This window comes from Euprymna scolopes, chromosome 26 (genome assembly GCF_053919585.1).
Source record: "Euprymna scolopes isolate OS-2025 chromosome 26, ASM5391958v1, whole genome shotgun sequence".
Taxonomy (NCBI): Eukaryota; Metazoa; Mollusca; class Cephalopoda; order Sepiida; family Sepiolidae; genus Euprymna; species Euprymna scolopes.
In genome coordinates, this window is record NC_136507.1 from 48,919,952 (window position 1) to 48,991,642 (window position 71,691).

The 71,691-nt window shown below is 32.2% G+C and overlaps 1 protein-coding gene across 1 annotated transcript; it reads left to right on the forward strand.

The window, feature by feature from the left end:
• Positions 1-50,961: 50,961 nt before the first annotated feature.
• On the forward strand, positions 50,962-60,121 carry LOC145248010 (PR domain zinc finger protein 13-like). The gene is made up of 3 exons (XM_080109703.1): positions 50,962-51,853; positions 55,033-55,276; positions 58,704-60,121. The coding sequence occupies exons 1-3, from the start codon at positions 51,320-51,322 to the stop codon at positions 59,975-59,977; spliced, it is 2,052 nt and encodes a 683-aa protein (XP_079965829.1). The 5' UTR covers positions 50,962-51,319; the 3' UTR covers positions 59,978-60,121.
• Positions 60,122-71,691: the final 11,570 nt, after the last annotated feature.

The following is a 71,691-nucleotide window of genomic DNA, read 5'->3' on the forward strand; positions in this document are numbered from 1 at the left end:
CTGGCATCGTTCGGTAACACCGTTATCTTAGCAGAATCCTAAATCGTTTCCCAATTTAAAGTCATTTCTTCAAAAATCGACAAAATTTAAGGGGAAAATATATTATGTGGTCATTTTTCCTGGTAATTTTCAACTTCCTCCGGCCTCACTCTGTTACCATTCCGAAATCGACCTACCCTAATATATATGTGTGTGTGTGTGTGTGTGTGTGTGTGTGTGTGTGTGTGTGTGTGTGTGTGTGTGTGTGTGTAATGTCTCATTATTGACGTCTTATTATTGATGTCTAATTATTGATGTATAATTATTGATTTCTCATTATTGATGTATAATTATTGATGTATAATTATTGATGTATAATTATTGACGTCTCATTATTGATGTATAATTATTGATGTCTCATTATTGATGTATAATTATTGATGTATAATTATTGATGTCTCTTAATTGATGTCTCATTGTTGATGTTTTAGTTTTGTCTAAATTTTATCATTGATCTCTCATTACTGATGTATATTTTTATGACTTATTGTTAATGTCTCATTGTTGATATCTCATTGTAGCTCTTCCATTACGGATTTCTCATTGTTGGTGTCTTATTATTGATATCTCATTGTTGATGTCTAATTATTTATGTCTAATTATTGATGTTTCGTTGCTGATATATAATTATTGAAGACTTCTTGTTGATGTCTTATTGTTTGTATCTTATTATTGATGTTTCATTATCGATGTCTGCTTATTGATGTCTCATTTTTTACGTCTTATTGTTGATATATCAATAGTGATGTCTAATTATTACTGTCTCACTATCGATGTCTCACTGTTTATGTCTCATTATTTGTGTTATTGTTGATGTTTCATTGTTGATATATAATTACTGATGCCTCATTATTGATATCTCATTATTGATGTCTAATTGTTTATGTCTCATTGTGTAGATCTCAATAATGATGTCTCATTATTGATATCACATTATTGATGCTTCACTGCTGATTTCTCATAATTTATTCTCATTGTTTGTGTCGCATTATTAATATTTAATTGTTGATGTCTCAATAATATATGTCTCCTTGTTGATATCTCATTATTGATACTTCATTTTTCACCTCTTATTGTTGAAAATTCGTTGTTTATGTCGCATTAGTGATGTATTATTGTTGATATCTTATTATTGATATCTCATTGTTGATGTCTTATTTTTGGTGGCTCATTGTGATATTTCTTTATTGGTCTCTCATTGTTGATGTCTCATTGTTGATGTCTCATTGTTGATGTCTCATTGTTGATCTGTAATTATTGATGTCTTATCATTTTTCTCGTTGTTGATGTCTCATTGTTGATGTCTCATGATAAAGTTTTTTTTATAAATGTCTGATTATTGATATCTCATTGTTGTAACATGCTTATTCAGCTCGAAAAACATACAGTGTTTACCGATGTATTGGAAAATTAAAAATGGCGCGCGACTCTTTCTCTTTGACATGGTAAGTTTGGGAAAAAGAAGTTAAAAATAAAAAATATATATTAAAAATACTGTTAAAAACCCACCGAATATATGTTAGCCTATATCATGGTAACATATATTGAGCGAGTTTCTAACAGTATTTTGTCTAGTTTTTTTTTTATTTTGAACTCCTTTTCCTAAACTTACCGTGTCAAAGAGAGAGTTGGGCGCCATTTTAAAATTTCCAATACATCGATAAACACTGTATGTTTTTCGAGCTGAATAAACATGTTACATTAAATAAAAAAATTATCCATTTAGGTAGAAAAGTAACTTATCTTGCCTTTGATAACATTTTGTTTTTGCCAACTTTTTCGAATCTATGTGTACAGTAATACAAACTCGGAAATTCATACATGCTCAGTTTTAATTTCTCTCCCTCCTCTATCTCCCTCCTCTCTCTCCCTCCGCCTCTCTCTCTCCCTCTCTTTCTCTCTCCCTCTCTTTCTCTCTCTCTCTCTCTCTCTCTCTCTATATATATATATATATATATATATATACATATCCATCTATCTCTATCTCTCTCTATTTCTCTCTTTTTCTATCTCTCTCGCGATTTTGCTAATCCATCCAATACTAACATTTCTCAAATTTCTACACATGACAGTTATATTTTCCCGCCTCTCGCTTATGACAAAGCAATTAATCTATAACTCAACATATTACGAATCAAAATTCAATTTATCACTTTTTGTGTTGTGTGCGGCCTTTTGAAACTGCAAACCACGTGACGTCCTTCTTTTGTAGACAAAACAAAAAGTAATAGAAAAATAACAGCCAATAGAAGTGAAACGTCCAAGACTTTATGTTATTCGATTATCGGTGAATTGATCAATCAGCGCCTTTAATGGAAGACTGTGCCTTCTAACACTGACGAATGCTGATGCAGCTCGAATCAACGTGTAATAAACTTTGTTTTTTTTATATTTTTGTTTGCTTTTTTTAGGATTTTTTTTTTTTTTTTTTTTAGAAAATGATGCACAATTGGAACGTTGTGGGCAATCGAGGAAAGTGAAAAGAATCCCACCTAGGGAGACGACAACTTTTGATGACGTCCCCATACACAAGAGGTTAACGGTCAATAGTCACATCTATCTCCTTCATGTATATCTCCTGAATTATGTTTGTTCCCTCACATAAACCTTATAGTATATATATATACATGTGTGTGTGTGTGTGTGTGTGTGTGTGTGTGTGTGTGTGTGTGTGTGTGTGTGTGTGTGTGTGTGTGTGTGTGTGTGTGTGTGAATAGAGTATTGATTGCTATACCGGTAGGAGAATTTACTCAATATGTTAAACCTTATATAAATATCATTAAGCGATAAACTTCCACTGCCAGTAATCTTGGGTGTTGATTCTATGTCTCTAAACTCTCTCTCTCTCTCTCTCTCTCTCTCTCTCTCTCTCTCTTTCTCTTTCTTTCTATGTATATACACATATATATATTGACCAATTTATTATTTTAATTACGTTGACAGCAACTGTTTCGTAGCGCAAAATCATTCATTTAATTATTATATTAATAAATCAATCTATTCTGCCCTTAATTCCTCAGAAGAAATAGCAATTATCAATCCATCTAAAGTAGATAAAATGTATTTGGACATAACTCCAAAATCCGAAAATTGGAAGAGAAGTTGCAATTACCTTTTATTTTATCTTTTATTGTGCCGTTTTGCGAAAATTACGTAATAAAATATTAATTCAAAGGTAATTGTAGATAAATATTTGAGAGGGCACTTCTCAACCTATATACTCAACGAATTCTTTAGCTCCAGACTTGAAATTTGTTATATAGGGTATTTAAATATGTGGAAAGGTTGTAATCTGCTTTCATCTGGAGAAAGGGATGCTAAGGAGTCAAAATTTTAAAAATTGGTACGTAGGGGGATCGGATTTTTATCTGTTTGTCAACTGTTTCACAGATGCACATACGTGAATCATTCACATGACAGATTCCTTATGTTAAGAATAAGTAGGTTTGATATATATATATATGTGTGTGTGTGTGTGTGTGTGTGTGTGTGTGTGTGTGTGTGTGTGTGTGTGTGTGTTTATACACACACATACATCATATATATATATATAGTCTTGGAAGTTTGTTTTAACTTTTAAAACTCTATAAAAATAATTTTTTTAAAGTTTAATTTTTTAATCATTCGTTAGAAAATTATTTTGTCAGCAAGTTATTTAATCTCCTACAATCGCTAAATGAACTTGCTTTCTCAAATTCACGAAAGTCCCAATATTATTTCAGGTATCATTAGCTGTTTACCATGAAACACTGTTTCGAGAATTTAAAAACAAAACAGTCTATTTAATCATCACTCCCCAGCAGTGTTGATCAAACACTGCCTCTCTTAAACACAAGAACAAAAATTGTCCTGGATATTGGATCATGTTTTATGCTCCAGATTAATTAGACTTACCTATTCATGTTACCAAAACCGTCTCCTTTACCTGCATCATTTGCCCTTGTCTCAAAAGAAAGTATTTTTATTTACAAATATGCTGCATTTATATGGTTCGTTAAATTCATTATCACTCCCTTCTTTGTTATTTATATATATTTACATGCTTATTTACTTTTAATCTCTTTATATTTAAACATTTTTGGAAATATATAAAAATTAGAAAAAATATTATAATATATATGTACGAAATTTTTTTAAATAAATAAATATATACGTGTGTGTGTGTTTCTATATATAATTTTACTACTTGGCATAGTATTTACGTATAAACAAATAACTCGACATTTTACTTTAGATATCACAATAGTGCAATAAATATTTTTATAAATATTTCTTATAAATTACCGCTTTAAAGAAACAGGCGCTCGTATTGTTGCTCATTTTCAAAATGTTAGGTTTTTATTGGTAACAACTTGCATAGAATTGTTTCGCTCCAATGTTGGCATAAAAGTATATAATACTTCATTACTTATAATTTTTCACAACTGGGCAGCTCATCAGCTCATAGAAAAATCCAATTTTCCAAATTGTTCACTGTCTATAGGCATGACTCTCTTGTTAACAAGACCATGTTCACTTTTTTATCCACAATACATATATATAATGCGTCAAGCAAGCATTATTAAGATTTTATAAAGTTTACTTGCCTTATCATCCCTTTAACACCTGCACCACCTGCGCGAGTATCCTTTACGTACTTGTCTCTTATTTTGAAACTTTTGGTATTCATCAGAAGTCACGGAGTTTTATATAAGGTTCGCAACAGTTCAATTTTAAACTACCAGTATTTGTTTTTATTAAGCAAACTTCAATATTATAATTTAATTAATTTTAAACAGCATATATGTTTTATAACTTTTACATTAAAAATTAAATAATTTTAAGCATATATCTCAATATCGTAAAAGTTTGTTTACATGCTGCGATATTAGACTTCCGGTTTATTTCGAACTATTGTTTAGAACGGTTTTATTTCGTTGAAACTTTCCTATATTTTTTTTATAACATATTAGTAGTTACTTATTTTTAAGTCTATTTTTTTATTAATATTTATTATTAATCACTTAGGGCTTATGGTGTAATGAGTTTATTATTATTACGTTAAATATTGGCGGGTTGTTTCCTACAAGATTAGCTATATATCTTGCAAAACCATTCATCGTAAATATTAGTTTAATAAAATGTAGTTAACATTAATTCGAGTTCGTTCAATTACTACGGATCTATAGTATATATTATTGGCAAAGTTTATTTTATTAATTATAGACTTTTTTACGTTAATTACCCTGATGTAAGCTACTATTTGGCTTCCTGGCTAGCCAATAAAGTCCTATATGGTGAGCTGGCCATTGAAACCAGACCATGAAGACCATCTAAAATGCGCTACAGAGACCAATTAAAGCGCACCTTGATACTTATCATCAGCTCGTTCTCGTGAGAAGCAACTGCCAGGGAGACACGAGGTGGGGGAGAATAATACGCAATAGTGCCGCGATTTAGATGAAAAGAGGACACAAAAAAGAAAAGGCAAAGTGACGAAGGAAGAAGAGAGCGCTGAGAACAACCACGTCCTCTCTCTACTCTCGCATGTGAACATTCCCATCTCAACGTTCCCAATCGCTGTGAGGACCAGGGGCGACAGAATGCGATGCACACTCCACTCTCGACTGTTGCCTGCATTCTTAGACTCTCTCTCTCTCTCTCTCTCTCTCTCTCTCTCTCTCTCTCTCTCTCTCTCTCTCTCTCTCTCTCTCTCACTGCATACCACTCCACTTTTTTAATCTGCTTTAACTCCGGCTCACTTCTAGTGACTCATTTCTACAGCTTCCATCAACTCAAACTAACTCCTGCAGTGAGTCCAGTTCACTACTGCAACTCCAACGCTTCCAGCCACCAGTTCTTGCGGTCCACTGATGTTCAACAACCTGTTCCAGTGCCCACTGACGCCCACCTACATGTTCCAGTGCCCACAGACGTCCACCTACATGTTCCAGTGCCCACTGACGTCCACCTACACGTTTCCAGTGCCAACTGACGTCTATCTACCTGTTTCATGTACTCACTAACGTCCAGCTACCCGTGCCAGTGCCCACTGACGTCTGGTTACCTAGTTCAATAGCCACTGACGTTCAGTTATCTGTACCAGTGCCCACTGACGTCCGGTACTAGTTCCTATTTCACGGACCCAAGAATCTTCACGTTTTCGCTCTGACTGATCCTGAATCCATTGCCGTATATTTTACCTTTTCTTGGTAAAAAAAAATAAAGCACGATACACATCGTCTTTAACTGATCATCTGTGTGCCTTCCTTCTTTGCTATTGCCGTCACTTTTCTTTGCCTTGTATCTATTAGTTCTAAGGTCGATTGGCGCCATCAGATCTCTCGCCCCTCCCCAACATGCATTATCAGCTACAGTTGTTTATTCTTTAACATTTATGCAACTATATAAACTTTATATATACATAATACTTACAAATCATACAGTAAAACAAACACTAATCCAGCCTATATCCACCCACTCTCTAACCATCCACCATCTATTATTAAGTACATACCAAAAACAATCGAACGTAGAATAAATTATAACTCCTCCAATGGGAAACATTCAATAAATACAAAAGTATTTATAACAATGCAGTAAAAAAAATAGCGGATACAAAAATACCAATATTAAATACAATAAAAACAATATAAATACGACTAGATCCCGTAATCGAGGTAGAAAAATAATCTGGTTCAACCCTCCCCTCAACCTAATGGTAAAAACCAAACTTCAAAATATGTTTCTACATCTTATAAATGAACATTTTCCACCAGGTAATACATTACAGAAAATATTTAACTAAAACACCTTAAAACTAAGCTATAGCTGTACTGAAAACCTGCAAAGTATCATAAAAAAGCACAACAATAAAATATAAAGGAGAAATAAATCAACTCTAATAATAGTGGTAACAGAAAGGCCTGCAACTAACAAAACACAACTGAATGCCCGCTAAGTAATAATTGCCGACCTTCTTCGGTGGTATATCAGGCTAAAGTATACACCGCAGAAACCCCAGAGATAGAAGTCTACATAGTAGTACCTCAATGGCCTTTAAAAACAGAGCATACACTGCCAATGAACAATAAAGCGTATGCTGCTAACTCCTCACTCTCGATGCACTACTAACATTTAATCAAATCGAACAAAACACCTTTAGTCGAATGGAAAATACTTAGGAAAGTTAAAACTGTAGTCTACCAACTTCACCCTGTTATTTATGTTTGACGGAGAAGCTTGAAATTATTAGATTTAAGGGGACTGTGAAAAATTATTAAATATTGAAGTAGAATCGGCTATGAGCTGCAAACACTTTAGATGATATGCTTTAAGTAAGATGTAAAAAAAACAATACCTGAAAAACAAACAAAACAGACAAACGAAAGAGTGTTCCAATGGCGTGCAGTTCTAAGAAAGAAGCTTTGTTCATGACATGTGCGTTTCGGTTTAGGCACAGATAAAGAGTGGGGACAATTATTGCCAGTGGTTTCAGCTGGACGGGTGTTTTTTGCGAAAGTTTGGCGAGGAGGACCATAGATTCGAGCTCAAACGAGCACTTACCATGGAAATAACGATAAAGCAGACAGGCTGGCAACGTCTCTTCTGTGGGAGAGAGGTTACAAGGAAGAGAAAAGAGCATCCCCAACTAAGCTACGAAGTCTATTTTGAACTCTATCAAGTTAGGATAAGATGCTTCTAGCAGCTCCTGCCCAGATATGGCAACAGTACTCCATCACTGGACGTACTTGGCTCTTATATAGATAAAGAATTAAATCAGCAGTGAAATATTTACTGGCGTGGTTTTTCCAGCAACCTTGGCAACAGATTTGATGTACGTGTTCCATTTCAAATCAGGAGTAAAGGTCAAGCCAAGAAGCTTGTCGAAACATGGAGCCTCACAAAGACGAGAGCAATCCATTTCAATCGATGAGCGATGGGGATCAGAGCGTTGATCATGTAAAGATAGAAGCTTGGTTTTAGATGCATTAAAAGTAACCAGCCACTTCTTTCCGCATTTTACTACGTGCTAAAAATCAGAGAAGAGAGAATCGGAGAAAGTTTTGTCATTTATTGTCTTTGATGTGTTGCTATAGATGGTAGTGTCGTCAGCATAAATGTCTACGAATGGTCTAAGGATGTGTTTTGGAAGATCATTGATGTAGATCAGAAAGGGAGTTTAATACTGTGAGCTTCCGATTTCTGTCCATCAACCACCATACTTATGAACATATCTGAGAGAAATGATTTAATAATTGAGCAGAGATTCCCAGCTATACCTTAGCTTGGAATTTTCTGAAGTAGGCCTTTATGTCATACCCTATCAAACGCCTTTCATGTGTCAAGAACAATTGCCCTAGAAAGATAGCCTTTGTCGAGAGATTCGCTAATCCTACGACATATAACCGTTAGCACATCTACTGTAGATCTAGCAGAACGGAAGCCATATTACATGTCATTAAGAAGGTTATTTCTGCTGAGGTGGTTGACTACTTCTTTATTTAACACAGATTCAAGGAACTTACTCATCACAATCAGGAGACTTATTGGGCTGTACTGAGAGGGAGATGACCGATCATCTGCATTCTTAAATACAGGGCATACTGGTGAGATTTTCTAGGGTGTTTTGAGGCAATTCTCCTTAATACGACGCTTAAACAGCTTTGTAAGTATGGAAGCTAGTTCTGGTTGAAGCTTTTTCAACACGATAATTGGAATGCCGTCAGGGCCAGTTGCTTTACTGGAATCAAGGTTCTTGATTAGCTTGGCAACATCATGTACAGTATTTGTACGTCGCATAGCGTGTTTTCTGTTAGAGGACGACCTTGGTCGCATAGGGTAAAATTACCTGCAAAGTTGTTGGCAAAGAGTTTGGCTTTGTTTAATGCTGACGAGATTACCTCAGGTCCATTGATGATAGTTAGGATAGAGCACATACTTCTGTTCAAGACCCTGTTTGCTATTTGCCAAAACTGGTGGGAACCAAGCCCTTATCAGCTACTTTGGATTTAACAGACTGAGCATACAACTCTCTTGTATTTTTTATTATTTTGTTACAGTGGTTGCTGGCAGTCCTAAAAGCGGATTTTGTCTCAGTACATCTATTACGTTGGAAACAATGGAAAAAGTGATTTATGTGCTCTTTGGCAGAAGCACATTCTGGAGAGAACCACGGTTGGCTGTTAGGTTTTTGCTGGAATTTATTCGAAGGTATGAACTGTCTATACCTACAATTAACCATGCCGTCAGGTGTGATACTATAGAGGGCACATTCTTTTTAAACATGGAGCTCAGAGGTAGATCGGATATAAATGTACGGAAGATATCACGGTCAACTATAGTTAAAATGAAACCGATAACTTCCCCGCTATGATGATCTGACCGTGCCGAATGGTATTTCTCTCCTACTACTCCCTTTATTTCCCATACCTTCAACCCAAAACCTCTACTATCAACATTCATAAACTATACACACTCCCTTTTCTTTCAAAGAATCCACACCCGGTTATTTCCTTATATACAAAACGAATTAAAGTGTTTCAATAAGTTTCCCCTTTCTTTGGTCTGACGAGGTAGGTCTCTTTAAATAGGGACTCCACCAAAACATGTATGCACATATGTAACCAATAATCCAATAATGTTTGTATTCTACATACAACATGTGACCACATGTGCTTTTACTTTGCCCTCATCAGCCGCTAACCAGAGGTGATGACACAGTTTCGGTGGTTAAAGCGGGACTGCCACCCCTGGCGCAACCAGCAGCTGATGCTGCTGGGCAAAGCAATAAATAGGATAAAAAAATTTAAAACATTTTACCTGGCATATTCAAGCCGAGGAAAAACGCTGTTTTTAACTTTTTCATTTTTTAACTTTTTAATTTTAATTTTCCCCCTTTCTTTCTTTTCTTTCCTTTTTTCTCCCTTCTTTTCCTTTTCCTTTTTTCCTCCCTCCCTTCTCTTTTTCCTCTTTTTTTTCAAGAGCAGCCAGAGAACGGAAGAAGTGGACAATATTATGCTCTCTTTGCAAATGTCTTCGAATTGCGCCAGATCCAGCATGACGCCTGTCTAACAATTGTTTGCAGGCGACATTTTTGTTTTTTAAAATCCCTTCCAATGACGCCTATTTTCGAAAGAAGCGAAATGGTGGAGTGTCCTAAAAATCCCCGACATCCAACCTCGATAGGCATCACATTGCACATCCATCCCTTTTCTATACACTCGGCACGCACGCATTCGTACCGATCTTTCTTTCGTTCATGAGCCTCTGAGAAATTTTCTTCCCATGGGACAGTTAGCTCGATTAAAAATATACTCTTTTTAGAGTCAGACCAGAGCAAAATATCAGGCCGCTTTTCTGTTTGGATGATGTGCACTGAAAATTTCAAAGATGTCTTCAGATCTGCTGAAACTTTCCAATCCTTTGTCCCATTCAATAACTTCATATTGGGATTCAATTTATTTTCCTCTTTGATGGACATTTGCCTTCCTGGCAAAATTGAACCCTGGGTTCACTAGTTGTTACAGGCTGTTTGTTAGCTAATATACACTGGGATGATATTATCTTAACCAGCACTTCTAGAACCTGGTTGTGTCGCCATGTAAACATTGGGAGGGATTTTGAGCATGCAGACAAGACGTGACGCAAGGTACCGCGCTCTTTTTGACATATAGTACATAGATCAGAATCTATATATCCCCATTGTTTGAGATTCGATGCGCATGACAGTAGGTCATATGTAGACCTCAAAAGGTATGATATCGCCAGTGGTTCCATTTCGATTAAGGTGTCCCATGATAACTTAATTGGCTCAATATCACTCCATGTTGTCTACGCACATTGCTTGGCTTGAGTAACAGCAGTAGCTTTTCTTTTTTCCTCCTCAAACATTTTTATTTCCTCGGTCACCATGTTTCTCTTATCTTTAATGCCCATTTTGGAAAATGGCTCATAATTTGTGGATCCTAAACCAGCCCTTCAACCTGAACAAGACCCATTATTTCCTTAGTTCGAAGACTAGATTCTGCTTCTTCGATTGTTTTTGTAACTGACCACTTAGTGCCAGCTTTTACAGTTGGATGTGTTCCCCGGACAAATTCATCATTTGAGTCATTCATCATCATTTGAAGCCGTATCTTTCCAACTTTGAATTCTTCTACTAATGAGGACAAAGGAAGTTGCAGGCTGCCAGAATTCGTGTATAACCCTATTTTAGAAAAACAGGTGGGGACTCCAAGCCATTTACGTAGATATTTATTTGCGTGTTGTTCTATCCGTTCAATACGAGATAGTGCTATTTCATAAATTTGCATGGGCCACGAAAGGCGGGGTACTAATCCATATTTATAGCACCAAGCTTTCATCTTTCCCGGCAAAAAAGTTTTATTTATTGCCTCAAGTCCCTTCAGGGCCATGTTTTGCAATTCCATACCCCGATGTCTGTCTGTTAGTGGAATTTCGTAAAGGCGTCCTAGACTCTTCACAGGAATTTCTTTAATTGTCGGCACAATATCCTCCCCGACATTAAAGTGAATTTGCCTTACAGAACCTTTAATGATTGACAAACTTCGACTTTTCTTTGGTTTAATCCTCATTTTCACCGTTGTAAGAAGATCAAAATACCGGTCAAGCAAACACTTAGCAGCTATTTTGGAAGGGACAATGATGGTAATATCGTCCATGAACGCTCGTGATGGAGGAAGAATTATTTGTTTACCAGTCGTAACCCCCGTTAGCGGCACTTCTTAATATAAGTTCCACTGCTAACACAAACAATAGTGGGGAGATAACGCACCCCATCATAATGCCGATTTCAAGTGACTGCCATCTTGTAGTGTATTTTTTCATTGTATACCTCATGAAAGCCAAACGAAAATATTTGATTATAATGTCCCTAATCTTTTCCGGAAGGTGGAAATAGTTTAATGCCATATCAATTAATTCGTGGGAAACTGACCCATATGCGTTGGCAAGGTCAAGCCAAATTACATGAAGGTCTGACTTTGTCTTTTTGGCCGACATAATTGATCTCCGAATCATTTCCGCATGCTCCAGACAACCAGGAAACCCGGGCACCCCAGCCTTTTGTACTGATGTATTTATATATTTATTACTAATTATAAAGGATGTCATTCGTTGAGCAATAACACCGAAAAATATTTTTCCTTCAATATTTAAAAGTGATATAGGACGGAAATTCGGAATACCTTTTGAATTCATCTTCTTTGATATCCAAATACCATTCGCAAGGCACCAGTCTTGTGGCACAGTACCCTGCTTCCAAGTCCTCTGAAGGAGGCTAGTCAACTTTCTGAGGACACGAGGACAATTTTTATATAATTTATACGAAATTTCATTAACTCCTGGGGCACTACCAGCCCGAGTCTTACGTACGAAATCAAGGACTTCCCCAAATTTAATATGCTGGATGTCAAAGCTAAATATTGGAAGGTTTTCCATGAAAGCAATTGGAATATTACTCGACTTATCTGTATATGTTTTATATAAATGGTCCTCGATTTCTTTCTGTGATACATCGAGTTGGCCACTTTTTGATTCAACGAAAAGTTTCTTAGCGAATCCATATGGATTCGTATAAAATGATTTCCGGGCCTGGCGTCTTTTCTTTCGTTTCTTCCGTTGGTTTTCTGCTTTTGATATTTTTAGAATTTCTTATTTAATTTCATTTAAGAGAATTAATATTCCCTCTTTTTCTTGCAAATGAGATTCTTTAAGGCGGCGTTTTAATAACCGTTGTTCGGATCTTAATTTTCCTTTCTTCATTTGTCGTCTGTTTGGGGTTTTTTTCCGCGTTTTTTCCTCTGCCGGATACTATGCCAAATCTATCATAACAAACGTCATATGTGATCTTGCAAAATATGCCCATTTGCTTTTCAATGGGACCTTTAAGGTGAACCGATAGTAAAAACGAGAGCTCTTCATCAAGATTTGACCAAACAGCATTCTGGTTACCGTTAGGCCATTGAATTTTTGGTTTGCTCGGAATGTCTCCTGGGGGCTGATGTTCAACAATGGAATCCTGAACACTGTGGGTGTAGTCCTGGTTCGTAGTCCCATCGGTCGATTTATATTCACGGTTAGATGAACAACGTTGTTGACACCAACGTGCCTTATGGATTTTCAAACCGCGCAAACTCTTAAAGGTTCTTCCGCAGTCACATGTTGTAGCCGGGTACAATTCCAAGTCGTTGCCATTAGAATCAGGTTGATGTATAATAAACAGAATACATATATATATATATATATATATATATATATATATATATATATATGTATATATGTATATATATATATATTAATTTAAATACCAAAGAAAAACAAGAAATGGGCAGGTGAAATTAAAATTTCCTTAAGGCCTTATCGTCTGACCCTCTAAGAGGAAACGTCAAAATGATAAATTAAAAACTAAGAAAACGAATGAGGGAAGAGGGGAATTTTGGTTTCAGTTGGAAGAACTGTTTTGTTTGGCAGAAAAATCATTTTGAAGCGGCAAAATTAATTAGGTCTAATCCCGACATTTACCTTTCTCGCCCGGATAAAGGATCGGGCGTTGTTATACTTAACAAAACGGATTATATCTCCAAAATGTTACAAATCTTGGACGATAAAAGTAAATTTCTCCGTTTGGGTGATTTAAGCCATGATGATACTTTTCGTATGGAAATAAAAATCCAGAAAAGATTTCTTCAACTTCATAAAAGCGGATTTATTTCTAAGGAGATTTATGATAGAATCCGACCCATCGGTTCTCAAAGGCCTAGAATGTACGGTTTACCCAAGGTCCATAAACCCAACATTCCTTTGCGACCCATTTTATCTATGTTGGGTTCTGCACAACACGAACTTGGTAAATGGCTGGTTGATCTTCTTAAACCTGTGCTTTCTTTTTATTCGGTCCATTGTATCTCTGATTCTTTTCAATTCGTATCTCAGATACAAAAATTACCTTTATCTAAAAATACCGAGTTCTTGGCTTCCTTTGACATTAATAGTCTTTTTACTAATATACCTTTGGATGAAACCATTGGTATTTGTGCTGACTATCTATACCGTGGCCCCTTAAAATCTCCACAATTTCCTGAACGAATTTTCGTTGAACTAATGGAACTTGCTACTAAATCAGTCTCCTTTAGTTTCAACAACATTATGTACCGTCAAATTGATGGGATATCTATGGGTAGCCCTCTTGGTCCTTCGTTAGCCAACATTTTCGTTGGATTTTTGGAAAACGAATTATTTTCCAAAATTACTAAGCCAGCATTCTACACACGCTACGTTGATGATACTTTTGCATGCTTTCCCTCTCGGAGCGAAGCTGAACAGTTTCTTCGTCTTCTTTGCAACCTGCATCCATCTTTACAATTTACTATGGAGGTTGAAGACTGTAGCTCTCTCCCATTCCTCGACGTTCGTGTTTCTAAAGTTGGTACTACGTTTGAGACCTCTGTTTATAGAAAACCTACATTTACAGGGCTCTATCTTAATTGGTTTTCTTTTGCCCCTCAGTCTAGAAAAATAAACCTCATTAGCGCTCTTACGCATCGTGCACTTATGATTTGTTCACCAAACCGTCTTGATACGGAACTTGGTGAAATCACAAATATTTTTCTTAATAATGGATATCCCATTAATATAATAAAATCTACTATTGAACGTAAAATTACTACATTTAATAGTGGTAAATATATTGGTCCATCACGTTGTCCCATTTATCTAAAATTACCATGGTTGGGTCCTGATGGCCTTCATATTGTTAAAAGGATTTCTTCTGTTACTCAACGTTGTTTTCCAGCTACTATGCTTAGAGTAGTTTACACAACTCGAACCTTTTTCTCTTCTTTTCGTAAAGATGTTTTGCCAACCATTCAAAAGAACTCTGTTGTTTATAAATTCGTTTGTCAGTGTGGAGCTGACTACGTTGGCAAAACATCCCAAAGATTAGAAATGAGAATATCCCAACATATCCCTCGGGATATTCGACTACACCAGGTTTCGAGAACATCCGGGCACTCCCAAGCTCATGAATCCGCCATTGGTAATCACCTGTTGAGTATAAATAGGTGTGCCGATCAATATTCCGATGGGTGGTTTTCTGTTTTATACAGTGCTAGGTCGAACTATCATCTCAATATCATTGAGGCGTTAGTTATTAACAACTCTCGACCTAGCCTGTGTAGACAAAAGATTCTGAAACACCAGTTGGAGATATTCATTGATTTAAAACCACCTGAACAGTGAGAATTTTTTTTTTTTTCTCAACTGTTCTTCCAACTGAAACCAAAATTCCCCTCTTCCCTCATTCGTTTTCTTAGTTTTTAATTTATCATTCTGACGTTTCCTCTTAGAGGGTCAGACGATAAGGCCTTAAGGAAATTTTAATTTCACCTGCCCATTTCTTGTTTTTTTTGGTATTTAAATTAAATTATGTTTCCTCTGAAATTTCTCCTTCCATTTTGCTGTACCAAAAATTTACTTACATATATATATATATATATTAGAAAAATAGCTTACTCGTTAGGTCTCCTATTGAAATCGTGTTATATTGTTTGTAACAGAAAAATAGGTTATTCTGCTTTTCTATTTTTCCATTTCTTAACTACCACCTGACTGTAAAGAGAAATAGAGTGGGAAGAGAGAGAGGGTCGCGGAAGTGAGAGTTGATAAATACTTCATAAAATACAAGAAGGGGGAATTAATAGAGGGAGTGTACGTAATAGACCGAAAATTAGTAAAATAAATTGTTAAGCTTGTTAGAAATCACAAATTCAAACTTATAACTTATTCCCAAAACTAAAGAATATTTTAACATTTATTTTGTGTAATTAAATTATATCTCTCTCTCTCTCTCTCTCTCTCTCTCTCTATATATATATATATATATATATATATATATATATATATATAATACTGGGACAAATTCGCCGTTAAAAAGTGGAGAGTACTGAATATCTAGGGAGACTTGTTGTCACTCAGACTCCAGAAAACACCATCGGTTGTTGGCACTGAGCAATCTCTGTTGATGGCCTGTATGATAGCTCGTAGTGAGTACATGATAATAATAATAATAATAAGAAGAAGAAGAAGAACAACAACAACAAGAACAACAAGAACAACAAGAACAATAACCACAATAATAATAATAATAATAATTACAATATTAATAATAATAACAACAATAATAATAACAACAACGATAACAACAATAATAATAATAGTAATAATAATAACAACAACAATAATAACAACAACAATAACAATAATAATAATAATAATTACAATAATAAAAATAATTACAACAACAATAATAATAATAACAACAACGACAACAATAATAATAATAATAATAATAATAATAATAATGTGTGTGTAAAAACTTAACAGCGCCACTGAAAGAACACATTTACCACTCAATAAATAATCGGTCACTACTCCCCGAGGAACAGAAAGGATGCAAAAAAAGAAAAGGGGGACACATGACGAAAAGATCCTGAAGGAGGAAAAAAGTAAAAAGTAAAAAAGTAGTCATAGCATGAATCGAGTACAAGAAAGCGTATGATAGGATCCCTCAAGCATGTATAATAGAATGTTGTATAAAATACCAAACAAGATTATTAACACTAAGGAAATTACGAGTTGAATAGAGAGGGAAGAATGAACCATCTAATGTATATGGACAGCCTAACACTCTTCGCAAGAAACAAAAAGAAGCTAGAGAATTTAATTAACACAACCAGAATCTTTAGCCAGGATATCCGAATGAAATTTAATACAGGAAAGTGCTCGCTGCTAGTGACACAAAAAGAAAAACTAGAGGTAACGGGGAGTATGGTATCACTAATAAGATACTCCGAATCTTTTATAGGTTAAACCAAAGAACTGGAGCATCTCGACCAGAAGACCAGAAAAATTATAACCATGCACAATGTACTTCATCCAAAAGATGATGCTGATCGACTTTACATGAAAAGGAAAGACGGAGAAGAGAACTAGTTAGTATAGCAGATTGTGTGAATCACTCGAAAAGTAGAATTAGAAAATACATAATGCGGAACACAGAAATGCTAATCATCGCAGCAAAGGACGAAAAAAAGAAAGGTAAAGGATAAGACGCGTAAAAAAAATAGAAAAGGAAACATCTACACAAACGATCAATTAGGATGATAAAGGACGAGACTACAGAAAACACTTGGTCATGGCTGCGAAAAGGAAACCTAAACAGAGAAACTTAATCCCTAATAACAGCCGCAAAACATAAGGCGATCACGTTAAAGCAAAGATCGACAAGATACAAGAGAACAGTAAATGCAGACTTTGTGGACAAAGAAACGAAACAATAAACCACATAATACGTATATGCATCAAACTAGCCCAAAAGTAATACCTATCCAAGTAAGAAGACCGGATGTCATAAATTAACAAAAAGAAAAATCCTGTCAGATTATAGATTTCGGCATTCCAGCAGATTAAAGAGACTGAGAAGCGAAACAAATACATGGAATAGGCCGGATAACAATAATGAAAAAAACTGAAATACTAAGGAAAAAATTTGAATGCAAAGACTAATACATATGAGCTACACATGCGATGCATAGAAACTTAAATAAAAGTAAAATAAAAATATAAACAAACATTAAATCAAGAGAATTGAAACCGTATATTTATCGGTTTCCCCTGCCTCCCCCCAAATAAATTAATGTTGGTACAAACTGGCACTGCGCGAAGTAGTCAAAAATGTCAAGGAGGATGGCAAGATTGAGAGGGGAGCACTATCCAGACCTCTACTGGATGAGTGCGAACAGGACTCGGATCTTACGGAGGCTTATTGCAATCTAAATTCCAACGATTACCAATGGTTGCTGCCAGACAAAAAAAGCAATGGTAAACGGCTATTGCGATAATGCAAATTCATTTTCAAAGGTAGTCAAAGAGGTAAAGAGTACTGGGAATCTGGGGAGACTTGTAGAACACCACAAGTTGTTGACAGAGAAATCTGTGATGACCTGTGTGGAAACACACGCACAGATAAATGTCTATAATATTCATGTATTGATTTTAAGTAATTATTCAAATGTCCAATACGCGAGTAGAGCAAGGTAGTAAGTTATGAAAATATAGATGACAATGAGGTTACACAAAATTTTCTACGTTTTATCCTTTTGAAAATTTGTCACTCTATTGCCTGATGTTACGTGCAAGATACGAGGAGCGTGCAATAAGTAATGCCCCTGACCCACTTCCCATAGCTGTAGAGCAACGAAACTTGGCACAGTTATTAGTCTTTCTCTACATAGGAACCACCTAGAGTTATGCATTTCTCCCATCGTTTAATGCAGCTCTGGAGACCGTTTTTGTAGAACACCCCAGGTTGGTGCTCCAACAACGGCGTGACTTCAGAAATCAAGACTGCATCATCTGGGAAACGCTTTCCTTTCAAAAACAACTTTATGGCTGGGAAGAGGTGAAAGTTAGAGAGTGCAAGGTCAGGAGAGTAGGGATGATGGGGATGATTTCATAACCACACGCCCGTGCTTCTGATCTGGCGACATGCGAGTTGTGGACCAGAGCGTTGTCCTGCTGATCTTGCCCCGCCTCTTGATTTTGATAGCTTCCCTTAATTTCCTCAAAAGTGAAGCATAATAGGCTCCTGTAATTGTGGTACCCTTTGCCGGGAAATCTGTCATCACCATTCTGTCCTGGTCCCAGAATACTGTGAGCATGACCTTGCCAGCGGAGGGATGCACCCTTGCCTTCTTTGGAGGTGGTGAGTCCAAGTGCTTCCACTGCATTGACTGGGCTTTGGTCTCTGGATCATAGTGATGGACACAGGTTTCATCCTGTGTAATCAGTCTTCTGAAAAACTTTGACTCATCTTCTTGGCACATCTCCAAATTTATCCTCGAGCACTCGACATGTTCTCCCTTCTGGAATGGTGTGAGCAACCTGGGAATCCATCTGGCAGACACCTTATGCATATGCAAATGGTCATGAATGATAGTTTCCACATAGTTTTGTACTAATCTTGACATCTTGGGCTATTTGGCGAAGAGTAATGCGCCGATCTTCCAAAATGGCAGCCTCAACTTGACGGACAGATGCCTCATCAATGTCAGAAGGAGGGCGACCAGGTCTGGGCGCTGTTTCCACAGACTTCCGGCCATGTTTGAATCCACGATGCCAGCGTTTTATATGGTCATATGAAGGGGCATTATCATCATAAGTTTCTTTCATTTCATCAAAAGTCTCCTGTAGTGTGCGTCCTTTCAAATACAAAAACCGGATCACTGTTCGATATTCAACAAGCTCCATTTCACACCTGACTCAGTTCAAACACCTGTAAAACAGAAATCACAATTAGTTCAGAGCTGTAATTTGCCACATAACCCGTAGAGATATAAATCATTGCACATGCAAAATTTCAGCTAAATCAGATAACTGGAAGTCGGTCAGGGGCATTACTTATTGCACACCCCTCGTAAATGTCTATGGGTAGACACACAACATATATTGAAAAAAAATTTAAAAGAAAGAGTTTAAGAGAGAAAGGAGGAATTTATTGACGAGATAAGATATTTCTCAGCGCTTTGCTGATCATCTTGGATAAGAATTACACACAAGAAATTTCATTAGTTGCTTTTTTTTTTTATTATTATTTGTTGAGGCGGGATATTTTGTGATAACATCCACTTTTGCCGAAATAGGTTTCGCTCCGTCACCAACAGTTTGGCTCAAATAATCCACTTGTACGTAACAGAATTCACTTTTGCTTAAGTTTACGTATAGCTTAGTTTCTTGTAATATAGTTTTAGAAAAAAATTGTTTTATAATTTTTAGTTTCATCCCAGGTGTTACTGTATACAATTGCATTGTCTATGTAAAAATCACATCCATGAATATCATGTAGTATTGAATGCATCATTCTCTGGTGCATTTTTTATTTCGAACGGCATAACTTTATATTGATATATTTATATATCTGGAGTGACGAATGCTGAGATTTCTTGCGCCTCGTTGGTTAACTTTGACGTGGCTTTCATCAGGTCAAATTTGCTAACATATTTTGACTTGGCGATGCTGTCAATGCAATCATCAATTCATTAACTTTTTGAAAATCAGTTACGAATCTATAAGTTCCATAGGGTGTTGGTACAAGAATACGAGGTGAACTCCATTGACTGTTGCTTGGTTCTAAGTTTTTATCTCCTTCTTCGCCACTTTCTTCACTTAATTCTACTGTATCCGTAATTATTGGTTTTGTTATTACTTTATCACCTGTAAAATCGTTACTTAAGAATTAAGAGACACCTTTTACTAGCAAAATGGTTCGAACACCGACTATGACAAAGTCATTTATGAACTTTGATTTTATATAGATTTTATATAGTGGTAGTTTTATAACACTAAACCCTATTCCCTGTAACAGAACAAACTCTCCCGTGAAAATCAATTTCGATAGTGGTAATATACCTTCTAGCAATAGACTTTGAAACGCATCTGTGTCTCGTAAGATTTTTACGGGTGTAGATTTCTCAGGATCGTTTATGAAAAAAGAGCTATGGGACATAAAAGGTTTGTGTGTTTCTATGGATAAATCGTAAGCATTTTTCTCTATATCTGATCTCGAGAGAGACAACTGAGAGAAAGGATGTTTTTTAAATTGTTTTTCAAGATCATGAGATTGGCAAGTTTTATTTATTTGTTGATCTCTGTTTCGTGTTCTGCATTCAGATATAATGTGATTATTTCTGCCACAATGTGCACATTATTTTTTTTTTTATTGTTTCGGAAAAGGACTATTGAATATGTGTATTTCTTTTTTTCTGTAGATAATTTTTATGAGATAAGCTGTTTGGGTGAAACGCAAGCAATGGTCTCTTATTTGAATGAAAACCTGAATGGTTATCGGTCATTTTAGTCTTTTCATAATTCATTTTTAGTGTTATTTTGTGGGTATTCGCGATTATAGAAGCATCGTTAATAGTTTCTATTTCTTCATCGTCTATTTGGGTATCTTTATCAAATCGTTTAACCTCTTCCATTAAAATGAGTTGATGTAATTTATGCTAATCATTGTTAAATTTTTTTGCTCTCAGCCATCTATTGAAGAGATCTGTTTTTTCTCTTACAAATTCTACAAAAATGTGATTTTCAAATTTTTCTAATTTCTGAGTTTTAATTTATAGTCCTCTAGTATTAATTCACAGGCATTCAATATAGAATTTTTCATTTTGTCATAATTTGCGACATCTTCTATGTCAAGTGCAGCGTTTATGTCAGCTGCTCTTTCCGTTAGGACATATTGCAGAAGTGTCGGCCAAATCTCACAGGGCCATCCTAAATTTGTAGCTATTTTATCAAAAAGAGAGAAATATTTCTGTACTCTTATTTCATTAAATGGTGGTATTAACTTTATATATATTTCTCAATCGAATTGTATTAACAGCATAGTTATTTGCATTTTAGTTTGTATTTTCTAGTCATAATCTTAGTTTTTTTCCAACTTTTTTTCTAATTCTGTTTTTTCTTGGATTTCTAATTTTTCTATCTCTAATTGAACATTTTATCTCTAATTGAACATTTTATCTCTAATTGAAGACGCAAGTTATCATGGTCATTTGTTTCGACACTGCATGAGTCTAAAAAATCTTTCTCTACTAATTCTTTCGCTATAATATTTTTATAACCACGTTTTTCATAGTTGAGTCTTTATCTAATTGAAATAATCTCCAATTTTCTTAATTTGTTAAATTCTTCTTCCGGTTTGGTTAAACGTAAAAAGTCTTCTACAGAAAAGGACTGTTTTATTTTATTTGTATTTTCTATTTTAATTAATTTAATAAATATAAGTATGTCTTTTTACCAGGTTTAGTAAGGATATTGTAAACTTCGCTACTTTTTATTTATTTTTGTTTTCTTTCTACTTCCTTTATATGTTTTATTATTTTCCAAAGTTTGTTATATTCACTATTTTTACTATTTATTTTATTAATTTGTTTCATAGTTTAATATATGTACATATATTTTTACATTTTATTTTGTTTTATAACGATTACAAGCGCTATGTTTTTTTGCCTTTTTTTGTATTTTAGATATTGTTATCTCCCTTTGATTATCTGGCGTTTTCTATTGTTTGTATTTTTAACGGTTACAAACGCTGTTTTTTGTCATTCACTGGACAATTATTGTTTGTTTTTTTGTAATATCTTTTTTTAATATTCAAAATAATAAGTTATTATTCATATTTTCATTTATTTTATTTTAATTGTTTATTTTTTACTGAACAATTACAAACCCCGATGTTTGGTTTCGTAAGATTTTTATGGACGAGCGTCACTTTTTGATTTCATATATCTATATATCTATATATCTATATATCTATCTATCTATCTATATATATATATATATATATATATATATATATATATATTATTAGTAAAAGAATCCTCAAACTTTAAGCTTTATTCATTTTTATTATTATTATTTTTGAATTGGCGGAAGCATAAATGTTAGACTACACAGCACTTACTGAATTATTTTTTTGTCTGTGAAATTTACTTTTAAGCGTCCCACAATGTAGTTTATACATACAAAATCGGACGGAGTTTTTACAATATTAGTTTAACTAGCTCATACAATATATCTTATGCTATATTGGGGTATTTTATTATTATTTTTATTATTAACAATATTATTATCATCGTTTATTTATTTATATTTTATGACGAGCTTTTATAATACATGTTAGACGAGTCCCGCAATATAGATTAAAGGAGTATTTTTTTATATAATTTATTTTCTTTTTATTATTATCACCGGCAGAAACGAGCCTTTTTTGTTAAGGGGGTATTTTCTTTTTAAAATTTTAGTTTGAAAAGCCCCCCCCCCTCCATACAACATATGTTACGTGCAAGATAAGTGTCTATTGGTAGACACACAACATACATTGAAAAAAAAACTAAAAGGAGTTTAAGAGAGAAAAAGTGAATTTATTGTACAGTTAAACAAATGGAAGCAAATATTTACAAAAAAAAGGTCTAAGGAAGGTAACTTAAGGTCTTTGTTACTTTGTCGTGAAATGATGTTAGAGTTTGAAAAAATATATTTTACATTGGTCAGAATATCAGAAAATAAATATTTACCAAGAGTCCGTTTACTTTGTGACGGAGTTTGCAATAAGCTTGTTTCAGGAAATTCGTTATGACCGGATTTTATCCCCCCCCCCCAAATAGGTCGGAGTCACAAATATTCCAAAGGTCGCCCCAACTTAGCGTTCCTTCTCAGAGCTTATTTAATAACTTAAGTTATGACGCTATTAGCATCTATTTATAGTCATGTGTAGTTGAACCGTCTAGAATTTCTAAACATGGAACATAGAGCCCTCGACAAAAAGAACACATTTCTGTTCTATTTTTAAATCTCTCCAGAAACGTTTTAAAAATCTTTTTATTTTCTAACTGTAATGTGATATATTTTAATAGCAAAAGTTTTATATTATATATATATATATGCATATATATAATAATAATAATAATAATAATAATAATAATAATAATAATAATAATAATAATAATAATTATAATAATTATAATAATATAAAACTTTTGCTATTAAAATATATCACATTACAGTTAGAAAATAAAAGATTTCATATTTTTTTATATTCATTTTATACTTGCCTGAGTGCCCGACGATGCCCGGATGTTTGGAGGTGTGTGTTGTTCAAAAAAAGTGGTAGTAGGCAGGCAGGCTCGAATCCATACCGCCAAGGAGGAAAAGAACGTGAAAAAAACGTGACGTCTTTGCTGTTGCGCCCATCGCCAAACCAGAAGTGAACAATAACAGATAGTCAATCGAAAAGAGAGGAAGACTTTCGAAAATAACGGCGAAAAAAACGGCCCCTCCCTGTAGAAAAGTGCCCAGTCGAGGGTGAATGAATTTATGTTTTTAGCCAGTTTTTCGATATTTGTCGTCCGAAGGGTGGAATTTCAAAACGATATCGATATTGTGAAAATCCATCGCCTTCGTCGAAAGTTTTAGGCAGACATACAAACATATATGCATACATTTAAACAGACAAGTGAGATTTATATTATAAACTAGCAAAAGTACCCGTCATTGACTGAGTTCAGAAACAGCCTAGGGAAAATGGATTCTGATTTATGAAAGTACTAGCGAGGGGTACCCGGCGTTGCCCGGGTGTTTGGAGGTGTGTGTGGAAACTCCGGGGATGTTTTGGTAGGTAAGTATGAGGATCGAACCCGAACCCTTGAGGCAAAGTTGTAAATTAAAGTGTGAAAAAAAAAAACGTGCGACGCTAACCATTGCCACACCGCGAGATGCTAACGGAAACACGTTTGAATTTATTTAATTACTTGGATTTGGCAGGTGCCCGTTTTAATGAGTTAATGAGGTCAAGTTTGACTGCGGGATTTTTATTTTCCCAAAATGTTATAGGAAAAAGACTAACCCACATGCGGCGAGCGACAAATGTTGAATATTTGTCTTCCCAAAGTCGAGCAAATTAAATAGAGAGGCGAACTTCGTTGTTAACTCTGAGCTATTACGATTTATATATGATATAAAAAGTTTTAAAAAGTTGTTAAGCGACCGACCGCTTCTCTGGAAAAAGCCTTTTGTAGACATACAGAAAAAGCGAACACACATACAAGCATACATACATTTTCGCTTTTATATATATAGACTAGCCTGGGTGCCCGGCGTTGCTCAGGTGTTTGGATGTGTGTATTGAGCAAAAGAAAAATGGTAGTAGGCAGGCAGGCTCGAACCCGTAAAATTGGATAACCTTCGAAAATATCTGCGAAAAAAGCAACCCCCTCCGTGTAGAAAACTTCCCCGTGGAGTGTGAAGGAATTAATAGTTTGGGTCATTTTTTCGATATTTGTCGTCTGAAAGTTCGCGGTTTAAAACGACACCGGTTTCATCACGTTCTGACGCGTCTGTCAAAAGTTTTAGGCAGACAGACAAACATGCATACATTTAAACAGACAGGTGAGATTTACATTATAGATTTTATATTGTTATTTATGTAGAAAATGGTAATTTTGTTCATATTTTCACAGGAACCCCGTCCTCTCATGACACTGACACTAACTCATGAGGATATAACGCGGAAAAGCTTAATTGCAATGTATATTTTTATAATTCGCTATTAAATTTGTTTTCTATTATATATCGATTTTCTATATCTCTATATACCGATAAAGATAATTTTTTGCTCTGACATTGATTTTTAAACCCTACTTTTTCTATTTAATAATTATTAAAACGAACGTTTTATATACTCAGTCATGGATATGAGAGCTACTGCATGAAGTCTAATTTCCATATTCCCTTGAAAAACGAGTGTTAATTAATCACTCATGCATTGTTATGGTCTCTTGTTAGATGATTGGTTTCATTTTATTATTACGCTGAATTCTATTTATGCATAGTTTCTACATTCTGCATAATGTAAACCTTCCAGCACTCGGATATATATATATATATATATATATATATATATATATATATATATATATATATATATATATATATATATATAGTAGCATTTCAGCCCGGCATTGCCTGGGTGTTTGGAGGTGTATGTTGAGCAAAGAAAAAAAGCGGTCAATTTTTTTTAACTTTGATCCCTTAACATTTATTGCCTTGGGTTCAAATTGAGTTATTAAGTGAGATCCATGTCCAAGGAACCTATATCTAAAATTTCAAGTGTTTAGACCCAAAATTGTCGGAGGAGTTGGCTAGAGTTCTCAAAGGTTAAATTTTTTAACTTTGACCACTTAACAGCCAAATTTCTGGCCGAAAACCGATCACAAAGATTTTCGCAAATCTCAGTACCTTGTATATCAAATTTTGAGTCTGTAGACTTAAAATTGAGATAGTTATTGCGTACGGAAATGTACACATACACACAGACACACACACAGACACACAGACACGTTCAGTTTTTATATATATAATAGACTAGCATTTCAGCCCGGCGTTGCCCAGGTGTTTGGATGTGCCTATTGAGCAAAAAAAAAAGCAAAAAACAAAAAGTGGTAGTAGGAAGGCAGGCTCGAACCCGTACCGCGAAGGAGGAAAAGCACTGGGGAAAAAAACCTGTCGTCTATGCTCTTTCGGCCACCGCCAAACCTGAAGTGACATTTTTTAAAATTAAGGCCAGGCAATCGAAAGGAGTGGATGACTTTCAAAAATATCGGCGAAAAAAGCGACCCCTCTCTGTAGAAAAGTTCCCAATTGAAGGTGAAGATAATGTTTTTAGCCAATTTTTCGATATTTGTCGTCTGAAAGGTCGGATTTCAAAACGATACTGATCTTGGTAAAACCGTCGCCTCTGTCAAAAGTTTTAGGCAGACATGCAAACATACATACATACATACATACATTTATATATTGGCAGCTCAACTTTCAACTCAAACCGATTAAAAAGCTTGCCCTATCTCTGAATACCCTTTATTTAAAATTTCAAATGTTTAGACCAGAAACTGTCTGAGTAATTTGGTAGAGCCTGCATCGATCAATTTTTTTAACCTTGACCCCTATTATGACCCCTTAACATTTTGGGGCTCAAAGCAAATTATTAAGTTAGATCCACGTCCAAGGAAAATATATCTAAAATTTCAAGTGTTTAGAGCCAAAATTGTCGGTTTGGTAGCGTTCTCAAAGGTCAAATCGTTGAACTTTGACCCTTTAACAGCTAAATTTCTGGCCGGAAACGGATTACAAAGATTTTCCCAAATCTCAGTACCCTGTATATCAAATTTTGAGTCTGTAGACTGAAAATTGACAGATATATTGTATAGGGAAATGTACACAGACAGACAGACAGACATACACATTTATATATATATATATATATATATATATATATATATATATATATATATATATCCTATCTTCTGATCCCTACGCACACATGCACAAGAAACAAATCGCTGATAATAAAACCAACTGTTGAAACATACGCGGACTACAAAAGCCGTAGTAATAACTGAAAAGACCGGTTGCGTGAAGAAGAGACAGCAAATAAAGTGATTTCAAAAGCCAATAAAGAGCCTGCCTTTGTGATCACGTGCCATGATTCTATAATTCTGTTGATTAACCATGAGTTTTGTAAAGGTACAGACGTCGTTTGCTGAGTCAATCACGTGACTCTTCTCAATTCACTTCTCAACTTACTCCCTGCCCCTCTCTATCTCTCTATGTATATCTTTCTAAATATGTGTGTATACGCACATACGTACATATATTATCTTACTGATTGTCTTGTTTGTTTAGATTATTTTCCAATTTACCTATCTATTTACTTTACACTATTAGCTTTAAGGTGTGATGTTTTCTTTTTATTCTGTGGCCAACTCACAATAACAAACAATAACAGAAACAGTAAAAGGTATAAAACCATCATTTAACAGATGAACTCTTCTCTCCCCGCCCCTTTTCAACCAATAGGTGATCTCTGGTATACAGCTATTTCTTGGTAGGGGGAGCTTTGCAGTCTTAAACTCCTGCGCACATCTCACCCCCATTACTTTCTAGTTCCAGGTACGCAACAAATTGAGGCAAATCGTGTAAACCAATTTCCCGCGAAAAAGGGGGGATAGATCATTAACATACTGACCAATTGCTCCAAAATGTCATTCGCATAGAAGAAGACACACACGTGGCCGACATCGGACACGTGCTTCTCTCATAAATAAATAAAAAGACAAAACAAATTTGAAGATTACAGATATGCATTTATGAAGTCATACGTAAGGAAACTTACTGATTACTACACTTTACTGCTGACAATGTGATCGGATTTCGAATCACAGTAGAGTTTTCTAGCCACAGTAAAAAAATAAGATATAGTGAAATAGCTATGAACTAATAAATTTACAGCTCAATATTCATGGGTTGAACTATAGAAAAAACTGACTTCCACGGCGTAAATGCTCTCTCTCTATGAATCACTCAGGTAGATAAATATAAAATATCCTGCATTATTAGCCAAGCTTCAGCTTCTGTCCTATCGCTCAGGGACGTGCAGGGAGAGTGGTGCGATGGGTGCTCAAACACCTTTTACTCCTGTTTTAAAAGCGTCTTTTTTCAGAGGAATGTATAATAGGCTTGTGGTCAACCGAGACACCGCTTTTTCCACTTGAGCAGCTTCCCTGAAAAAGTTCTCTGCACTTCACTACCATCGCTGCAATGTTTCATCTCTGTGCATGTTTTACAAATACTTAAATGGAATGTGCTCTGATGAACTCATAGAACTTGTGGTCCCTCGATATGTTACGTTGTTGCTCTATAATAAAGGGTTGAGTGTGTTTGATGTGTCATCTCTAATAATGGATTAGAAGAGATGACGTGTTATATTATATATTTATGTTGTATCATAAAGGGAATCGTGTGTGAGTGACATGTATTTTCAGAACCTACCTCTGCTTCTTCGATGTTGGACCATCTGGAAATTTCTCATCCTGGAGGGAGACTTGATACCTGTTTTTGAATGAAGATTCAATCACTCCAAGACAAGGAATTAGTTCTATAGTTTTTATTTCACTTTCTCCAGATGTCCTGCAGAAGGTGGAAGTGAAATCGGCCTGTGTGGGTTCATCTTCTACACACGTCAGCGTTCGTCCCCCCCCCCCGTGAAGGGGAGGAGACAACGGGAAGCCGTCCGTTGTCTTCTGTGTCCAAATCAAATCTCAACGATTCAGCTAACCTGATTACATGACTCACACGCAATCAAATCAGCTGATCTTTTACTTCCGGCCAACGTGTCTACACTATAACTCACCTCTTCCCTTCTCTCTCTCTCTCTCTCTCTCTCTCTCTCTCTCTCTCTCTTTATCCATCTTCCTCTCTCTCTCTCTCTCTCTCTCTCTCTCTTTCTCTATTCCTTAACAGATATACATACTCCCGACTAACCCGACAAGTAGCAAAATAACTTAACCCTTTCCTGTTGAGGTCTCTAGATGCCGAAAAGCCTTCTACTTTAATTGTTTCTCCCCTTGGACTTCTAGAGTTTTTTCCCCCTGTTTGCTGCTTGCTTAACGGTACAAACCTGCAGATGTTTAAATGTGATGTGAACATTGCTGTTCAACTGATCATATTCTACTCTAGACATGGTCCAAATGAAAGCCCCTTACGTCCAAGTTGCAATTTTTTTGTTTTGGATGAAATAAATAAATAATAAACACTACATTTCTCCTACACACTTTTATAGATTCGAAATTATTAGCTTACCTGAGTATCTTTCTTACTAGAGAGCTCAACTCATGAACGATGATTAGAATTTTTTTTTAGTTCATAGCTATTTCTCCATATTGTGGCTAATTAGTATGTGGCTAATAATGGGCGGATGTTTTTAGCGTCCATGAATTTTAAATTTTATTCAATTTTTTCTTGTTGACTATTTTAGCTTTGATTATCGACGACTTATGCATAATCTTTGCATTTTTGCTGCTGAATACGTTACATTTCGTAGAAATTGTTTTGTTTAAAGATAATGTAGTTTCAATTGTGTGCAAAAATATGTTTGTATGTGTTTAATGTGTAATGTTAAAAAGTAAAAAATATTTTCTGCACATTCTTTTTAAATTTTATATACTTTAAGTGTAAATTTTACATAAAAGGTATTCAGACATGCAACAAGTTTTTTCATAGTTTTTAGGTGAACATTTGCCTGACAAGAGGTAAAAGTTGAAAGAGTTGATCTTTGCGGTCTCTAACACACTATTCAGTCAATTTTTGATCTAAACATTTGAAATTTTACATAAAGGGTATTCAGACATGCAGCAAGGTTTTTAATCAGTTTTCAGGCGAAAATTTGGCTGCTAAGAGGTCAAAGTTCAAAAGACTTGACATTTGCAGACTCTACCAAACTCCTCCACCAAATTTGGGTCTAAACACTTGAAATTTTAGACGTAGGTTACTTGGACATGAGTCAAACTTATATATATATATATATATGCACATAAAGTTATGAACAGTACATAGGGCCTGAGCAAAGCCGGGCTTAACTGCTAGTTAGTAATAAACAGTGATATTTACAAATAAAATAGGTTTAAGACTCCTAAAATTCGTACTAGAATTGTCCGCAAAGACTCGAGGCGCAGCGGTTAGAGTACGTGTAATCAATTGTAAGAGTGTAATTCTCCTGAAGGTTGAAGGTTCAATTCTCAGTGTGGGCGACCGAAAAATACAATTTCAAAATACAATTTCCAGTCATGGCTGACAGAACAAGAGCATGCTATCTCCGTGAAGTAAATAAAGGGTTCCGTTCGAATTTCGGTCTAAATTCCAGAGTTCGACAGAAGCATTCCCGAGTTCGACAAGATACACCTGAGGTGTATCTTGGAGATTACATCGACCGAAACATTGTGAAGATGACACTCAATATGAGAACAGTAGCCAAATGAATCCAAATAATACTAATATCCAATCCTCATCACAAAAATTCAGAAACATAATTTCTTTGCGCAGCGCCTTTATATTGAAAAAAAAATCGGTGACTCTGAGAGTAAATCAGCAAGATAACAGCTCGTATCAATGCCAAACACCCGAAGCTCCTAAATGAAGCATTGGTCAGCCAAATCCGCCTGACTTAGGAGAAAAAATGTTTTTATAACCATTTTTTTATTTAGTGGATCAATGCTCGGGGCAACTCTAAGATAAGGGTTAAGTGTTAGGTAGATTGTGAGACAACATGATCAGTAATGGTGGAACTTGGGTAGGCTAAATTATTTAAGAGGATAACTTAACAGAAGCTTATTCACATTATATTTGAAAATGCCCATGCTATAGTAAGCCGGGAAACAGCTCCACAGTATTGTGTTCCACAGACGTACAATTCTATGAAAGAAACTATGCTTATGAATTTTTCGTTTAGTTTGAGGCACAGATAGAGCGTGAGGAAAGTTGTTGTAGCTCAACGAGTATTTGTTGCGAACATTTTACAGGGGGTGGGGCATGGATTGGAACTCAGTCGTGTACCTACCATAAAAGTAACGAAAGAGCAGAGACAATATCGCTACGTTTCTTCTGTGATAAATAGGAAGTAGGGGCGAAAAGATCTTCGCCTAAATTTTGAAGACAGTTTTTACTCTATCAAGGCAACAAAGAGTACTCTTAGGAACTACTCCCTAGATATAGCAACAGTACTCTATATTAGGGCATATTAACTCTTATATAGGTAGAAGATTCCGTCGGAAGTGAGATACTTTCTGGGGCGGTAGAAGAATCTTTTTCCCCAGTGATTTTGGTAATGGATTTGATGTAGGTTTTCCATTTCAGGTCAAAGGTAAAGATCAATCCCAGAAGTTTGTCAAAAGCAGGATGTTTCCTCAAGACATGAGCTGCTCATTTCCGGTGAAGCCAAGTGGGATGTGAGCGTTGGTGGGGAAAAGATATAAGTATGGTTTTTGATGCATGTCAAATAACTTGATGTTTTTTATTCTATTGTACCACGTGCTCCAGGTCGGAAGAGAGAGAATCAGCACAATCCTGGTTTTAGTCGGCTTTAGAAGTGTCACCATAGATGATAGTATTGTCTGCAGAAATGTCGAAGAATGATCGTATAATGATTTGAGGGATCTTTAATGAATACCGGTAAGAGAGTTGTACTAGGATGGATATCTGAGGAACGTTAGCTTCGGATTTATTCCCATCAACGACTAATTTAATAAATCTATCTGAGCGAAATGATTTTATGGCTGAGATGACATTTCCAGTTATTCCGTGGCTGAAAATATTGTGAAGTAGACCTTTATGCCAAACCCTATCAAATTTCTTAGATATATAAAGAGCTATTTCACTAGAAACAAAGCTATCATCAATAGATTTATCGATCCTGTGTGATATTACCGTCAACAGGAGCTGTTGATCTCCTGGGACGGAAACTATATGACTTGTCACTGAATATGTTGTTTTTTGCTGATATGGTTGAAAACTTCTCTATTTATCACAGACTCAAGAAATTTACTCATGACGCACAGGAACTTGATTGGTTTGTACAGAGATGCAAAAACTGATCCTCCGTATTTTAAAATACTGAACAGACTGTCGGAGTTTTCCAAGGTACTGTGAAGCATCTCTCCTTAAGGCAACGGTTAAACAACCTTGTTAGTATAGGAGTAGTTCCAGTTGCAGTTTTTTCGTAATGTAATTATAATTTGAATATTCTCAGGTCTAGTTGATTCGCTGATAAGTCTGAAAAATGGAGTGAGTTTTTTCTCATTCCATTTCATCCAACTTGAGCTGTCGACTAAATGTTCTATTTGAAACGTTTTTGTTTTTCCTTCTTGTTTATTTTTATTATGTCTTCTTGCCTTTATCATTTTGTAATTTTCTGTTTCTATTTTCCAAAAGATTTTATTCTTTTATTTGGCACCACTGGTTCCGATTTCTACTTGTAACATCGCTATATATATATATACATATATATATACATATATATATATATATATATATATATTGTTATTCTTTTTTGTTATTCCTGTTGAGCTATTAACTGCATCTACTTATAATGTGGTTTACCTTTTAACCGCTTTGTGCATAGAGTCTACATTTGCTGTTTCCTCGAGGTCTTGTATATCTTGACTTTTATATTGTTCGTTCTGTTCGTGTTGATTTTTGCGGCTGTCAGTACTGCCTACATTTTTCTGTTCAAGTGTCCTTTTCGAAGTAATTTTAATATTTTTAGTGCACTATTTTATTTATTTATTATTTTTTTTTTTTGTCAATCTTATGGAAAAATTCATGTAACTACTTTTCTGCACATTTTGTTTTCTGTTTCGCTGCTCTCTGTGTTGTTCAACCTGGCAATGCTTTGGGCAACGGCAATGTATTGTTCATAGTCATTAATTTCCTGTTTCTTTGATGCATGTATCTAAATTTGGAGAGAGGGTGTCCATTTCATAAATTGGCCAACCCTTCTTACTTCTACAATGTAATTTTCCTATTAAATACTTTTTCTTATTCTTCTTCTGTGTTCTCTTCTAATCATCGCTTTCATCTTTGTTGATTTTATGGCATTTGTTCCCAGAATGTCCAGACATTTTACATTTTACATTCCAGTTATATGTTCCTCGGGTGCATTCATCAGCTTTCGATTAAGAAATTTAGTGTCTTCCCTTGTTTCTAGTCTTCTTTTCTTGGGTTGAAGTAGTGCACACCTTTCAATTCCAAATTTCATTCTTATACTCTTGCTAAAGATATTCATTTGCTAATTATTTAATCTCATCCATATACATGAGATGATTTAATTTTGTAGATTTGTTTTTATAGATTTGTATCTGGCATTGCATCTACTGAGCACGTTGTTGGTGGGCATCATAGCTGTTATAAACAGTAGTGAAAATAGAGAGTCATCTTGGAATGTTTTTTCTTATTTGTTGTCCTGCAGCTGTTAATTCCTCAGCTACCAATACAAATATTTCTGCACGTCTTTCTTCATAAAGTTGATAATTTTATAAGATATGCATCTTTGAGCATTAAGCATGCTTGCTTTTAAACATTCTACTATTCTTGGTTGGAAGATTGGGTCGTATGAATTATTTTCACCAGTCATTTATCAGTTATCTATCACTAGCAAAGAAAAAGTGACATATTCTGGAATCTGAGTAACAATATGTCTCCCCAGATAGGCAGCAGTCTTTGCACTCTGGCAACCAGTGACTTCGTACTAATAATGGGCGTTATTTCTCCGGAATTTGAGTGGCATTAATCCATCCCTAAAATCGCAGAACTCTCCATTTCTTCCAATAGATATTTGGATAGTACTTTTACTTCAAAGTTATTTTCTGTGACACTTAATAACATTGTGTTCCTTTTTATTTTTCAGATGATGAGATTTTCTTTGAATTTTTACTTTCCATGAATTTTTGTAATGTTTTTGATATATAACTATTTTTTTTTTTTTTTTTTTGCTTTCTATGCAATTTTTCCGTTTGAACTGATCTGTGATTGGTCAGTGTTATTTGTTTATGTACGTTGGTATCCGCACTCAAAGATTTCCCTAAATATTTCAGTTGTTTTCATGAACGTAATATATTGTTGTTTTCATGAATGTAATATATTGTTGTTTTCATGAACGTAATATATTGTTGTTTTCATGAACGTAATATATTGTTGTTTTCATGAACGTAATATATTGTTGTTTTCATGAACGTAATATATTGTTGTTTTCATGAACGTAATATATTGTTGTTTTCATGAACGTAATATATTGTTGTTTTCATGAACGTAATATATTGTTGTTTTCAGGAACGTAATATATTGTCAAACTTAAGTTTAATTCAAATTCCTCATACTCTTTTTTACGGTTTTTTAGAATTATTTTACATGTTTTTAAGAATTATTTTACATGTTTTTTAGAATTATTTTACATGTTTTTAAGAATTATTTTACATGTTTTTAAGAATTATTTTACATGTTTTTAAGAATTATTTTACATGTTTTTAAGAATTATTTTACATGTTTTTTAGAATTACTTTACATGTTTTAAAAAATTATTTTACATGTTTTTAAGAATTATTTTACATGTTTTTTAGAATTATTTTACATGTTTTTAAGAATTATTTTACATGTTTTTAAGAATTATTTTACATGTTTTTAAGAATTATTTTACATGTTTTTAAGAATTATTTTACATGTTTTTTAGAATTATTTTATATGTTTTTAGAATTATTTTACATGTTTTAAGAATTACTTTACATGTTTTTAAGAATTATTTTACATGTTTTTTGGAATTATTTTACATGTTTTTTAGAATTATTTTACATGTTTTTAAGAATTATTTTACATGTTTTTAAGAATTATTTTACATGTTTTTTAGAATTACTTTACATGTTTTAAAAATTATTTTACATGTTTTTAAGAATTATTTTACATGTTTTAAGAATTACTTTACATGTTTTTAAGAATTATTTTACATGTTTTTTAGAATTATTTTACATGTTTTTAGAATTATTTTACATGTCTTTTAGAATTATTTTACATGTTTTTAAGAATTATTTTACATGTTTTTTAGAATTACTTTACATGTTTTAAAAATTATTTTACATGTTTTTTAGAATTATTTTACATGTTTTTTAGAATTACTTTACATGTTTTTAAGAATTATTTTACATGTTTTTTAGAATTATTTTACATGTTTTTAAGAATTATTTTACATGTTTTTAAGAATTATTTTACATGTTTTAAGAATTATTTTACATGTTTTTTAGAATTATTTTACATGTTTTTAAGAATTATTTTACATGTTTCTTAAGAATTATTTTACATGTTTTTAAGAATTATTTTACATGTTTTTTAAGAATTATTTACCATGTTTTTAAGAATTATTTTACATGTTTTTTAGAATTACTTTACATATTTTTAAAAATTATTTTACATGTTTTTAAGAATTATTTTACATGTTTTTTAGAATTATTTTACATGTTTTTAAGAATTATTTTACATGTTTTTTAAGAATTATTTTACATGTTTTTAAGAATTATTTTACATGTTTTTTAGAATTATTTTACATGTTTTTAAGAATTATTTTACATGTTTTTTAGAATTATTTTACATGTTTTTTAGAATTATTTTACATGTTTTTAAGAATTATTTTACATGTTTTTTAGAATTATTTTACATGTTTTTTAGAATTATTTTACATGTTTTTAAGAATTATTTTACATGTTTTTTAGAATTATTTTACATGTTTTTTAGAATTATTTTACATGTTTTTAGAATTATTTTACATGTTTTTAAGAATTATTTTACATGTGTTTAAGAATTATTTTACATGTTTTTTAGAATTATTTTACATGTTTTTAAGAATTATTTTACATGTTTTTAAGAATTATTTTACATGTTTTTAGAATTGTTTTACATGTTTTAAGAATTACTTTACATGTTTTTAAGAATTATTTTACATGTTTTTTAGAATTATTTTACATGTTTTTAAGAATTATTTTACATGTTTTTAAGAATTATTTTACATGTTTTTAAGAATTATTTTACATGTTTTTTAGAATTAATTTACATGTTTTTAAGAATTATTTTACATGTTTTTAAGAATTATTTTACATGTTTTTAAGAATTATTTTACATGTTTTTAAGAATTATTTTACATGTTTTTAAGAATTATTTTACATGTTTTTAAGAATTATTTTACATGTTTTTAAGAATTATTTTACATGTTTTTAAGAATTATTTTACATGTTTTTTAGAATTATTTTACATGTTTTTAAGAATTATTTTACATGTTTTTAAGAATTATTTTACATGTTTTTTAGAATTATTTTACATGTTTTTAAGAATTATTTTACATGTTTTTAAGAATTATTTTACATGTTTTTAGAATTATTTTACATGTTTTTAAGAATTATTTTACATGTTTTTAAGAATTATTTTACATGTTTTTTAGAATTACTTTACATGTTTTTAAAAATTATTTTACATGTTTTTAAGAATTATTTTACATGTTTTTAAGAATTATTTTACATGTTTTTTAGAATTATTTTACATGTTTTTAAGAATTATTTTACATGTTTTTAAGAATTATTTTACATGTTTTTTAGAATTATTTTACATGTTTTTAAGAATTATTTTACATGTTTTAAGAATTATTTTACATGTTTTAAGAATTATTTTACATGTTTTAAGAATTATTTTACATGTTTTTAAGAATTATTTTACATGTTTTTTAGAATTAATTTACATGTTTTTAAGAATTATTTTACATGTGTTTTAGAATTATTTTACATGCTTTTAAGAATTATTTTACATGTTTTTTAGAATTATTTTACATGTTTTTAAGAATTATTTTACATGTTTTTAGAATTATTTTACATGTTTTTAAGAATTATTTTACATGTTTTTAAGAATTATTTTACATGTTTTTAGAATTATTTTACATGTTTTAAGAATTATTTTACATGTTTTTAAGAATTATTTTACATGTTTTTTAGAATTATTTTACATGTTTTTTAGAATTCATTTACATGTTTTTAAGAATTATTTTACATGTTTTTTAGAATTATTTTACGTGTTTTTAAGAATTATTTTACATGTTTTTTAGAATTATTTTACATGTTTTTTAGAATTATTTTACATGTTTTTAAGAATTATGTTACATGTTTTTTAGAATTACTTTACATGTTTTTAAAAATTATTTTACATGTTTTTTAGAATTATTTTACATGTTTTTTAGAATTATTTTACATGTTTTTAAGAATTATTTTACATGTTTTTAAGAATTATTTTACATGTTTTTTAGAATTATTTTACATGTTTTTAAGAATTATTTTACATGTTTTTTAGAATTATTTTACATGTTTTTTAGAATTATTTTACATGTTTTTAAGAATTATTTTACATGTTTTTTAGAATTATTTTACATGTTTTTAAGAATTATTTTACATGTTTTTTAGAATTATTTTACATGTTTTTAAGAATTATTTTACATGTTTTTTAGAATTATTTTACATGTTTTTTAGAATTATTTTACATGTTTTTAAGAATTATTTTACATGTTTTTTAAGAATTATTTTACATGTTTTTAAGAATTATTTTACATGTTTTTAAGAATTATTTTACATGTTTTTTAGAATTACTTTACATGTTTTTAAAAATTATTTTACATGTTTTTAAGAATTATTTTACATGTTTTTTAGAATTATTTTACATGTTTTTAAGAATTATTTTACATGTTTTTAAGAATTATTTTACATGTTTTTTAGAATTATTTTACATGTTTTTTAGAATTATTTTACATGTGTTTAAGAATTATTTTACATGTTTTTTAGAATTATTTTACATGTTTTAAAGAATTATTTTACATGTTTTAAAGTATTATTTTACATGTTTTTTAGAATTATTTTACATGTTTTTAAGAATTATTTTACATGTTTTTTAGAATTATTTTACATGTTTTTAAGAATTATTTTACATGTTTTTAAGAATTATTTTACATGTTTTTAGAATTATTTTACATGTTTTAAGAATTACTTTACATGTTTTTAAGAATTATTTTACATGTTTTTTAGAATTATTTTACATGTTTTTAAGAATTATTTTACATGTTTTTAAAAATTATTTTACATGTTTTTAAGAATTATTTTACATGTTTTTTAGAATTACTTTACATGTTTTTTAGAATTATTTTACATGTTTTTAAGAATTATTTTACATGTTTTAAGAATTATTTTACATGTTTTTAAGAATTATTTTACATGTTTTTAAGAATTATTTTACATGTTTTTAAGAATTATTTTACATGGTTTTAAGAATTATTTTACATGTTTTTTAGAATTATTTTACATGTTTTTAAGAATTATTTTACATGTTTTTAAGAATTATTTTACATGTTTTTAGAATTATTTTACATGTTTTTAAGAATTATTTTACATGTTTTTAAGAATTATTTTACATGTTTTTTAGAATTACTTTACATGTTTTTAAAAATTATTTTACATGTTTTTAAGAATTATTTTACATGTTTTTAAGAATTATTTTACATGTTTTTTAGAATTATTTTACATGTTTTTAAGAATTATTTTACATGTTTTTAAGAATTATTTTACATGTTTTTAGAATTATTTTACATGTTTTTTAGAATTCATTTACATGTTTTTAAGAATTATTTTACATGTTTTTTAGAATTATTTTACATGTTTTTAAGAATTATTTTACATGTTTTTTAGAATTATTTTACATGTTTTTTAGAATTATTTTACATGTTTTTAAGAATTATGTTACATGTTTTTTAGAATTACTTTACATGTTTTTAAAAATTATTTTACATGTTTTTTAGAATTATTTTACATGTTTTTTAGAATTATTTTACATGTTTTTAAGAATTATTTTACATGTTTTTAAGAATTATTTTACATGTTTTTTAGAATTATTTTACATGTTTTTAAGAATTATTTTACATGTTTTTTAGAATTATTTTACATGTTTTTTAGAATTATTTTACATGTTTTTTAGAATTATTTTACATGTTTTTAAGAATTATTTTACATGTTTTTTAGAATTATTTTACATGTTTTTAAGAATTATTTTACATGTTTTTAAGAATTATTTTACATGTTTTTTAGAATTATTTTACATGTTTTTTAGAATTATTTTACATGTTTTTAAGAATTATTTTACATGTTTTTTAAGAATTATTTTACATGTTTTTAAGAATTATTTTACATGTTTTTTAGAATTACTTTACATGTTTTTAAAAATTATTTTACATGTTTTTAAGAATTATTTTACATGTTTTTTAGAATTATTTTACATGTTTTTTAGAATTATTTTACATGTTTTTAAGAATTATTTTACATGTTTTTTAGAATTATTTTACATGTTTTTTAGAATTATTTTACATGTGTTTAAGAATTATTTTACATGTTTTTTAGAATTATTTTACATGTTTTAAAGAATTATTTTACATGTTTTAAAGTATTATTTTACATGTTTTTTAGAATTATTTTACATGTTTTTAAGAATTATTTTACATGTTTTTTAGAATTATTTTACATGTTTTTAAGAATTATTTTACATGTTTTTAAAAATTATTTTACATGTTTTTAGAATTATTTTACATGTTTTAAGAATTACTTTACATGTTTTTAAGAATTATTTTACATGTTTTTTAGAATTATTTTACATGTTTTTAAGAATTATTTTACATGTTTTTAAAAATTATTTTACATGTTTTTAAGAATTATTTTACATGTTTTTTAGAATTACTTTACATGTTTTTTAGAATTATTTTACATGTTTTTAAGAATTATTTTACATGTTTTAAGAATTATTTTACATGTTTTTAAGAATTATTTTACATGTTTTTAAGAATTATTTTACATGTTTTTAAGAATTATTTTACATGTTTTTAAGAATTATTTTACATTTTTTTAGAATTATTTTACATGTGTTTAAGAATTATTTTACATGTTTTTAAGAATTATTTTACATGTTTTTAGAATGATTTTACATGTTTTTAAGAATTATTTTACATGTTTTTTTGAATTACTTTACATGTTTTTAAAAATTATTTTACATGTTTTTAAGAATTATTTTACATGTTTTTTAGAATTATTTTACATGTTTTTAAGAATTATTTTACATGTTTTTAAGAATTATTTTACATGTTTTTAAGAATTATTTTACATGTTTTTAGAATTATTTTACATGTTTTTAAGAATTATTTTACATGTTTTAAGAATTATTTTACATGTTTTAAGAATTATTTTACATGTTTTAAGAATGATTTTACATGTTTTTAAGAATTATTTTACATGTTTTAAAGAATTATTTTACATGTTTTTTAGAATTATTTTACATGTTTTTAAGAATTATTTTACATGTTTTTTAGAATTATTTTACATGCTTTTAAGAATTATTTTACATGTTTTTTAGAATTATTTTACATGTTTTTAAGAATTATTTTACATGTTTTTAGAATTATTTTACATGTTTTTAAGAATTATTTTACATGTTTTTAAGAATTATTTTACATGTTTTTTAGAATTATTTTACATGTTTTTTAGAATTCATTTACATGTTTTTAAGAATTATTTTACATGTTTTTTAGAATTATTTTACGTGCTTTTAAGAATTATTTTACATGTTTGTTAGAATTATTTTACATGTTTTTTAGAATTATTTTACATGTGTTTAAGAATTATTTTACATGTTTTTAAGAATTATTTTACATGTTTTTAAGAATTATTTTACATGTTTTAAGAATTATTTTACATGTTTTTAAGAATTATTTTACATGTTTTTAAGAATTATTTTACATGTTTTTTAGAATTATTTATCATGTTTTTTAGAATTACTTTACATGTTGTTAAGAATTATTTTACATGTTTTTTAGAATTATTTTACATGTTTTTAGAATTATTTTACATGTTTTTAAGAATTATTTTACATGTTTTTTAGAATTATTTTACATGTGTTTAAGAATTATTTTACATGTTTTTAAGAATTATTTTACATGTTTTTAAGAATTATTTTACATGTTTTTTAGAATTATTTTACATGTTTTTAAGAATTATTTTACATGTTTTTAAGAATTATTTTACATGTTTTTTAGAATTATTTTACATGTTTTTAAGAATTATTTTACATGTTTTTAAGAATTATTTTACATGTTTTTAGAATTATTTTACATGTTTTAAGAATTACTTTACATGTTTTTAAGAATTATTTTACATGTTTTTTAGAATTATTTTACATGTTTTTAAGAATTATTTTACATGTTTTTAAGAATTATTTTACATGTTTTTAAGAATTATTTTACATGTTTTTTAGAATTACTTTACATGTTTTTAAAATTATTTTATATGTTTTTAAGAATTATTTTACATGATTTTTAGAATTATTTTACATGTTTATAAGAATTATTTTACATGTTTTTAAGAATTATTTTACATGTTTTTAAGAATTATTTTACATGTTTTTAAGAATTATTTTACATGTTTTTTAGAATTATTTTACATGTTTTTAAGAATTATTTTACATGTTTTAAGAATTATTTTACATGTTTTTTAGAATTATTTTACATGTTTTGTAGAATTATTTTACATGTTTTTAAGAATTATTTTACATGTTTTTAAGAATTATTTTACATGTTTTTTAGAATTATTTTACATGTTTTTAAGAATTATTTTACATGTTTTTAAGAATTATTTTACATGTTTTTAGAATTATTTTACATGTTTTTAAGAATTATTTTACATGTTTTTAAGAATTATTTTACATGTTTTTTAGAATTACTTTACATGTTTTTAAAAATTATTTTACATGTTTTTAAGAATTATTTTACATGTTTTTTAGAATTATTTTACATGTTTTTAAGAATTATTTTACATGTTTTTAAGAATTATTTTACATGTTTTTAAGAATTATTTTACATGTTTTAAGAATTATTTTACATGTTTTAAGAATTATTTTACATGTTTTAAGAATTATTTTACATGTTTTTAAGAATTATTTTACATGTTTTTTAGAATTATTTTACATGTTTTTAAGAATTATTTTACATGTTTTTTAGAATTATTTTACATGCTTTTAAGAATTATTTTACATGTTTTTTAGAATTATTTTACATGTTTTTAAGAATTATTTTACATGTTTTTAGAATTATTTTACATGTTTTTAAGAATTATTTTACATGTTTTTAAGAATTATTTTACATGTTTTTAGAATTATTTTACATGTTTTTAGAATTATTTTACATGTTTTTAAGAATTATTTTACATGTTTTTTAGAATGATTTTACATGTTTTTTAGAATTATTTTACATGTTTTTAAGAATTATTTTACATGTTTTTTAGAATTATTTTTCGTGCTTTTAAGAATTATTTTACATGTTTGTTAGAATTATTTTACATGTTTTTTAGAATTATTTTACATGTTTTTAGAATTATTTTACATGTTTTTAAGAATTATTTTACATGTTTTTAAGAATTATTTTACATGTTTTAAGAATTATTTTACATGTTTTTAAGAATTATTTTACATGTTTTTAAGAATTATTTTACATGTTTTTTAGAATTATTTTACATGTTTTTTAGAATTATTTTACATGTTTTTAGAATTATTTTACATGTTTTTTAGAATTATTTTACATGTTTTTAGAATTATTTTACATGTTTTTAAGAATTATTTTACATGTTTTTTAGAATTATTTTACATGTGTTTAAGAATTATTTTACATGTTTTTAAGAATTATTTTACATGTTTTTAAGAATTATTTTACATGTTTTTAGAATTATTTTACATGTTTTTTAGAATGATTTTACATGTTTTTAAGAATTATTTTACATGTTTTTTAGAATTATTTTACATGTTTTTTAGAATGATTTTACATGTTTTTAAGAATTATTCGTATAGCAGTAATTTCCCCCGCGTTATATATTCCTTTCAACTCTGGCAAGTTCCGTGTCTTTGCTTAGTTTTTCTACACCCTTCATCTTTTTTTCTGTGAAATGCAGGAAAAGTGAAATCAACGATTGTGAAGGGTTTTTCCTGAGTGATTATTATCTCGTCTGGTTTTTTTGCTTGGATGAATGTAACTATTTTATTTCCCTGTTTCGGATGTTTTTATGCTTTTCATTTTCCATTACTGTCTTCGATTTGTGTCTGTACTATTTGTCTGTAGGTTTAGAGAGCAGATATTTGTATAGTTCCCAGTAGACTGCCTTCCCCGAACAACCGTGTCTACTTTTGTATCAATTTTGTGGATAGTTTGCTTCATTCGCTTATCATGTGATTTACCGTCCTGTTTCTTTAACCAAACATTTACTGCTTATTGGAGTTTTATTTGACTTTTATATAATTCGTTTTTGTAATGTTTTGTACAACTGTCAGTAGCGATTCTTTTTCTTTGTTCGGGTGTTCTTTTCGTAGCCATAACTATGTGTTTTCGTTCGCCACTTCTCCGACCAATTTTATAACTCATCCATATAGCTGCTTCTATTCACATTTTTCTTTCTTTTGCATCTTTGTTACCAATTCTGCTGTTTTTTGTTTTTGTTTTTTGTTTTATTTATTTATTTATTCATTTATTTATTTATTTATTTATTTTAACAGTGCCTTTGCAGCAGTAATCAATTTGGCTTTCTATACTTACCAGACCTAACCTTCTCTCTGACTCAGATTATCACTGGTTGAAAGTATTTTAATGTTCATATATTTTTTTTTTAACTGTATAATTTAGTTTAAAGGGTTTTCTTGTTATTTTTATATTCTTCCCTGATCGGTTTCATTTATACTATTTAGAGTTTCTCTCCTCTTTCATCTCTAGTACTGCATTATTTTATTCCCAATTCGAATGTCTTAGCTAAACATCGTTATTCTATTTATTAGATTTTCGAGCTCCTTGTTTTTAGCAAATATTTTTAGGTTTTCATATTCACGAAGTGGGTTATTTTTCTTTTAGTGTCTGTGAATTTGTATCAGGTATTGCAATTCCTTGTTTACAGTATTAAACCTTTTGCGTCTTATTTTTTTATAGAAATCGTTTCATACAAGGCGTGAAGCCAGTTGATGTAAGGAGCTAACAATAACTAAAGATGATTATCGCAAAGACAAGAGATGCGTATTAGCATTAGTTTTGAAAAAGTTAAGGAAGAAAAACAGCCAGCAGGAAGAGATTTCCACGAGTCTATTTTTTAAAAAGAAGCGACTAGAATAGAAAGCTGTGCTACAATAACGTATCAAAACAGAGAAGTGCTAACAAGTCAAACCAGCCGGAACAAAGGAAGCAGAGAATATATCAAACAATTTTGTAGAACGCATGATATAATAGAATATTTAGAAAAGACTGACCAGCAAGATCACGTCTGTAAGAGAGAGGTTACAGAATAGAAAAAAAAAACGATTGGATCAATCAAATGTAGTAGTAGTAGTAGTAGTAGTAGTAGTAGTTTGAGCATATGAAATACTCGGCATCCAAGGGTTCTTCCTACTAAATTTGACGAAATTATGAGTTCGTGAGCTTATAAGTTTTTATTGTTTTATTATCAGTAGTTGTGGCTATAGTAGTCATAGTTATATTGGCATTCCCGTTTTGTGCGAAATTTACTGTAATTATATCGAGCAGTTCTAGAACTGATAAATAATTAACGGACATATATTTTTATGCTATACGTTGTAGTTGACATTTCTTATATGAGGTATTTTTGTCATTTGAAAAGTTTGTTTCAAGTTGCTGTCATCATCAGCTTAATTGTTATCATTTTTACAACAGTTCGGTAGGGTCTTCCAAACGATTGTGAAAAATGGGCCGCATGTTTCCGTGAGGTCAGATTTGTGTTAACTATACGAACTATGGAAAAGTAGAAGCGACTTAATGATTTTTTTAAATCTTTGTTTCTCTTCTTCAAACTGCAATTAATAATTAATCTTTGTTATAATTTTGTTAGGTTTTAAGATTTGCACAGTTAAACGATTAATAATATATAAACCTTGTATATTAAATATGAAATACGGTTTTACTGACTGTTCATTTGGCTTCCATATTTTGTTCCGTAAAAAGAGACAAACAAAATATGAGGGGGGGGGCTACAAAATGCATAATATTTGTGCAATAATATTTTCAAATTGGTTTCAATCTGGCGATAAAATACCTGACAAGAGGCATGTTTATATTAAAACTTAATTTTTAAAAAAAAATTAAACACAATTAATTCAAAATCTATGTTGTAACGGTGTTCCGTTTTTATTATTTTGAAATAATGGAATTTTAATCGTTTTAATCTTTTAAAAATTAATTAATTTTTAAGAAGTTTCTTTTTCTTGGCAGTCCAACTGATTATAGTATATATTAATTCGAAAAAACGCTATTTAAAAAAAACAACATAATAATATTAAATTTATATCATTCTTTTAATTGCAACTTCAAGGTAAAGTTTTGTTCAATACCTGTATTTAAATCTTTAAAAAATAAATATTTTTTACTTATTTGAAATCTCATGTTTCATAATAAATAAAAATATCGATAGATTTAAATAGATCCTGTCCAAATTTCGAAAAAATAAATGGGGGGGGGACACGCACTAAAAAAAATATTTCCCCTCGTATATTTTACGAAAACTGCATTTTATATGTAATTTCATTCTAAAATGGATAAGTATCGAAAATTTCACGAAAATCTGACCATTAGTTGATTTTTGCTAGATTTATTAAACACGAGTATGTTTTTACGTTCAAAATGCTTACTATATGGGAATGTTATTTTAAAGTGCCAATTATGTAAACACGATTTTCGTCTTGCAATTTCATAATTTCATTTATTTATGAAAAAATATTTTTTAAATTTTTACTAGTTTATTTTGCCTTTCTTGTTTTAAATGGTACAAAAGTTATATTGATAATATTAATTTATAATAAAGTTACATCGTTTTACATATGGGGGAGGGTAATTCTGTGGTGACTTTTGGAGGTGCCTACGGTTCGGTCGCCTTCTTACAGCAAAGAAAGTAGTCTTATTAGGATCCATTTTCGACAATTTGCCCGATAGAGACTGAGCCATTGTTATTGTGGTGACTTTTCTGGGGCGCCCTTATCGGGAAATGGCAGCCGGATTGCTCGGACAATTTTTAAGGAGTCTGACTGCACCACCTTTGGTGTTCTTGCCTAGTCTCGCTCTCTTCCGGTCTTGCGCAACATCTTTCCTGGTGAGAGGGAAGTAAATACTCTGTTTGGCTTTTTCAAAATGTTATTGACTAAAACGCACATAAAAAAACGCCGGTGACAATAACGACAGAAAAAAACGTTGTGGAAATGACAGCGGCTAAGGCGAATAGTTAATATAATATACATTTATAGCTATCCTTGCCCGGCGTTGTCCAGGAGTCTTTTTACTTTCATTCTTGTTTTGCTATTTTTTTTTTTTTTTTACCAAATTATTTTTCAATAAGATTTTAAAAGTAAAAATGTAGTATTACGTTATGATTTGGTCATCAAATTATTAATTTCGTAAACTGTTATACAATATTACCGCGAGGTACAATACCAGCTTGAGAAACTGGCGTGATTTATCCTTCTCTCGATGGTAGATGGAACTCTCTTAAGCCGTGGTGGGCACCCCATCACGTCACGATAAAAAATACCCTTGAAAGTCCTGGCGAAGCATCAAGTTACACTACAAACTCATGTAGTGAGTTCAATCTCGGCTACGGTCGCGTTGGATGGATGGTTATAAAAGAATCCACTAATTTTATAAAGGTAATGATCTGTAAAGGTAATAATATGTACTTATAAAATTATTGGCAGTTAATAGTTTGCAAAAGCTTCCATTTTTTAGTACATGAAGATTTGCTAATAAATTTGAAGCCAGTTTAACTGAAATTCTATTCGACAGTTTCAATGCTCACAAATTCCTTTCAAATTCATTATTTTTCTTCAACTATTAACAAAAGATTGAAATGGCTGATTTGTTTATGAAAAACAGAAATGTATTTTGGTGGATTTAATTTCGTAATTAACTTATATTTTTAAATCAGAGTTTTACATTATTTTCGTTCAATACATAATCGATTAGTCTATATAAATAAACCAGTCGGTGTATATATGTGTGTCTGTCTGATTATAAACTCTTAAACTACTGGTGAAATTAACAGGAAATAGTAATCATAACCCAAAGATATTTTATGATGAGTAAAATGTTTGTTTGAATGGATGAATAACGCGTACAGAAATATGTCGGTAAGTTGAAATGCACAATGTTCATTACAACTTGCCAACATATTTCTATTAATTTTGCGCATGCGCAAATTCATTCATAGCTTGAAGTTGGGTTAATTTGAAATCTTTCTTATTTATCTGCCGGTAGCTCAAATGGCTGGAGCGCGAAATGTTTTGATTCTAGTTGATACCATCCAAGTCATTTCTTTAATCTTTTTTAAATCAGCACTATATATTAGGTACAATATATTCTCTATTATATATGAATATTTCAATAGAGAATTGGCTCTATAATAATAAATACGAAATCTGCATGAATTAACATACATTTAAGCGTATTTTACGAATGGACAAGACAGGTGCCCCCACGAGTATCTAATAAAATAAAGCCATCTTTTTGGAAGGGAAGGGATGTAGTGTTCGTTTTGTTGTCATGAGACCATCCTCCCAGGCAATATGTCCTTCTTTTTATTAGTAGTAGTGATAATGTAGACTATATTCTGTGTTAATGATACTACCATCTTAAAAACAACTGTCACCTGCTTTTTACGAGGTGTGTAGTTTAGTGTATTGCTATGAGACCATTCTCCAACAATTATCTCCTCCTATTTTCTTTTTCTTTTTTTTTAATAGTGATAATGTGGTGTCTGTTATTTGGTCATGAAACCAAACTCGCTGGGATTACCAGTACTTCATTTTTTTTTTGGGGGGGGGGGGGACTTGAGTTGCGTTGTGTCCGTTTCTTTTTTAATGAGACCCCCCCTCCTCCTCCTCAGATATTATTTCCTCTTTTTCTTTGATATTAGTGATAATATAGTGTCTGTTCTCTCGTCATAACTACCCAGCCATTACCATCCATTCTTTTCTGAAGGGAGAATCGTGTAGTGAGACCTTCCTCCCAGGTATTATCTCCTCCACTTTTTCTAACAATGTAGTATCTGTCTGTAGTCATGTGACTATCTTCTCAGAAAGTACAAGCACACGCCTTTTTTTGAAGTGAGGGTTGTGTAGTGTCCGTTTTGTTGTATCATAACTATCTTCCCAGGTATTACCTCCTTCTTGGTAGTAGTTATAATGTTATGCAATAATTTTAATTAATTATCACTGTATTATATTTGGTGAGTGGGGGTAACAGAATTTTTTGTTTAATTAGCCGTTGTGCGCAATTAATAATCGTGAATTACGATTGCTGACGACACTACCATCTATGGAAGCACTTCGAAGACCGTGAACGACTAAGTTCTCTCTGACTCTCTCTCCTCTGATCTTGAGCACGTGGTACAATGGGGAAAGAAGTGACTGGTTACTTTTAATGCATCTAAAACCAAGCTTCTATCTTTACATGATCAACGCTCTGCTGCCCAGCTGCCATCAATCGAAATGAATGGTTCTCGTCTTAGGTAGGCTTCGTGTTTTGACAAGCTTCTGGGCTTGATCTTTACCCCCTATCTGAAATGGAACATGTATATCAAATCAATTGCCAAAGTCGCTGGAAAGATGATTGGATCCTTCTACAGCTCCTGATGCAATTCTCTACCTATATAAAAAGCCAGGTTCGGCCAACGGTGGAGTACTGTTGCCACATCTGGGTAGGAGCTGCTAGAAGCAGCTTACCCTGTCTTGACAGAGTTCAAAATAGACTTCGTATCTTAGTGGGGGATGCCCTTTTCTCTTCTCTGCAACCTCTTTCCCACAGAAGAGACGTAGCGAGCCTGTCCCTGCTTTGCTTTATCGTTATTTTCATGGCAGGTGCTCATCTGAACCTTGATCTCTGGTCCCCCTCGCCAGACTTTCACGAAAAACACTCGTCTTTCTAGAACCACTATCAACAAGTACCCACACTCTTTATCCGTGCCTACACCTAAACGTAGATTCCATGAACAGGGCTTCTTTCTTAGAACTGCTCGCCTGTGGAACTCTATTCCGTTTGCCTGCTTTCCAGCTGACTACAATCTGATTGTCTTCAAGTCCAACGTAAACAAGTTCTTATTGAACCGTCCCTCTAAGTAATCCAAGTTACAAAATTCCTACTAATGTTTACTACGCTAAAATCACGATGACTAATGTATACTTATTAACCCTTATCCTCGAGTGGCTTCTGGGCCTTGCTAAGCGGTGACCCCCATGTAAAAAAATCTCTTTGGACTATTTTCATTATTAACATAATTTCTCTTCATATAATTATGGAAGTGAGTTGAGAGAACGGAATTGTCCGAAATTAAGAATGTTCTATTTGGCGTTGTCCAGAAGCAATAAATATGAGAATACAGTATTACATTTAAAAGGGGTAGATTCAGTATCTGAATTACATTTTTTCTAGTACAGTAAACAATAGAGGGGGATGAGTTAGGCAAAAGATAAAGAAAGGGTTACTAACAAAGACAGTAAAGGGGGAGAGGGAAAGAGGGAAAGATACAAAGACGGTTGGAGAGAAGGGAAAGATAAAAATGTAAATATAAAGATGTTACACACATAATTTCATTTCGTTTTAATTTTATATGGCCCCGAACAACGCCGGGTAGCCCTGATAGTAGTAAATAAATGTCTAAGTCACGTAGAAACGAAAAACAAACATACAATTTTTATTCGTGCAAAGGGCGTGACGGTGGTTTAATGATTAACGATACGAACTGACGACTTGAATATCCTAAGTTCGAATCCAGTTCATTCCACAAGACTCAGTTTCACTTAATGTGTTGGCAGCCTTCTTGTGGTCCCTCCCATAAATACCCAATGAATTTCTAGAAAGAATTTAGACTAGAAAATTGTCGAGGAAATCAATACAAACAATAGAATTTTTGGATTCATACGATATGATGATGGTGTATTCGTACAGTGATAACTATTGTAATGAATATTATTATTCACTTACTAAGAATTCTCATATGAGTTCGTGTTAGTGATTATTCGCAGACGAACAGAAGTAATGTTTTCCCGAATCAGAGTAAAAACAAGTCACCTCAGATTTCCAGCATTCTTCACCTATTTCAATAAATGTTGCAAGTATTTTACGTTATCGCAACAAACGTTTACCTTTGATATATTGCTGATAACGACCGTTATCTGTCTTTAATATTTGAGTGGTCTACACAAGACTACACTGCTCTTTGCACTCTTCCGGTGGAAGTCTGAATGGTGCTTTCTCTCCTCAAAATTTCCGTCCTCTTTGATCTTTTACGACTATTTCGTGTGGTACCAACAGAGGCTGATACCACTATTTTTAGGAGGAAATTTAGTAGTAGTAGTAGTAGTAGTAGTAGTAGTAGTAGTTCCTATTGTTGTCGTTCCGTTTTTACACCAGTCGTAACAAGTGAAGTTGTCAGTGGTTTTGTTTGATTTTATTAATATTGTCATCCATTTTGGGTGATTTCTTAAATTTGTTTATTATTCCTGTTGTGGTGGTGGTAGGGAGCATGGTATGGGAGGGGCAAGTATTCTGATCATCAATCAGGCGAGGTTTTTAAAACGGGGGATATAGAAGTCGAGAGAAGGGGCTATTATAAGGAGCGATCCCCGCACCCCCTTAAAAACCAGTGCGCGTGCGCGGCTCTATCGCAAAAGAACACTCAACACGCACACACCATGAACTTCCATCCCTCGTTTGTTTTCCCTCCTCTTCCCCCAAACAAGCGCATTCTCTCTCTCTCTCTCTCTCTCTCTCTCTCTCTCTCTCTCTCTCTCTCTCTCTCTCTCTCTCTCTCTCTCTCTCTCTCCACACACACGCCTCCGTCGGTCGCACATGCTTGCAGTCAGGCAGCGCCACACGATCAGTTTTCCCAGCAAGGCTTTTGTCAAAATGGGAGATGCCCGCCTGCCTGCACAAACATCTGTGTCACCGACAGTTTTCTCTCACATATTTCGATAGTTTCTTCGTTCCGGGGGGGAAACTACAACGGGCGTCTACAGCTAGAAAAGCATCGGACGAACACACCATGCACGTCAGTTGTAAAAAAACTTGCATCTCTCCAACACGGTATCTCCGAAGATCCTACTGGTCCTCACTTGGTACCTGTCCGATACTGACACAAACCAACATTAATCACAAACTATCGGTGGTTTATACCACCGCCCACGTACAAGTTATCCGAACGCCATGTCGACCACAACCAGAACCGCCACGGTCACTAACGGGAACTTTCACTCAATAACCGATCAACTTCTTAATCAACGGGTGAACGCAACCTCGACAACAAGTGACCGGTTGTCGCCCCGGCGACTTTTGACTGGACTTTCTTCGCAGTCACCATCGCCCATTTTCCATCCGACTGTTTTAATACAGGGTAACGACCGCAGTCCTTCAAACTCGCCGATTTTCAGAGTAAACACGCCAATCGGGGCCCATTTCGAAACCGGTAATAATACCGTTAGTAGCAGTGTCTCGTCCGATGACAATTCTACGATTGCTACGACGAAGCATAAACACTCTGCAACCTCTGTGGACACTATGATCACCAGTAATGGTCAGTTAGATCATCTTGACGTTTCATCACATACAGTGTCAACTAAAGTCAGTACAGTACTGGTCGGCTGTGATATTCCGGCCTATGTGATAGCCGGTGTCTATAAACAAGACTTCCACGTGGGCTCGCATACTACGGACCAACCGAATGTGAGCAAAGTCTTCGAGGTGAGTCAATATTTTTATTCGTTATATCATGTTTAGATCTGTCCAAGCATTTCTTTAAGAGGCTTTGTACGTCAGTGCGTCACGCTGTGGTTTGAAATATAACATTGCAATATTGTTTTTAGTCTTTATTAGGACGGAAGCATGTACAAAACTATTTTCTTCAGTTGGAATTTTTTTAAAGATATTTTTAAATTTCATTCCAGTTAAAAATTACTTTAAAATCGTTATTTAAATTGCCAAATAGAAATTAATTTTTCGATAAATTTGCAATATAATAAAAGAGTAAACATTTTGGAAATTTTTTATATTCAAACATTGTAGAAATAAGATTAAGACATTACCTAAACGACAATTAGTTATAGTTTAGAACAATTTGTTTAAATTAATTATTTAATGATCCTTCCGTAATTAAATTTCACTTTTAAAATCCCATTTAAAAACTCATAATTTGTTGTGGTTTAAGAGTATCATTAAAATTTTAAATAATAAATAAATAAAACGAAAAAAAAAAATAAAATAAAAAGACTCCCGGCCAACGATAAAGTTCAAAGAATTTATGTAATGTTCCTTTTTATTTGTCTCTCCACGAGGGCAGGGTTAGACACAAGGTCGTTTTTTTTTAATGTGGAGAAACCCCAATTCTCCAAAAAAGGGCACTCTGGATAGGAACAAAAATAAATATTACCTCAGTCTAGAAGGATTGCTCCACCACAGATCGAGGTCAGAAAAAGTGACGTGTAGTATCAGAACTGATACTACACTTTGCTCCCAGCCAAAAGTCAAGTCGTTGAATAAATAGTTGTGTTTGTTGTTGTTGTTGTTGTTGTTGTTGTTGTTTGTTTGTTTGTTTTGTTTGTTATTTGGTGCAATTGTGCGTGGTGCGTGTTAAGATAGAGTCGACAGATCTTTTTTTATTATTAAATATGTCGTTTTATGCAAAAACAATATTACGTACTTAATTGTCATGCAGAAAATAGTAATATATCCAAAAATTACGAAAATTCATCGGGTAGAAAGTTATTTATAGTTAAAAGTAATTTTTACAGGAAATTGAGTAAAATTGAAATTTTCTTAAATGTTATAACGTAGGCAGTAAGAGTCTATACACAGGGGACATAACCGAAAACGAATATTTCAAATGACTTGTTCTTGGCGGCAATATTTGTTGTCTATAGCGATGAACTTAATTTTACTAAAAACACAATAGCAGTTGTTTCTACTCAATGAATTTTCGTAATTTTTTGATATATTAGTATTTTCAACATGACTATTGTTATTTTTTGTTTTGTTTTGTTTTGTTTTTAGTTTAAAACTGCATATTTAAAAACACCGTTTGTTTTTTGTTTTTGTTTTTTTTTTTTGTTTTTTGTTGTTTTGGTTTTTTTTTCTTTTTCGGGGTTTTTTTTTTTTTTCGATTTAACATTGACAATCAATACATTGCTAAAATGATCATTATTCCTATTTACAATGTCTCCCCACGGGACAGAGTTAGACACCAGGGTCGTTTTTTAACGTGGAGAAAAGGAACAAAAATAAAAATTGTCTCAGTCGTGAAGGATTTCTTCTCCACTGATAGAGAACAAGAAATTGAAGTGCAGCATCTGAAGAACAAATACTACACTTTGATCTTGACCCCTATTATGAACATAAAATATGTCGTTGGGATATTGATGTTGCTTTACCTAATTATTTGTGACCTATTTGCGTTACAACCATTACAAATGCCATGTTTGCTTTTTTAATTGTTTTATTTCGTGTTATTGTATTAGACACATGCTTTATCGGATATACAGTCTAATAGACGCGTTTCTTACAGAAGAACGGGTCAGATATTAGAGCATATCCGGATAAAAGTGTCGATTCAGTAATGTTTAATATATTTACTTTATTGTTTGCAAACTAGGAATAAACCGGGCATTTTTATTTTATTGTATGTTGGTCGTTTTATCTCTTTAAAAGTACTTGGTCGATTCACAAATAGTTTAACACAATATAAGACGTGGTAAAAACAAAACTAATTTTTCAGCGGCGTGTTCAAAAACAATAACAACTTTTAACACGTGTTTTCTCTGTTTGTTTTCTCATTAGGAAGAAACGCATTGAACACTGACCACACAACAGCCGTCGCGACTGCTGCTATTGTTGTTGTTGTTGTTGTTGTTGTTACACGCCGACTACCGATTTAAGGTTCAATGTTCTTTTATACGACAGAGGCACGTTAAAAAATTAATGTATTATCACCTTTAGTTCAATCATAATACTTGGCTTTGACCTTTTTAAAACTAGAATTTTCGAATATTTTGCAGTTTAGACAACAAACTGAAAACTAAAAAAATAACAAATATATAACAAATAAATGTTACCATAGGTAAAAGTTACTTATCTACCTACCTGGATAAGTTGTGTGTGTGTGTGTGTTTTTTTTAACTTATTCTAAAGTATTTATTTAATTTGAAACACAAGTAGTGCCAAGTCTTACGTTAAAACATGAATAAACTGGCAAACATGCTACATTGCTACGGTCATCTGGGGAGTCTCGATAACCGTTCAAAAATCGAAAAATAAACAAAGTACCTAATCAATAAATATCAATTTTTTTTATCTAACGTAACACTTGTCACAACCTGTGTTTCAAAATAAATAAACGATTTCAAATTAATCAAAATACAAAAAAAAATTATCCAGGTAGGTAGAAGAATAACTTACCTTGCCTTTGGTAACATTTATTTTTTATGTATTTGTTTTGGAGGCTGCTTTTTCACTTTGTTGTCTATACTGCAAAATAACCGAATTTCCTTTCGTTTTAATCTCAACAACAAAAAAAAAAAAACAATAATAATTATTGTTATTCCCAGTTATTATTATTAACAAAAAGAAGACCAGTTGAAAACACCTATAAATCATACTGAAACAATATTGCGTTTATGAGTGTTAACAGCGTGTGCGTTTTTCTGTTTTTCGGTCTCCCATTTTTTTTCTTCTTCTTTTCTTTTCTTTACACCTGATTTCAAAAGAATTTTACAAATTAATAAAACTTTTAGATTTTTCGTTTGTGTACAAAAAATATTTGTGTGTCGCGATTGTTGTAGCAAAAAAAAAAGAAAGAAAAAGAAAATCTCAGCCTAATGTTGTTACGTTTTAATTCAAATATAATGATTTCATTTTTGTTTCATTTTCAGGTGAATTTTTCCAATGGAAAGTTTGTTCCTCCCGAGGGTGTGCCGGACTGGCTTAAGCATGTGCAACCGGCGAGGGATCGTCACGAACAGAATCTGGAAGCGTTTTGCGACTCAGGCAGTGATGGGGAAGTGTCCGTACGGACGTTGCGTAACGTACGGAAAGGAGAACAACTCTTCGTCTGGTACAGCGACCAACTGGCTAGGGAAACTGGCATTCCAGTGCTCACGCCTGAAAATATTAAAGGTCAGCAATTTAATCATATCCTTAAGTGATTTTTCTTTATTCATTTCTAGCATGGCTTAATGTTGGGTCGAGGCATCATGCGCTTGTGTATACCGAAAATTCTCAAATAAGGAGCGGACGGGGACGGCGGGAACGTCACAAAAGCTCCAAATTAATTAATGAAAGCTTTGCAATATATACTTTTTCTTTATTCTTTATTCCGCAAAGGATTGATATGCGGTAAAGAAAAAAAAAAGGCATTGACCTATCTAAGTAATGTTAATTGGTTGTTGGGTCTAGCGCCCGGCATGTAAAACGTCGTTGGCTTATCTTATGCCGAAACCTTACATAAGTTTTGTATACGCTTGTTTTAAATCGTGACTACTGAGAAAAGAAGGCCAGTGAACTGAAGAACCACGCAACGCATGACGTAGCGGCATCTAGGCAAAGGAGATTTCGTTAAGATTTTTATGTTTTACTTGGACAGTTTTACCTCGAGCATTGAGTATGTTTGATATTTTGGAGTTATTTTTATTTTTCGATAGTGTGGTAAAGTAAGTTAATGTATTTAATTAAAACTAGAAGTATAGAAAGTTCAAAAGTTCATGTATTTTTTTGTTTTGTTTTGTTTTTAAAAATTGTAAAATAAATCATTTTTACATAATAATTTCTTTGTTCATTAATAATAAATCAAACTTTTCAGTCAGTATTTCGAAATAGTTTGGAGATGTTGTTATTTGTCGGAACCGTGTATTTTTTTTTTTTTTTTCAACTAATACATAAATTTTACCCGATACGTAAAACCAATGTTTTAGTCTCAATCATGGCTTCGAATAATAGTTTGATTTCTTCACTGTTTCTAATGCACTAAATTCGATAAAACTGTGTGTTCTGACAATTTAATTGTAAATAATTAACGTGACTAAAATAGGAATGTATTGTTGAAGAACAAACGCATTCTGTCAGAAAAGGTTGAAAATTCCATTTTATTTCTGCTTATTTTTTTTAATTGCTAAACAAATAATTTTTACACGAGAATTATTTCAGTCAATTCTTTTAATTATAAATAAAACTTTTCAGTCAGTATTTTGAAATATTTTAATTTTTCGATACATTCATCCTTAACTTTTATACACACATGCATATATATATATCAATATAATTAATAGATAATACCTTTACATACACATACGTATATATATTTATGCTATATACATGCATGTACATACTAATATTATATAAATATTATATACATATATACATATTAATGTTACATACATATACACATTAATATTATATGCATAAGGTGTGTCAATGCGATTATGCCGTATATATATATATATATATATATATATATATATATATATATATATATATATATATATGTATATATATATATACAGCATATATATAACCAAATATACATATATATATACATATATATATATATATACATACATATATATATATATATACATATTAAGCATACATATATGTATACATACTAATAATATATATATATATATATATATATATATATATGTGTGTGTAATATAAAATTACAATTAAAATATATATATATAAAATAAAAATTACAATTAAATTTACCAAAATGATCCAAGATGGTAAAATTAAAGTATATTATAAATATTAAAGAATTAATATTTATAAAGTTATCTCAGCTAGATGTAAAAGCTCGATAAAACCAAATAGGAGATAGAGCTTATAATACGAGCAAACAGTTAATAAAACATGTTAAAAAACACTTGGAAAAAGAGTTTAAAACATATTTAATCTGAAAAGGAAACACTTGATAAGTGGATAGTCCTTAATCCGCGAAGTTTCGAAGAAATACTTTCCTTCTCATGAGAGGGTAGGAATTAGCAAAATGCGGGGTCGGATTTTGCATACAAAAGTATTTGATGAAACAACAAGTAAATCTTACTTGATAACAAAAAAGTGAAGCAGAGGGAATATGGTGAAGAAAAAGGTGATTACACGTGAATGGATAGTCTGCTGGAAGATAAATAATCCAATGACAGTAAAATCCAAAAATATAACTTCAAGAAAGTTAATTGAGTTTTTATACATATATATATATATATATATATATATATATATATATATATATATATATATATATATATATATATATATATATATATATATATATACCACTGATTGATTTCAATTTGAACTAATATGTAAAATTGTTTTCAAATCATTAGCACTAAAAATAATAAACGAATCTTGGAATGATAAACCGCGATGTTCATCTTTTACCGCAGGGACAATGTACAACTTCACATTTTGAATTATTTCTTGTTTCTCTTCTTTTTTTTTTCAATTAATATTTAATAATGTTAAATTTAAGTATAAATAATATTCGTTATTTTTCTTTTTTTCAATATTTAAAAAAAAAAAGTTGTTTCACTATTCTGACTACCTCAGAGATCTTGCTTGCTTTGCTTGTTTTTCGTGACGTTATTTTTCATTTAACAGATCTTGTCTTTCAGTAGTCTCAGTTAAATTTATCTGTTTTATAGGCGTGTATTTTGTATTTTGTAATAGTCTGTAAACGATAGTTTCTAGTTAATCCATGCACTTGACCTTGACAGGCACTACCACTCTTTGAGACATGGTGGACCTGAGAATATTAATAAGAGGTGGCTCCACATTCCCTTAACCTCCTTAATATGGGCCTCACCACCAGATACACGTAAACATTAGATCAAAGATCTCTTCGTAATCTTGGGTTTCAAATTTTTTCCCTATATATATCACACAAAATACATTCTAAATTTTCTTCAGTTTTGGGATTGAGTTATGTTTGCAATTAATATACAAAGTTACTCATTTCTTACTAAGTCTCTATCTACCACTCTCCTATCGTGTGTTGTTTTATACGGTATCTATCACTCGCGTTTCGATTTCTCTCTCCGTCTCTCTCTCTCTCCGTCTCTCTCTCTCTCTCTCTCTCTCTCTCTCTCTCTCTCTCTCTCTCTCTCTCTCTCTGGCTCTCTCTCTCTCTTTCTCTCTCTCCCTCTCTCTCCCTCTCTCTCCCTCTCTCTCTCTTTCTCTCTCTGTGTTTATTAACTATCGAAGTTAATAATAATAAACAATAATAATAATAAAAGGAAATATCATTAGAGTAGTAATAGTATTAACCTGACAGGAATTAGAGAAGGAAACAAATGGACTAATTTTGGTTATTATGTTTTTTTATATATTTAACTAGCCTTACAAACTTACTGTTAGTGATTCAAACAATCACACCAAGCTTAATGGGTTGACCAACGAGTACCTTTTTTTAAATATACAATAATACATAATTTGTGTTGGGTAATTATAACATTTAGAAATCTATTTATTGATTATGATAAAGTCTGTGTTCTGTATACTTATTGACAAAATGACTAAGTCTAATTTCGTTTTTCTTTTCTTATAGGTAAACAACATTACACTTGTACGAAATGTGGGAAATCCTACCTCTATCCAAACACGTTAAAAGCTCATATGCGCTTCCGCTGTGCCCTTAGTCGGGCAGAAATCCTACAGAGTCTCAACTCGTCAGTACCTTTCACTATATTCCCTTCAACAAGCCGGCATTTTAAAACAAACTCTATAGACAAGTGCAACTCGAACAACACTTCCGATGAGGTGGGATCCGTGTCTTCTAGTGGTTGGAATACACACTTAGAGCGCCGACACAGCCCGTTAATGGACGGCAGTCACTTGGATGAAGGCCGATTTTTGAACAAGAATCGTCAGCTGAGTACGTCTTTTCCAACCTCTGCGTTTGTGCTGCGAGGGTCGAGTGGTGCAAGTTCAACAACGAGTTGCGCACCTTCAACCTCAACTGCCGAGCCAGGACGAACACCAGAAATTGCCCTGAACCTTTCGACAAAAACGATCATGTCCGACCGAAACCCTAGCAACACGTCTGACCGACTAGCTCCGGCGAGCACCCAGCCAATTCAAATCTTCAACCATATTCACCCACCTGCGATACCGTTCACATTTGAACATTCGGCCTTCCAGTGTTATTGTCCTTTCTACACCAAATTCCATGACCCGAGCCGTTTCTGTTGTGGCAATATGCCACCCACTAACCAGAACACAACCCCCAGAAATTCCCACGATAACGTATATTTTTCACACCCTTGTCCGATGCCTTTCCCACTTATGCAAATGAGGAACTTGCCTGGAACTAATCCAGTTGTTCCTGAACCACAGCAGCCCAGTGTTGATGAAAACCTTCGAATGCGTGAGCTGCCATTAAAATTCCCACTACCCTCGGATAAAGCTGGTGAACCACTCGATCTGCTTCCGCGATCACTCTACACGAGCAAATCTCGCAAGGGTCACTTGTGTATCTATTGTGGGAAGCTCTACTCTCGTAAATATGGACTGAAAATTCACTTGCGCACGCATACAGGTTACAAACCGTTAAAATGCAAGGTCTGTCTGCGACCGTTTGGTGACCCCAGTAATTTGAACAAACACATTCGTTTACATGCTGAAGGTGATACACCGTATCGGTGTGAATTTTGTGGCAAAGTACTGGTGCGACGAAGGGATCTTGAGCGACACATCAAATCCCGGCATCCTTCAGAAGCTGAAAAATCCGAGTCTATCGAGATGGTAGATGAGGCTGAATCAATGCCGGAACTAAAAGTTGAAGCCGACGGTAACTCCACAGAAGAGGAAATGAACTCTTGATTCTCACCATTATATTTATTTATTTTTTAGAAAAATAAACATTTGCTTCAAACTTTTGAACCATGCAGTTGAATATTTAAGATGTTGTGCCGAACAATGATGACATTTGAACCAAATATTACGTTCAAAATTTCAATCATAACCATCGGGTTAAATAGGTCATTCAAATACTAATTGATTCGACTAATATCATTCGAACTTAATGGTCGAGTCAAATATTTAGTATTTCATTCCAATATTTTGTTTCATTATAATAATTAAGTTATAAATATTTTATCTTATTGATTGATTCAAACGATTGTCTTTAATATTTGAGCTAAATGTGTTCTATTTATTTTGATCATTCAATTGATCCTAACAATATTAGAGAAGTCTCTAGTCTTAAATCTGATCGGTGGGAAATTCATGATTAAATCTATAAAAAAGGATCCCTGTCTTATAGTCACAAGAATTCTTAACTTGCATAAGACACCAACAAGTAGAGTTCTGTCATCATTTCACATATGCATATGCATGCATACACACACACACACACACATATGCATATATATATAATTTATATATATTTATATTTATTTATTTATTTATTTTAACTAGTATTATATTTGGTGAATTGTATCTGCGGATCTATCATTTGGTCTCCGCAGCTGATCTCTCTCTCTCTCTCTCTCTCTCTCTCTCTCTCTCACACACACACACACACACACACACACACACACATACACACACACACACACACGAAAACTCAAATCTAACCTTGCCATCATCTGGAACTGTTTTTCTTTTACAAATCATATGAAATTTATAAGAGAGAAAAAGGTGGATGGGTGTATCCATTGACTTCAACACTGCCTTAGTGTGAACAGATGATCAATAATTAATTTATTCGAAAAGTTGTGATGAAAAAAAATGGCTAAATCTGAAACAAATGATAACAGCGACAAATATATAAAATTATTATGTGTATAACTTGAAACTTATGTACAAAAACTGATTTATTTCTATATTTATTTCCATATTATTTATATATTTATTAATTTATTTTTCAAGACATATTGTAAATAAAATACTGAAAAATTCTCTTTAAACTTGTGTTTATTCTTTTTATAATTTCTATACTAATCGATTATCTGTGTATCCATCTGAATTTTCTGATTGTCGTCTGAATGTGTAATAAGTTAATTCGGAGTTATGGTCTCAATTTAATTGTCAAAGTATTCCCCTGGGTGAAGGCTAACTCTCTCTTGTGCCCGGGATCTTTTTTTTTTTCTTTTTTTTTTTCTTGTATACTTTAAACAAGACATGTTGCCACTTGGACATAAAAAGCTTAAAATTGTTTCTAAGATGGGTATATTTGCTGATGATACCACTCTCTATAACAGGCATGAGGGGAAAACAAATGAACACATATCTAAGGAAATGGCAGAAACACTAGAGTATGACCTCGAATCTGTAATGGAATGGGGACAAAAATGGATCGTCACATTCGCCGCCAAGACTAAGTTTGCTTCCTTCAATCATTACAAGAAACCTTCTCTACCACTAATAGTAATGGCCAAAAGTACCCGAACTACTTCCTTTAAACTCCTTGGTCTAACGTTTACAGGGAACATGAACTGGGATAGATACATTGAGAGCATTGCCAACGCTGATGCGAAGAAGGTGGCCTCTCTCTACCATACTATAAAATTACTTACGCCTGAAAGTATCCTGTACCTCTACAAGGCCACCATTTGCTCATGTATGGAGTACTGTTGTCATATTTGAGCTGGTGCATCTGCTACTTGTCTCTCACTCCTGGACAGGGTTCAAAAGAAAGTCGCCAATCTGATAGGTCCTGAACTGTCATCTAAGCTTCAGCCTCTGTTCCATCGACGAAATGTTGAATTCCTTTGTCTGTTCTACAAGTATTTTAATGGTGAATGCCCCCTCGACGTGAATACCCCCGACAAACTCAACAAGTAGGTAAATCCCACCCCTTCACAGTAGAGATTCATAGGTATAAGAAAACCTTCTACTGTAATAATTTCTTCCCTAGAACTGCTAGACTTTGGAACTCCTTTTCGGGATTCTGCTTTCTCAACTGTACTGACATGCAGAAGTTCAAGCGTAATGCGAACAGGCATCTTACTACTCATTTCTCTTCATAATACCCCTGCAACTTATGTCCTTGATAGCAGCCTCCTACTTCAAAGTGGCACTGTGCCTTGTTTGGGTTGAAAATTGATTTTAAAAAAATGTCTACTGATGAGGAGATGAGCGAGATGTCTGTTTGCATTATATTTATTCTTCTGCGTATTGGTAGTCAAGAAAGCAGGAAAGAGGGTGGGAATTCCAAAGTCTAGCAGTCCATTTGTGGCTTTTCTTCGTGCTATGAATGAGAGTCGTTTTGATGTTGTTCATACGTTAAGCGACCACCTTGGTTTGGTTGGTTGTTTTGTTTTACAGCATATCAACCCTTTTCGGGTTATTTAATGCCGAATCTAGTTATTTTGGAAATAGTATTCATGTTGCATCCGATTATTTTGTAGAAGGGTTTTATTCTTCAAGCTCTTTGTATCTTTAATCGCTTATTTGTAGTGTTTGGTTTGGTTGTTTTATAGTGGATTTTAACATTTTTGTTCCCTGCCCTGTAGAACATGAATGGGTTTTGCAATGGGAGAAGGAAAAGTGTTACAGTATTAATGTTTAGTACATTTTAAGTCAGGAAACCAGTCAGGAAACCAGTCAGGAAATCAGTCAGGAATTGGGGGAGATAGAAAGAGAAAGAGAGAATTGAAAGATGGAAAAGTGTTACAGTATTAATGTTTAGTACATTTTAAATCAGGAAGTGTGGGGGGATAGAAAGAGAAAGAGAGAATTGGAAGATGGAAAAGGGGAAAAGGTGTTGTTTTTGGTTTTGGTTTTGAAGAACATAATTAAGTTTTGAAAAAGGACGTCGAAAAACAAAAAGCATCAATGTTAGGTGCATTTCGTCTCAGGAACCAATATCTTCAGACAGCCTGATTTGGTAGGACCATGCGGCTATCTTGGCTGGGTGTTTATTGCACTTAACACCGTGTCGAAATGGCAACAATGGCTATACGTGTCTAACGAGTAGATATCCATTTTGCAAATATACAAAACAGTTCTGTCGTTTTTTTTTTGTTGTTGTTTTGTTTTGTTTTTTTTGGGGGGGTTATTAGTAGAAGTTGAAATATATACTAAATTTGCATAGCAATTGTTTCAAAATTCAGACTGCCGGAAGTAGGAACATCAGATATTATAAAGAACATGCGCACCATTATCATCAGTTATAAGCCAGACAGCTGTGTGAAGGATGGAAGTGTCTAGACATCTTGTTCGGGGCTGTTTACTTTCTCGCCACCATACCGCATCCTTATTCAATCAAGTGCTTACCAGTGATGAAAAGTAGGTTCTGTATGAAACTCTCAATCGTTGCAGAGACTGGTTGTCTAAAACGGATGCTGTCCCTCGCACCACAAGACCGCCGATACACCCTCGCAAAATTATGCTTTGTGTCTAGTGGACAGATGGTCAAATGGTTTATTATGGACTGCTACCAACAGGTAAAACGATCACTCGAGGCCTATACTCGCAGCAACTGAAACGTGTGCAACAAGCATTGTGCCAGAAGAAGTCAGCACTGGGGAATCGAAAATAAAAATAAAAAATGGCGGAAATATCATAAAACAAAATTGCAACTATTTTCGGATTCTTTCAAGTTTATGTAATCATGTCCATATTTTTTACATTTTCTTTTAAGTAATATTTCTTTTTAAATAATTTTCTTCTTAAATAATAAAAACTCATTAGAGTTATTATTCTGCTGATGTGTCAGGGCAGAAAATATTCCAAATTGACATAATAATTATATGATTGTTTCTGCACTACTAAACAGGTGCTGGCAAGCATTGAACATTCTACTATGCTGAAAGAAATAAACGTTAAGATGAATAACATCTTGAAATTTGGAATAAAATCTTTTTGCCATTTGTTTGCATATGCTCTGTAGTTATATTTAACATACATCAAATTTCATATATAAAAGGATTGGTATAATTAAATGGTGATAGATAATTGAATAAGGATATTTTTTTCATAAACACACACACACACACGTATATATATATATATATATATATATATATATATATATATATATTTGGTAAAACTGGTAATTAGTAAAAACCTGAAGAGAGTGCTCAATACTATTGCAGAGCAAATATGTGTTTTATTTTTTTTATTAGCGTTTTATCTGTTTGGTTACATGTGTTTCAGATGTTGGACCATGTGTACGATCCAACAGCCTCGTCAGACCTTACAGAAGTGGTTGTTAGTATTAGGAAGAAGTGTTTTAGAAGAAATACGAAAGAAAAAGAAAAAAAATAAAAAAGGGGGTTGAGGTAGGAGATAATAAGGGGGAGGGAGACGGGTATTGACAATATTTCAGTTTTGAGGGTTAAGATACATTAGATTGTATTGTGTGTGGGGGGTAGCAGATTCAGGTGGGCGTGGGTGGAGATATATGGATATAGGGAGGGGGTGGAGAGAGGAGGTAAAGAAAAGAAAAAAGGGAGGGGGTAAGAAGAGGAGGGAGGGAAGCTTCAATTTTAAATTTTTACTGCCTTTTGCTTGTTCAGTAAGGTATATTAAGTAGGTGAGAGAGAGGGAAAGAGAGGGAGAGAGAGAGAAAGGGTTCGTGTACATATCATATTTAAAATTCATTTAAAATTTTCGTAGTCGCTATACGTCGACTTGTCCATATCAGTTTACAATGGGTTGTTTTCTTTATAATACATACGTTGCACGCGCAAATACGCATTTATACATATACATATATATGTACACTTCTTCTACATATCCACATACAGGCACATACGCACACACGCACATATATATATAAACAATGTATATGCATACATACATGGATCCATATGCAGATATACACGCACATACACACAACTCTTACACACATATATACACTCACAAATATATATAGACACACACACACACACACACACACATATATATATATATATATATATATATATATATATATATATATATATATATATATACGTACACCTACCATCCGAAATGGAAATTATCAAAAAATCTAGGAAAACAGTACTAATCAGTCAAAATGCCCAATGAACTAAGAAGAACCAACCCGGATCATTTGACCTATCAATGGGATCTGGATTCAGCAGAATCAACCGACCTAGTTGGTCTCTTCATTCTATATGATCTCACAAAAACTGTAGATAACAAAAACATAGGACTATATAGAGACGATGGCCTTATCATAGTTGAAAACTCAAATGGCCCCAAATGCGAAAAATTGAAAAAAAAAACCTTAACTAAATAAATGAACAGAATATGTTTAAAACTGGGCATTAAATCTAACGTAAAAACTTTTAACTTTCTCGATATAACTCTCAATCTCTCAAATAACTCATATGAACCTTACACTCTATATACACCCACTATCGAACCACCCAAAACATATCATTAAACATGTCCCTACATCTATCGAAAAAAAAGACTTAGTATTAATTCCTCTAAACTTGAAATATTCAACAAGCATAAAACATTTTATGAAAATGCCCTTAAAGAAAATTGCCACCAAACACTATCTTTAATTACATTGAACCTAATCCATCTAATAACCCAAACAAGAAAAATAGTGGCAGAAAAATAATTTAGTTCAACCCCCTCTTCAATGTAATGGTTAAAACGAAACTAATAACACTAGCAGAGATAATTGTAACTGCACCAACAAATCCCAATGCCCACTTAATCAACAATGCCTACAAACAGAAGTAGTCTATAAAACCACAATTGCACCTGAAGAAAACCCAAACGACAAAAAATACTATATTGGCCTGGCAGGCACCTCCTTTAAAGATAGGTTTAGAGTACATAAATGCTCCTTCACAAACCCCCAACCGCCCTAACAAAACCTTACTTACCTCCCAATATCTAGATATAATCCAAAATAACTTACACCAACCATTATGTGGGAAGTCCTTAAAAAATCTAACGTATGTAAATCGTTAAACTCACCATGCCTCCTCTGCCTGAACGAAAAACTTTATTTATTCACTTTTAAAGATAGACAAAAATTGCTAAATAGAAAACATGAAACCACCATAAACTGCCGGCATTACAAATCCCACCTCCTTAGCAATTATACACCTTTCTGAAACATCCCTCAGACAACATCCTTTTTGGACCCGCTGAATAATACACACAATACATTCATCTATCGTATGCACCCAATTACTGTAACATCAACACAACCAAATCCCCTTACTCAACTCTCCACATACTCTACATTACCTTACACATCTACACATTCGTCTACCCATGAATCCTACTATCCCCTACCCACTTACTAATTACTACTAAAGCTCCCCACATTTATATGGGTGTACATATGTTGCAATTTGTATGGATATCTGTATGTATATACATGTGCTTTTTATGGATATACCAGAAATACTATTATCTCTGACGCACCTACTTACTTGTCTGTATGCGTGCATGTATATTCATGTGTATGCGTATGTGCGGGCATTATTGGATCTATGTATATATCCGTATGTGTGTTTATGTATATCTTTCTATGTACACGTGCATGGATATACGTGCTCATGAGTCATGTGTATATACATGAATATATATTTGTATATCTATGTCTGCGTGCGCATGTATGTGTATGCGTGCATCTCGATGCTAGTGTCTGTATGTATATGTGTATCTATGTATATTTGCATGGGTGAACGTATGTATGCAGACGTAGCTATGTCTGGACTTATTTGCATGTATGTGTTTGTATGTGTATATATGCCTATATCCACAATACACTTGACACTGAAAATAAAGTTAAGCATAACCACTGCCCAAAGCACCATGTACAGAGCCCACCCCATATATATATATGAACTTAATATTTAATCTTTTAAATGTTATACCCCATTTAATTTTTTTTTCTAGACACTATAAATTAATCCCTATCCAATAAGCAAAGCAAATCAATACAGACCCCTAAAAATTAAACAAGCAATATGTATTTTGCACATATCTCACAATACGTCTACCTAACCTCGCATTATTAACTACACCCGCATATTTATTTATCGTTTATTTGTTTATTTATTTATCTACCTTAACTTTACTTACTTAGCATAAATATACACATCTCTATGTATATATATGTCTATATATGTGTGTATGTTTATATTTTTATGAATATATATATTGTATAATTGTACATACGTGTATATGGGTGCATGTTTGTATGCGCGTATGTGTGTATGTGTATATACATCTACATCTCACTGAGAATCCGTACATGTATCTTCATTTGTATATATATATATATATATATATATATATATCCTTATGCGTGCTTATGTATATGTTTCTGTGTGCGCGTGTATGAGTGTATGCGCTCATAGGTCGTGTGTATATGCATAGGTGGGTATTCGTATATCTATATCTGTGTGCACATGTATGTGTTTGCATACATCTAGCTGTTAATGTATATATATGTGTGTGTGTGTATCTACGGGTATGCATGGCTTAACGTATGTATATGGATACAACTGTATCTGAGTTTATATGCATATATGTGTTTATATGTGTGTATGTGCCTGTATCAGCGATGCATTTAACGCTGAAAATAAAGTTAAACATAACAACTGCCCAAAATACCATGTTACGGGCCCACCCCATACATATGTGAAATTAACGATGCATCTACCTATCCTCGCATTATTAACTGCACCCATGTATTTACTTATATATTTATTTATTATTATTTATTCATCCTAACTTTATTTTAGTTACTTGGTATAAATATATACATGTCTATATATATATATATATATATATATATATATATATATATATATATATAGAGAGAGAGAGAGAGAGAGAGAGAGAGAGCCCAACCCGTATATATGTGAACTTAACGAGACGTCTACCTAACCTCGCATTATTAACTACACCCATATATTTACTTATTTATTTATTTATTATTATTTATCTATCCTAACTTTACCTTATTTACTTAGTATAAAATTATATACATCTCTGTGTATATATATATATATATACATATGTGTGTGTGCCTATATATGTTCGTATGTTTGTGTGTGCCTATATGTTCGTATTTTTATTAATATATATATATTTATGTAATTGTATATACGTGTATAGGGTTAGATGCGTGTGTATATGTATGTGTATGTATGAATATGTACATCTGCTTCTTACTGGAGATCTATATCTCCACATATATGTATATAGGTAGATGTGTATATATATATATATATGTATATGTGTCTATATATATTTGTGAGTGTATATATGTGTATAACAGTTGTGTGTATGAGTGTGTATGTCTGCATATGGATCCATGTATGTTTTCATATACATTGTTTATATATATATGTGTGTGTGCGTATGTCTGTATGTGGATGTGTAGAAGTGTACACACATATGTATATGTATATATGCGTATTTGCGCGTGCAACGTATGTATTATAAAAAAACAACCCATTGTAAACTGATATGGACAGGTCGACGTATAGCGACTACGAAAATTTTAAATGAAGGGTTCGTGTAGATATCATATTTTTGACAGTTACAGTACCTGTCAAAAATATGATATCTACACGAACCCTTTCCTCCTCTCTCTCTCTCTCTCTCTCTCTCTCTCTCTCTCTTTCTTTCTTTCTCTTTCTCTTTCTCTCTCGCTCTCCCTCTCTTTCCCACTCCCTCTCTCTCTCACCTACTTAATATTACTGAACATGCAAAAGGCAGTAAAAATTTACAATTGAAACTTCCCCTCCTCCTCTTACCCCCTCCCTTTTTTCTTTTCTTTACCATCTCATTTCCACCTCCACCTCCCTATATCCATATATCTCCACCTACGCCTACCTGAATCTGCTACCCCACACACACAATACAATCTAATGTATCTTAACCCTCAAAACTGAAATATTGTCAATACCCGTCTCCCTCACCCTTATTATCTCCTACCTCACCCTCACCCTTTTTTTCTCTTTTTTTTTCTTTTTCTTTCGTATTTCTTCTAAACACTTCTTCCTAATACTAGCAACTACTTCTTTAAGGTCTGATGAGACTGTTGGATCGTAAACATGGTCCAAAATCTGAAACATATGTAATAACCAAACCGATAAAACGGTAATAAAAAATAATATATATATATATATATATCCACTGACACGTGTTTCGTCGTCTACGAATCATCAGAGTAGCTGAATCCAGCAGAATTAAAAATCGGGACCCATGGTAATGAGCCAAAAACTCTTTATCCGCTGGTCCATCTAGCCGACTGCTTAGATATATCGCGATTTACTTACATGTTTTTTTTGTTTTTGCGATACGTTCTGAATGAATTCAATTATTTACGAAAGTGCATTTTTACCTAAATGTGAGTTGGGAATAATTTTCCCTTTAACCAATTTGGTACCCCCATATGGGGAGCGGCATATATATTGTTTCTAAAATATAATTATCCACTGACACGTGTTTCGTCGTCTACGACTCATCAGAGTGGCTGAATCTACATTACATAAAATAAATCCACGGTAATTTTTTGATTCAATTTAAATTAAATTTGTTTTTAAAGCCTATAGTAAAAACATTTTGGATAAAATGTTTTTCTAACTTATATATATATATATATATATATATATATATATATATATATATATATATATATATATATATATATATACTAGTATTTCAGCCCGGCGTTGCCCGGGTGTTTGGATGTGTATGTTGAGCAAAAAAAAATAAAAATAAAAGTGGTAGTAGGAAGGAAAGCTTGAACCCGTACCGCAAAGGAGGAAAAGAACGGGGTAAAACTTACCGTTTATGCTGTTACGACCATCGCCAAACCGGAAGCGACATTTTTTTTTAAATTAAGGCTAGACAATATAAAGCAGAGGATAACTTTCAAAAGTATCGGCGAAAAAAAGTTACCCCCTCCCTGTAGAAAAGTGCCTAAGGGGAAGATATTAATGTATTAAGCCAATTTTTGGATATTTGTCGTATGAAAGATCGAACTTTAAAACGATACTAATCTTGGTAAAATCTGCCGCCTTTATTGAATGTTTAAGACAAACATGCAAACAGACATACATACACACATTTATATATTGGTAACTGAAAATTGTCGATCAAAACTGATAAAAAAGCTTGCCCTATCTCTGAATATTCTTATGTAAAATTTCAAATATTTAGACCAGAAATTGTTTGAGTAATTTGGAAGAGACCGCAGAGGTCAAATTTTTTTAACTTTGACCCCTATTATGATCCCTTAAAATTTATTGTTTGGGGCTCAAATCCAGTTATTAAGTTAGATCCATGTCCAAGGAACCTATATCTAAAATTTCAAGTGCGTGGACCCAAAATTGTTGGAGGAGTTTTGTAGAGTTCTCAAAAATCAAATCGTTCAACTTTGACCCCTTAATCGCCAAATTTCTGGCCAAAAACCGATCACATCGATTCTCCCAAATCTCAGTACCTTGTATATCAAATTTCGAGTATGTAGACTAAAAATTGACAGAGTTATTGCGTAGGGAAATGTACACAGACACACAGATACACAGACACGTTCACTTTTATAAATATACTAGCATTTCAGCCCGGCGTTGCCCGGGTGTTTGGATATATATGTTAAGCAAAAAAACAAAAAGTCGTAGTAGGAAGGCAGGCTCGAACTCGTACCGCAAAGGAGGAAAAGAACTGGGTAAAACCTAACATTTATGCTGTTATGAACACCGCCAAACCGGAAACGACATTTCTTTTTAAATTAAGTCTAGACAATATAAAGGAGAGGATAACATTCAAAAATATCGGCGAAAAAAGTGAGTCCCCCCCCCCTGTAGAAAAGTGCCTAGTTGAAGGGGAAGATATTAATGTATTTAGCCAATTTTTCGATATTTGTCGTATGAAGGATCGAACTTAAAAACGATACTGATCTTGGTAAAATCCGTCGTCTTTATTGAATGTTTAAGGCAGACTTTGAAACAGACATACATACATACATTTATAAATATCTCTGTCAATTTTTAGTCTGCAGATTCGAAATTTGATGTACAGGTTACTGGGATTTGGGAAAATCAATGTGATCAGTTTTTGGCCAGAAATTTGGCGATTAAGGAGTCAAAGTTCACCGATTTGACCTTTGAGAACTCTAGCAAACTCCTCCAACAATGTTGGGTCTACGCACTTGAAATTTTAGATATAGGTTCCTTGGACATGGATCTAACTTAATAACTGGATTTGAGCCCCAAACAATAAATTTTAAGGGATCATAATAGGGGTCAAAGTTAAAAAAATTTGAACTATGCGGTCTCTATCAAATTACTCAAACAATTTCTGGTCTAAACATCTGAAATTAGACATGAAGGTTATTCAGAGATAGGGGAGCTTTTTCATTGGTTTGGGTCGAAAATTTTCAGTTACCAATATATAAATGTATGTATGTATGTTTCCATGTGTGCCTAAAACTTTTGACAGAGGCTACGGATTTTACCCAGATTAATATCGTTTTAAAGTTCGACCTTACATACGACAAATATCGAAAAATTGGCTAAAAACTTTAATATATTCACCTTCAACTATGCACTTTTCTACAGGGGGGGTCGCTTTTTTCGCCGATATTTTTA

Coding starts and splice junctions, on each gene's coding strand:
- LOC145248010 (XM_080109703.1), top strand. CDS start 51,320: ATGTCGACCACAACCAGAACCGCCACGGTCACTAACGGGAACTTTCAC. Junction 51,854..55,032: donor ATGTGAGCAAAGTCTTCGAG/GTGAGTCAATAT, acceptor TTTCATTTTCAG/GTGAATTTTTCCAATGGAAA. Junction 55,277..58,703: donor CACGCCTGAAAATATTAAAG/GTCAGCAATTTA, acceptor CTTTTCTTATAG/GTAAACAACATTACACTTGT.